We start from the raw sequence: 72,089 nt of genomic DNA on the forward strand, positions 1-72,089 counted from the left end.
AGAATACTTAGGTTTAGCTCTCAAGAAAATTATATCAAGCAACTCGAGCAAGGAGAGCAAACCTTTATGCACAACCACACTTAAACACACTTACAAAGATATTTTAGAAGTAAGATCTGGTAAGAATAAGTGTTGGAGGCTCAAAGATGAGTATTATGGGTTTTGAGATTTTCAGAGAATTTTTCCCTAATCAAATATGCTAATCTCTTACTAATTTTCACAAATGATCTCATATATATAGACATGGGAAGAGATATGACCGTTAGGGACCTATTGGGCATTATTAGGGAAGTTTAATGACATTTCAAATATTTTAACCCTGCTTAAAAAATGTTTAACTGCAGTAAAAATCAAGGCAACCCGAGAGGTCTGGTCGACCACGACTCATATGGTTCGGTCGACTAGGGCATTTTTTAACTGAATGGTCGGTCGATCGAAAGTGTCTTTTCAAAGGAAATTTTTCATTTTTACCGAGGTTCAGTCGATCGGGCCATTTTGAACTGGCTGGTTCGATCGACTAGATCGTTGGGATTTTTCCCGAGGACCCTCAGTCGACCAGGTAGTTGGAGTTCATTTTTTGTCTCGATCGACTAGATGGTCAAATTGTTGACCTAAGGGGTTTCGGTCTACCGGGGCTTTTTGGACTGCAATGGTTCGATCAATAGGGACCTTGGTCAACTATTGACCTAGACCTATTTCGGTCGACCAGAGCAAAATGAACTACCTTGGCCGGTCGACCGAAAGTGCACAATGTGTGCATTTCGGTCCTATTATGCATCACACAAACCCTAATCAAGTGTCTATCAAACATAGGTGCAAATGTGTGTGTCTTAGGGTCACTTGGGGTCTAATTTAAAGACATAGAAAAAGTCCAGTGTCAGTCGACTGGAAGGGAAAACCCTAAGGTCTTTCTAAGGTCATTTTTCATTTACGGTTTGTTTGAGCTTACGTATTATCATGCATGTGGTGTGTGTGAGCTTATTACAAACCAAAGACATATTTACTATTACAGACCAATTTCCCTACTGAGTATATAGATTACAACTGAAAAATATGAATTGGTTTTCAAGCCTTAAGCTTTCACGTGCCATCAATGTATCTGCTAATATAGACCTGCACATGAACTAGATATTCATTAAATACATGAATATTTGTTATTATTAAAATCGGGCATGACCTATAAGGTCAACACGAACTAAACATTCAGTATGAAGAATAGCATCTCCCTAATCAGATAAAGGCAATTTAGTTCTCATAATCATGAGTCTAGCAATGAGTTGAAGTTTCTTAATAAAAGATTCAGTTAAACCATTTTGTGTATGGAAATGAGCAACGAGATGTTCAACTTCTATTCCAAATGACATGCAATAGTTATCAAAAGTTTGGGATGTAAATTCACCAGCTTATCCAAACCAATTGATTTAATTGGATAATCGGGAAAATGAGCTCGTAATCTAATTAGTTGAGAAAAAAGTCTAGCAAATGCAATATTACGAATAGAAAGTAGAGAAACATGTGACCATCTAGTAGATGCATCAATTAAGAGCATAAAGTATCTAAATGGTCCAGATGGTGAATGTATTGGTCCACATATATCACCATGAATTCTTTGTAAGAAACTGGGTAATTCAAGACTTACTTTTGAAACAAATGGTTTCAAAAGAACCTTCTACTTCTTTAGTGGATGACCATGTGAATTCTCAATGATTCTACACATCATTACATCCCCAGGATGTCCAAGACGATCATGCCAAAGTGTAAATAACTTTGGGTCATTGCACTTCTGGTGCAAGACATTATATGATTCAACTGGTTTAATCTTTGTATAATACAATTTAGAAGATAAAGTTGGCAGCTTTTCTAAAATTTGTTTCGTCCTAAAAACAATAGAAGTAATATAAAAGAATTCTTTACTACCTTCATTTGTAGTTTCAATGTGATATCTTAAGTCTTAAATCTTTAAAGCTTAACATATTTTTTTTGGATCTGCTAGAATATAAAGCTTCATCAATTTGTAATAAAGTACCATTGGGTAACTTTATATTAGTTCTTTCGAAACCTTTAATTAAATTTATAGAACAAGATATTGTATTAACATTTGTTAAATATATATTCAAGTAATGGAAATATTTCCTATCTCAAAGAATTATGTGTGTTGTAGCACTGTCAGCTAAACAAATTTCTTCGAAAGACATCTTAGAATCGATCAAAGCTTTAAGACAATTCACACTACAACAAATATTTTAAAAACTCATTACTATAATTGAAAATAGTAGCAATTTATCCAAATACAATATTACTTACTATATATCCTAAAATATTACATCATTATTTTCATTTGAATTTACAAGAAAATCAACAACATCAAGATAAATAGAATTGGATGGTCCAACATCTATTGGAACAACATTTTTAGCAAAATTTGTTTCAACCTCTTTAGTTTTTTCTTTTATAGATGCTTGGTATAGATCTACCAAGTGCCAAAGCGTACGACAGGTACGCGACCAATGACTTTTTCCTCCGCATCTATAACATTCAATTTCATGTTGTATAGGTCGCTGATTTTGATCATTTACCCACTTCTGGGGGCCATCCCTCTTCTGGGGGTTATCCCTCTTCTGGGGAATTGCAGCCTCACATTAATGTTAGTGATTATTTCAACAACGGTCACAACCATGCCCACGACCATGCCTACGGTCTCGTCCTCGACCACGAGATGTATTCATATTCACTTCAGGGAATGGGATCGAACCAGTTGGATGAGTTTGGTGATTTTTCATCAAAGGCTCATTATTTTGCTCAGTGACAAGAAGACATAATATAAGTTCAAAAAATTTAATAAATTTTCTCTCCCTATATTACTGCTGCAGGAGCACATTAGTGGGATGGAAAGTAGAAAAAGTTTTTTCTAACATGTCTTCATCAGTAATATTTTCACCACATAATTTTAGCTTCGAGCTAATCTTATATAGGGTTGAGTTATATTCACCAACTGTTTTAAAATCCTGCAACCTTAGGTGCAACCATTCATATCGAGTTTTTGGTAAAATTACATTTTTCTAGTGGTCAAATCTATCCTTTAAATTTTTGCATAGGACAAGTAGGTCTTTAACACTGAGGTATTCGGTCTTTAATTCTTCATCTAAATGATGACGGAGGAAGATCATAGCTTTTGCGCGATCCTGCAGGGATGTAGTATTTCAATCTAAAATAGTATGTCCCAAGTTCATCACATTTAGATGAATATCAACATCAAGAATCCATGATAAATAATTGTTGCCTTTGATATCAAAGGGTATAGATTCAACTTTGTTTAGGTTCGACATCTGAATAAATTAACAATAATAAAATAATTTAGAAAATAGAATGTAAAAAACTGAAATAAAACTAAGATAATAATATAATAGTATTTCCACCCTTCTGGGGTACTTAAATATGTTCCTTCTGGAACATTATCTTATTTTTCTCAATTTGTATTCTTCATGAGTATGATTCCAATTTACAATATTAAATTGAGTAACTATTTAACACTTCTTTCGGAGGTTGAATATACTATTTTATATGGAGAACAAATGTTTCACTTCTTCAAGAGGTCGAATTTAACATCTCTTCGGGAGGGTAAAAATATAGACGGGAAATTTAAATATATTGCCTCTTCAAGAGGACTATTTCTTCAAGAGATTTAAATATGTAAATGAAAATTTTAAATATATTGCCTTTTCAGGAGGATTTTTCTTCCGGAGATATATATACAGAAGATTTTAAATGTATATAGCCTCATTTGAAGGACTATTATACCATCTCTTCTGGAGATTGGTAGTTTATGTTGGAATTGGTGTGATCCCAAGAGAAGAGTGAATTGGGTTTAAAACATTTTTTGCTAATTTAAACAATTACACTGATTCACCACAGTTCATATCCTATTCAATATTGAAAACGTGTACGTACAACAATTAAGTTATTAGTGTGTGCATACATACACGTGTGTTGTATATCACATTTAAATTAATTATGTGTGCATGCAAGATGGTTATAAAAAGACATGAACAAGCATACACATACTGAAATTTAAGTGCAAGAATTTAAATAAGAAAGAGAGAGAATGACACACAAATTTGTTAACGAGGTTCCGCCAATACTGCATGCGTCCCTGCCTTGGGCATACCCCCCAAGGATTCCACTATACTTGCTCACTTAATCGGATTGAGCAGAAGCCTTTTACATCCTCTCCTTACGGGGCGAGGAAAACCTCAGCTCAATTACTAGGCTGAGCCGATCTAGCCTCACTTACGGGGCTGAGACTCCTTAGTTCTATTCCAAGCTGAACCGAATCGGTCTCACTTACGGGACTGAGACTCCCCAGTTCAATTCACAGGATGAACCCAACCGTTACAATAAAAATATTTTTGTATATATGAAAAAGCTTCTAAATACAAGCATTGATGTACACACTAAGCTCATAAAAATACACACTCCAATGATATGAGATAATGCTCAGGGAGTAAGGGTGCTTAATTATATTTAAACCCTAATGAAAAGTTTTCTCCAAAAAGATATTTCAATAATAATATAGGAAAACCTAGGGTTTTGCTCTTTCAATAATTTTTGTACAAATAGAATGTGTATGAAAAATAAGTATTATGTTCTCCAACAAAGATTTATGCAAATGAGAAATACTCAGAGAATCTAGGAGTTAAGCCCAAGAAAATATTTGTGCACTAAATAAATTCTCCCAAAAATATTTATCATGAAAATAATCAAGAGAAACCAAAGCTATACTCTCAAAAATATTTTCAAAAATAAAGCATAAGTGAGAGTATGCATATGAAAATAGATGCCTCAAAAATAAATATGCTCTCTTCAAGAGTGATTTTGAAATGAAAGAGTGGAAGAGAGTTTGAGAGTTTTGTATAAAAGTTTGAACCAAAAGAATGATTTAAACAATAAAAAGCATTTTAGGGGAACTTTGATTAACAATGGATTAGAAAGAAAATTTAGGTTAATCAAAGTTGCTAATCTAAGTTATGGAGGGGGTATTTATTGATTTTCAACAAATCTAACCGTTGAGGGAACGCTCGATATATTGAAAAAGTTTAATTAAATTTTAATGACGTTTTAGCACTTTTAAAAAATTCTAACCCGAGCGGTTCGGTCGACCGTGGAGCCAAGTTCGGTTGACCAGGAGAATTTTGAACTGAGAGTTCGGTCGATTAAACTTAGTGTCCCAAGGGTTTCCATTTCCGCGCAGTTCGATCAACCAGCTCAATTTGAACTAAGTAGTTTGGTCAACAAAGCAGTTGGCAATCCCCACGTGTGGGTTTGGTTGACCAGGGCGTTGCCTGTATAAATTTGGTCGGTCGACCGGGAGGTAAACTTGTTGATCAAAGGAGGTTTGATTGACTAGGTCTACCTATATATATCTGGTCGGTCAGCGGAGAGGTCAACCTTTTGACCCGGTGGCAGTTCGGTCGACCGAACATGCCAATTTGGGCATTTTCGATCCTTTTTCTCTTATAAAATTTTTCCTATTCATTAAATGATTAATGTTAAGACTATAGGGGATTTTTTATGCAATATTTAGGGTCCTAAGGTTAGTCTAAGGCCTTTGAGAAATAACCCTAAAAGTCCAGTGTCGGTCGACCAGCCCTAAGGTCATTCTGTCCCTATGATCATTTTACAGTTATCTGAGCATTTAAAACATATCATGCAAGATGTATGCATTATTATAAACCAAATATAAAAATAAATGCATATACAAGTAAACACACAGATGTCTTCTTCTTTCTTCTTTGCTCTTTAACTCTATGAAATATGCCAGATATGAGCTTTAAGTAGTGTCATGGCTTCCATGTCTTCTTGATCTTATGTGTGACCTGAATTATACATGTTCGCGCACTTAAAAGCACATATAAGAACCGCTTGTGTTTGTTAACATCAAATTGGAGATCAGACTCAAAAAGCCAACAATATTCCTTTTTATGATGATGACAAACACATAAGAGCAAAATGGGTACAACCTAAAAAGGCTCCCCCTAAGAATATGCATAAAGAAAAATATAATCAGTAAAGCTCAAACATATTCATGAAAGAAGACACTTTAACAAATTATACATTCAGTTTTAACGTTAAAGCACATGCTCAGATATTTGCTCCTATGTTCATAAATATTTTGCTCAAAAATATTCTCTCCCTTTTAGCATCAACAAAAATGGCTAAGCTAAGTAGAGAATAATTTTATCATGTAAAATGGGCTCAACAAAGAGAACTCCCCCTTTTTGAAAAACTCTCCCCTTATGTGATATAACAGTTGGGCATAAAAATTTAAACTGTTTTAAAGATATAACAATTAAGCATACAGACAAAATAACTGGTCATTTAAAAGATTAAAATGATATGTAAAACATGACTAGACCAGAAATATACACAAATCATTTTAGTTCAAGCACAATGTAAGTTCCCTCAAAGATTGGAATTTAAGAACATGTGGCATATAAAAAGTAGGTTTGAGCATAGATATGATCTAACTAGTTCACATGCATTTCATGCAAGTCAATGAATCAGTTATGTAACACCCTTTAAAAAAAATTTCATGACACAAGATTTTAACATAGAAAGACACAAGTCATGAAAGCTTTTAAGCACACAAGCAAGAGACAAGATGTATTCCATATAAGTTCAATTCTTGCTTTTGAAAATGTATATATAAATAAATATAGATATATATATAAATAAATAAATATATATATATATATGTGTGTGTATAGAAATGTATCCCCTTAAAATTTTGATAAATACTGGGGGTGATGCTTGCTAAAAAAGAAACTAGTTTAAAGATCAAGCAAGCAATATTTTTCTGGTTTGTCATTTAAGCATAAATCACAAAGTACCAAAAAAATGCAACCATATAGATCCAAGGATATTAAATAAAATTACGAATGGGAATCATATGGTAAAACCTAAAACACTGTGGCAAGCAAAATATTTTCATTTATTATATTCAATGAAGACATTACAATTAAGCACAAGCTACAATGAATTCAAAAACCAAATCTAAGTTAGAAATGTTGTGAATTCAAAAACCAAATCTAAGTTAGAAATGTTGTGAGCACAACAAGATAGAAAAATAATTTTTAGGTACTCCCCCTATCAATTTGAATGCGTGCTTAGATTCTTTTAACTACTTATACTCATATAATTTGTGAAAGTCCAAATAGTATAAGTATTTATTTCAGATTTTACTGGATATGTGTTAAACAAATAAATTTCACCAGTAAAATGTCCCTAAATACACATGCGCTAAATATCAAGTACTAAGTCATGCATGGTGTTCATGTGTACCTGGAACAATCCATATCAAAGATGTTCAGTAAAGACAGGATATGATGTTCAAGGTATTTAGAAAGGCTTCAGACTCAAAAAGTATAAACAATAGAAATAATGTGAGTCCATGGGTCAGGTGATTTTTATCTTTTTTCAAGGATGGGGCTTAACCTCCCCAGTATAGTCTCAAGCATACAAAAGTGCATTAATGCTCTAGGATGGATTTCATTTAAGCACACTTAACACATATTCATCCTTCTAAATATTACTTAATATGCAGGAGATTATAGGCATTAAGTTCATTTTTCTTAAAAGTGGGGCTTAAACTCTCCCTATATATTTGCATGCATACATACTTGCATTAAGTTCAGGATGATAGTCATTTAACAGCATTCCTCAAAAATTCATCCTTTCAAAAGAATTTTAGCATGCAGCAAATATAGACATTTAGCACATACTAGCATGACATGTTGCATTTCGTTTTAATACATGATAGCCAATCAAGGCTATACTCCAAATGTAATGCAATAGGGGTTCAAAAGTCGATTCCCCCTTGACTCATGCAATTTTCCTAGTTACATGGACTTGAAATGTATGACATGATTATTAACCATTTGGGTCCAACATGAAGTTCACATCCTAGGGATTAGGACCAAGTGGTGTCCATGAACTAATTCCTTTTAGGTCCATAAAATGTGTACATGCTTTCAGTTCAACACAAACAAATAGGATTTAACATGTACTAATCTATTTAATTAACTAGCATCCTAGGAAATAAACATGAAGACTATGCATGTTATTCAATTTAGCATATAACATTTGAAACGTTCAACATGCACCAATAGACAATTTAGCATGCACCTATAACTAAGGATGAAAAATAAAATTCTTTTATGATTCACTCATCCTTTCAAAAATATTTTAGCATGCATTGAATTATCTATCCTAATACATGGTTTCATTTATGGGAAAAATTCTACTAAAATTTTGGCAACATTTTGTTTGTAAATTAAACATTTCCCATTTATGCATGTACCTAAAACCTTATAGATTCACGCAATCAACAAATAATAATCCAGTTTAAGCATGCGAGAACCTATATCCACTACCAGCATGCAATTCTCATCAACTGCATCTGTCATGCAGGATGCATTTTAGACTAAGCATGCAATTAGGTAGTTCAATCAATATATCAAATAAAATATAAACTATTCATACGAAGATATAATCATTAGGCAAGTGATGGATAGTGGCATTCAACTCAAAGCATATCAAATTTAGAAAAAATATTCATCCATCGGAAAATATATTCATTTAGCACAAATGGATATTTGCATTCAGCTCAACAACAAATCATCCAAAAAATATAAGCACAATATAATAAAATACATATTGGATGAATTTTGAAAAACAAGGCTGCTCCCCCGCAATTATGCAGCCAAAGAGTTTTATATTCAATTAAGTATCTAGCATAACTGATATTTTCAAATGGGAGGATGAGCTTATGAATGTGTTTGAATATGATTAAGTGTTTAAGCTCCATGATTAGTTTAGGGTAGCATGATATATAATAAATACTATGATAGATTCCCTAAACCTCAATCTGTGTGATGGACAAAACATGCTATATTTAAGATTTTTCAAATTATAGCACATATATATATATATAGCATTACGAATATAATGAAATTTTAAAATTTGTCCATTTGAATGAGTTTTTATTTAAACATGCTTATAACATTTGAATTAAGAATTGATAGTTCTATATAAGCATGTTATAGCCAATATTATCAAGTAACATCAAATCATGAGGATGTATATACCGTAGGCCAAATGGATTGGATATTTCACTAAAGTTCTCATACTGGCTTGATCTTCCTAAGGTTCATAGTATGATGATAGTGTATATTAAAATTTAGAGTTTAAGCATAAAACACTATTTAAGCGTTCAAAACATTATAACCTCTTAAATATTTTATCCTAAAATCTTATGAGTATAAAAAGAATTCTTTGAAAGTACACCTCATAAGATGGTATGCAATCATCACAAGATTCTCATAATAAGAATAAGCATAAAACAAACAATATGCGAATCAATCATCAAATAAAGTAGAAGGAGGAATATATATACCTTTCCATTTTTCTCCTTCTTAATCATTTAAGGTTGGAGTGGTGTTCATCTCTCTCTTGGTTTCTTGTACCTCTTATGTTTCCCAAAGGACCTTAGCACTCAAAAGAATAAACTTTATAAGAGCATTAGTAACTAAGGTAGAGTTAAAAAAAAAATATGCATGGGACTAGAATGATATGCATTAAGGCAATGTCATGCTTTTTCAAAATATTTTTAGATATGGGAAAAACTATGTATTTTAAAATCATTTTCCAACTGGATATGAAAAATTTTGTTGAAACCTTTTTCAAAATCTTTAATCGATTGATTTTACAAAAGCAATTTTAATAGTCAAACAATAAAATCTACACAATGAAAATAGTGGAGGATTTGTAAAGGGTTTACCCTTAAAACAGGGATACATCGAAAATGAGCCGTTGCGATCTTTAGCATAAGCGGTTAAGCCTTTTGTAACGAGGTTCTGATACCAATTGTTACAATTAGTGTGATCCCAAGAAGGGGGAATTGGGTTTTAAAACATTTTTTCCTAATTTAAACAATTACGTCGATTCACCACAGTTCATATCCGATTCAATATTGAAAACGTGTACGTACAACGATTAAGTTATTAGTGTGTGCATACATACACATGTGTTGTATATCTCATTTAAATTAGTTCTGTGTGCATGCAAGATGGTTATAACAAGACATGAACAAGCATACATATACTGAAATTTAAGTGCACGAAATTAAATAAAATAGAGAGAAAATGACACACATATTTGTTAATGAGGTTCGCCCTATACTGCCTACGTCCTCGCATTGAGCATACCCTCCAAGGATTTCACTATACCTGCTCACTTAACTGGGTAGAGCAAAAGCTTTTTACATCCTCTCCTTACAGGGTAAGGAAAACTCCAACTCAATTATTAAGCTGAGCCGAACTAGTTTCACTTACGGGGCTGAAGCTCCCTAGTTCAATTACAGGCTGAACCGAATCAGTCTCATTTACGGGACTAAGACTCGCCAGTTCATTTCATGGGTTGAACATGTTGACCTTATAGGTCACGCCCGATTTTGATAATGACAAATACTCCTATATTTAATAAATATCTAATTCATGTGCAGGTCCATATTAGCAGATCATTAATGGCACGTGAAAGCTCAAAGCTTGAAGACAAATTCATACTCTTGATTGTAATATTATTTTAGTGAAATTTATCTGTAATAGTAACTAGGGTATTCAGTTTGTAATAAGCACACACATCACATGTATGATTTATTTTGTAAGCTCAAACTAGATACAAACCAAAAATGACCATAGAAAGACCTTAGGGCTTACCCTTCAGTCGACCGACACCGGACTTTTTCGGTGTCTTCAAATTGGACCTTAAGTGACCCTAGGACACACACATTTACACATATATTTGTTAGGCACTTCATTAGGGTTTGTATGCTTCAAGATTGGACTGAAATGCACACATGGTGCACTTTCGGTCGACCAGCACAATTAGTTCATTTTGGCCTGGTCGACCGAAACCTCCCTGGGTCAAAAGTTTGACCACCTGGTCGACCGAACCAGGTAGTTCAAAGAGACTTGATCGACCGAGACCCTCCCTAGTCAACATTTTGACCATCTGGTCAACAGAGCGCTTTTGTTCTCTAACTACCTGGTCAACCGGAGGGTCCTCGGGAGAAATCCCAGCGGTCTGGTTGACCGAACCAGCCAGTTCAAAATGGTCTAGTCGACCGAACCTCAGAAAATTGAGAAATCGCCCTCTCCTGGTCGACCGAGCCTTCACTTCAAAAGTCCCCTAGTCGACCGAAGCATATGAGACTTGGTCGACCGAACCTCTCGAGTTGCACCTAATTTTTTACAGCAGTTAAAATCTTTAAACGGGGTTAAAATGTTTTAAACGTCATTAAACTTTTCTAACAATCCCTAATAGGTCTCCAACGGTCAAAATTTTCGGTATGTCTATATATACTCCTTCATTTGGGAGAATTAAGGATTGATTAGCAAAAACCAAAATCAAATTTCTCTCTCAAGCCAAATACTTCCTATTGCTCATACTATCTCCAAATACACTCTAGCTTACCTTCAAAAGTTGTTAAATCAACTGTAAGTGTTCTTGAGTGTTTAGATTGAAAGGTTTGCTCTCTCTTTGCCTTGAGATTGTTTCATTTTATTGAGAGTCAAACCTAAAAGGATTCTTAGGGGACTTTGCTGATAAGTTCATCCTAAGAAAACTTTACTAGATCTTCTAAGATTGCATATTCGTTGCAACATCTTGAGAAGCTCGCATTTGCTTTTGGTTGCGAAATATTTTCAAAATCATTTACAAATATCTATTGCTCTTTATTTTGAAAACCATTTGAGGAGATATTTGTTTTTGAGGTGAAACATCTTTGTTGCAATATTTATTCACTCATATATTTTTACTGAAAACAAAGATCATATATATTTTGCAAGTCCAAGCATATACATATTTATGTGATTGAGATATTCTACTGATTGACACTTTTGAGGCTTGTTTGATATTCTGTGTAAACATGTTTGATTGAATATTTTGAAATACACAAATTATTATTGACACTCTCACGTGCGTACTACACTGATAGAAAATATATTTGAGAGTTGAACTATCTAGACCACACTGAGCTTACATTTTAAATCATCTATGGTGTTTGTGATTGTGCGCATTTGTGGTACAAATTTGCTTTACGTGAAAACACCCTTATATTGTACCTTTTGATTGTATATGTGAGAGATTCCAAGTGTGGCTTGAGGGAGCAGTAATCCAGTCTGGTAAGGATTGGTGTAAAGGTTGAAGTCAGCTCTGTGATAATTTGACCTGGTTTGTATAGGTGTCGCTCCACCCGTTCAAATGAGCAAGTTATTGTGATAATCCTTGTGTTGGTTAGCCAAGGCGGGGACATAGGCAGTTTGGCCGAACCTCGATAACATATGTGTGTGTCACCCTTCTCTTTACTGCTTTCTGGTGCTTGTGTAATTGTTTAAACTGTTTTATTTAATTTCTGATATTACTTGCACTAGATTGACCATAGGATTGCGAATATACTGCTGTTAGGAGGAATACCTAGGGGATAGATTTTTAAAATACCAATGCACCCCCCCCCTCTTGGGATCACGGTAAAGCTAACAGAACCCAACCGTTACAATAAAAATATTTTTGTATATATGAAAAAGCTTCTAAATACAAGCATTGATGTACACACTAAGCTCATAAAAATACACACTCCAATGATATGAGATAATGCTTAAGGAGTAAGGGTGCTTAACTATATTTAAACCCTAATGAAAAGTTTTCTCCAAAAAGATATTTCAATAATAATATAGGAGAACCTAGGGTTTTACTTTTTCAATGATTTTTGCACAAATAGAATGTGTGAAAAATGAGTATTATGTTCTCCAACAAAGATTTATACAAGTGAGAAATACTTGAAGAATTTAGGAGTTAAGCCCAAGAAAATATTTGTGCACTAATAAATTCTCCCAAAAATATTTATCCTGAAAATAATAAGGAGAAACCAAAGCTATACTCTCAAAAATATTTTCAAAAATAAAGCATAAGTGAGAGTATGCATATGAAAATAAATACCCCAAAAATAAATATGCTCTCTTCAAGAGTGATTTTGAAATGAAATAGTAGAAGAGAGTTTGAGAGTTTTGTATAAAAATTTGGCCCCAAAAGAATGATTTAAATAATAAAAAGCATTTTGGGAGAACTTTGATTAACAATGGATTAGAAAGAAAATTTGGGTTAATCAAATATGCTGATTTGAGTTATGGAGGGGGTATTTATTGATTTTCAACATATCTGACCGTTGAGGGACGTGCTCGGTATTTTGGAAAAGTTTAATTAAATTTTAATGACGTTTTGGCACTTTTGGAAAATTTTAGCCCGAGAAGTTCGATTGACCACTTTTGTGGTTCGGTCGACCGTGGAGTTAAGTTCGGTCGACTTAGAGAAATTTGAACTGAGAGTTCGGTTGACCAGATGTAGTGTCCCAAGGGTGATTTTCCATTTTTCATGCAGTTCGATCGACTGAGTCAATTTGAATTAAGTAGTTCGGTCGATCGGGCGGTTGGCAATTCCCACGTGTAGGTTTGGTCGACTAGGGCGTTGCCCGTATAAATTTGGTCGGTCGACCAAGAGATCAACTTATTGACCGGAGGAGGTTCGATCGACCAAGTCTGCCTACATTTATCTGGTCGGTCGGTCGAGAGGTCAACCTGTTGACCCGGTGGGAGTTCGGTCGATCAAGGAACTTAGTGTAACTGAGTTTGATCAACCGAACATGCCAATTTGGGCATTTTCGGTTCTTTTTCTCTTATAAAATTTTCCCTATTCATATGATGATTAATGTTAAGACTATAGGGGATATTTTTATACAATATTTAGGGTCCTAAGGTCAGTCTAAGGCCTTTGAGAAATAACCTTAAAAGTCCAGTGTCGATTGACGTGCCCTAAGGTCATTGAGTCCCTATGGTCATTTTACGGTCATCTAAGCATTTAAAACATATCATGCAAGATGTATACATTATTATAGACCAAATATAAAAATAAATGCATATACAAGTAAACACACAAATGTCTTCTTCTTTCTTCTTTGCTCTTTAATTCTATGGAATATGTCAGATATGAGCTTTAAGTTGTGTCGTGACTTCTATGTCCTATTGATCTTATATGTGACCTGAATTATACCTGTTCACGCACTTAAAAACACACATAAGAATCGCTTGTATTTGTCAACATCAAAAAGGAGATCGGACTCAAAAAGCCAACAATTTATATATATATATATATATATATATATCTGTGTGTGTGTGTGTGTGGTACAAAAATGAAATTGGTCATTATGGGGGTATAAACAAAAATAGAATCGTCCATTAAGGCGGTATAAATATATAAAAATATATTAGTCGGGTAGAGTCTCGTGAATTAAATAAGAATTAAAGAAATATGTCAGTTGGTTAGAGTCCCGTATTAATAACGTGTTATAAAAATACAAAAAATAAATAGAAAATAAATAGAGACGAGATATAGATTTTTCGTGGTTCGGCTATGCCTACTCCAATGGTGGATGAGATCAAAATTTCACTATCACGGAAGGAATTACAATAGGATATGAAACTGATCTTGTAAAAGATATCTCTATCTTCTCTTTATCTCTCATTTTCTTTTCCTTTCTATGTGCTCCTCACTTCAAATATGCAATATGTATATATAAGCATGCTATATGTATGTGTATACAAGTGAGAGGGAGAGGGTGCCCTTTTATAGGACAATAAAGATGAAAGATGGCCTATGTTTCAGAACATTAGAATAATTATTGACAGGATTAATTTAATATTTTCGAGTGAAAAATGCTAAAAATAAAATTTCCATTATAGTACTTGGGAAACATAGCAACACAAAATTTTTTTATAAAATAATAAATCAAGCTAACATTACAAGCTACGTTCTTGGACTTGAATTCTTTAAAACATGGCTTTGTTCTAATTTGTATTTTGCTCCCAATGGCTGTTTCTTCTTGGTCTCCTATCTTGTCCCCAATCCTCGTGTCACCTTCGTTTTCTGCGCATCGAAACCCTAATTCCCATTTCAGTATTCCAAGAACCCGACCTTTGGTTGTGGTGGCTTCGTCGTCCGAAGATGATATTTCTTACCGGAAACCCACCAAACTGGTTACCTTTTTGGGTAAAGGCGGATCTGGCAAGACCACCACTGCCGTATTTGCTGCTCAGGTCCTCCTTCTTTCACCATGGATTCCTTCAATCGTCATTTTCTCACTTTACATTTTTACGGAGATGATTTTCTTAGCAATTGAGATACTCTGTGGTGAGCATTTTGCAAGTTCTTTTCGTGCTTTTAAGGGTTAGTGGCAAATGCAAGTTTTTTGGCTTTCAAGAGCTAATAAAGTTGCTTTGAACATACCCAACGATGAATAAGTATGCATAAGTTTGTTGGATCACTGGTAAAATGATATTGGGGATGCTTTTGTTAGACTTCATGTCTTGGATTCTGGAAAAATCAGCTGGAGTTATTTCAATACAGCTCCAGCCTCAAGTTTAGCCTCTAAATCAATTATGCCTTAGTTTGATTTGCTTTTAGTGATTGATATCCATGTTTTTTAATTTTTGTCCTCTCAAGCCATATACTGAAAACTGAAAAGACAAAAACAACAAACAGAACAAACCCTGATTCTCTTCAAGCAAAAAATCTGGGAGGTTGGTCTATATAACCATGGAGAGAGGCATTGTTGATGTTGCAATGTGGTGGTTGGAAAGACAACCAAGTGAACAGAAGTGAGTTCGGCCCTGGTACAAAACATGTCTAAATATTTCAATTCATACACTATAGTGTAGCCTTCAGCTATTGGTCTATCCTTCAAGCTAGCTGTGAAATTATTTGGCTTAGTTCTCATGGTAAACACCAATGGCAACCAACCACAAACTTATCAGCCAAAAGTCATGCAAAGTTAGATAAAGCTTTAGACACAAACTTGGGAAAAAATATATATATGACAAAGAGGTGACAAAACTATTATTGGAAGGTGATAAATAATTGTAGACACAAAATTAGTTATAGGATTTTGGTTGCATTTGCATTTGCCTTTTAAAATAATAATGGGAAGATAGATGCTGTGAGACACAGGATGACAAAGGAGTTGAAGACGGAGCCTTGGAATCAAGGCGGCCTCACCTGCTTTGTGGTGTTGTTGTGCATGCACTTGCGAGTTAGGTCGATCCAATCGTAAAGAAAGACTTAATGGCTATGAAGGTTCCGATGGACAAGAAGGTGGAGACAAAAGACCCACACTAGGAGGAGAAGGAAGAGCAGGTAATAAAAGGGAATCGTCAAGATCTATAGGTCTCAAAGGCTCTTAGAAGTAGGGAGTAGAATTAAAAGGACGGCATTAGTGAAGACAAAGAAACGATTTAGGATAGGACAATTAGCAATGATATTCTTTGTGCGGATGAGAATACACCAGGAAAACTAACTTGAGAGTTGAGAGCATCGAATTCCAATTTTTCTACCTTGGGGACAACTGATGAACGAAGGACACAAAATGACACAACTGAATGTGCAGGGAGTTAATGAGAACAAATTCTTTATGAAATAGGATGGAGTAAGCTATTTTTCCTTTAAGAACAAACAATGGCATGTAATTACCAAGAGAGCATGATTAAGAATTACATCGAGAACATTTTGGGCACATTCATGTGGTATAGCAAGGTGCAAATGACTTCTAGAATATGTTTTCTTTTCCGCTTAACTACATCATTTTGTTATGGAGTGTAAGCACAAGAGAATTGGTGAATCATTCCTGATGTAGTCATGTCTATGGTGAAAGGGGTGTTGAAGTACTCTTTAGCATGGTAACAACAAAGAAAAACACACACATACACACACACACTTTTTAGTAAATAAAGCTAAGTCATCCTTGCATAATCATCAACAAAAATAAAAACATACTAAAACCCTAAAAAGGACTCGACTAGGACACACATTTGAATGGACTATTACAAGAATTGATTGCCTATTTATTAACTTTGCCAACAAAAGTGACATCATGATGCTTTTTGAATTGACAAGATTCATACTCTAAAGCTAGATAAGAGAACTCAAACTAGGAACCAACTTTTTTAACTTGTGGAATGATGGATCACCAAGGTGATGATGAATCTAAAGAGGTGCGATGAATCTAAAGAGGTGCAACTACAACGATGCAAGTAAGAGATTAGGAGCAATTAAAGTAACGAAAAAGCTTCATGTCTTTTTCCTATTGTCTTCCTTATCTTCAAATCCTGAAGAGCATCAGAAGCAACGGAAAAGGTGATTGAACATTTTAAGTTGTCAGTTTACTAATAGTTATAATATTAAAACAAAACATGCATATACAAGTGAGAGAGAAACAAAATTAGTAGTCCTTATCTCATTAATTTTGGTGTTAGAGCCATTTGCAAGGGTAACATGGGTAAGGTGTTAAAATACTAGAGTTTAGATTTAAGACTAGGTATAGTTGCCATACGTTTAGTAGTAGCAAAATATATGACCTGGGTCTTGAAGATGATTTCTTGATGTTAAGAAAAAATTTGGTCAATAAACTTCCGTTATTTAATTGCTCAAGATAATTTTACCCATATTTGAATAGTAGTATGGCTTTTATTATTTTGTAATGTAGCTGCAATCTCTTGGTATCCAATATGGAAACTACTATCTCTTGTTACAAAGGAATACCCTTTGATTCCTACCAAAAAAAGGGAAGAAGAAGAAGCATTTCAGAAGAAACCCAAAACTAACCCTTCATTTGGTTTGCCAAATGAAATTAAAGTAGGATAGGAATTGAAGGAGGAATGGAATTACTTTTGGAATGCAATTACTATGTTTGGTTGGTAACGTAGAATGACTATAGGAGTCCCGATTTCGATTTCTTTCCAATAGTTGGTATTCTTCAATGACTTTTGTAATGGAATGAGAAATAAGCCATTTTTAAAGTAATGCTCCTAATGCATAATTATTTAATTTTTTAATTATTATTTTTATTTTATAATAGTGATTATTATTAGTTTATATAGTTTAAAACAATCTCCCAGAGCATGGCTTGGTCATTTCAGTGTTGCACTAGTTGAGTTTTTTCTTCGAAGATGTGCTATGGACATGGTTTTAAATCGCAGTTGCGGGTAGCGTAACGTAATGGTAACAGGTGTAATGGGACGCGGGAGTAGCGGATGTTACATAACGGGAAGCGGGTGTAACGACCGTGAATTTTTTTGAAGCACGCACAACCTTGTGCATGTTAGCGTACTTGCATGTTTTAAGCTTTTAGCCCATCTTAGAAAGAGTTTTAGTGTATTTTGGATCATTTAGTTCGAGTAACTAAGTTCTTTGGTAAGGGCAACAAGTTTACATTTGTTTTAAACCACCATTGATAGAAAAATTACGTGTGTGTGTGTGCATTTATACTTCTCATTGTTCTTATCTATGATAAATTCTTATGTGTGCTATATTAATTAATAGAAATACATTATACACTCCATTAATCTATTAGACACATAACACATACAAACAATACAAATATAAAATAGCTAGAAAAGAAAGATGGTTGAAGTTGAAAAATATAGAACATAAATATCACATTACATTATAATCAAAATAAAATATTTTCCTAACTACTATTTTCAAATTGTTAATTAATGCATCTATTGTGAGTATTTAAAGAAATAGTAAATTTTGTATCATTGTCATCCTTATTATAATCTTTTCCCCCTCTCGTCACATGGTATATTGAGAATGATTTATGAAAGAGAAGGAAAAAGTGAGAAAGAAAAAGTAAAAAATAAAATAATTTTTTTGGTGTAACAGTCCTGTAGTGGTTACGTAACGGCCATAGTGGCCTTTAGGTAATGATCAGGGTTCGTAACAGCCTCTACGACTGTGATTTTTCTTCACACCGATTTCGCGGTGTGTAACAGTATCGACAACCCAAAAAACCGTTACGTAACGACGTTACATAAGGGTCGCAGCCTTTATTTAAAACCATGGCTATGGATCATTTCGTGTTTTATTGTCATACTGCATCGGGTAGGATCCTTCTTGTTGTTTATGTGGATGATATTGTTATTACAGATGATGATAATGGTATTCAGAGTCTCAAACTTTTTCTACAAACTAAGTTTCAGACCAAAGATTTGGGACCGTTGAAATACTTCTTGGGTATAGAAGTATCTAGATCTCATATCGAAATTGTTGTGTCGCATGGGAAGTATTTTCTTGATCTGTTGGATAAAACTGGCTTGTTGGGATTTAAACTGGTTGATACACCCTAACAACAAGTTAATGTCGGATATGGGTGATTTGCTACCTAATCCTGGACAATACTGGAGATTTGTTGGAAAGTTGTATTATCTCATAGTTACTGGCGTAGATATATCTTTTGCAACAAGGGTTATGGGTCAATTTCTAGATTCTACGGGGACAAGTCATTGAGACACAATAATTCGCATCTTGAAATATCTCAAAGGTGCGCCTAGAAGAGGTCTTTTATATCGTGATTAGGGTCACACTTATATCCATGGATATATAGATGCAAATTGGGTTGGATTGCCTTCCAATCGTAGATCCACTACCAGGTACTGTATCTTGGTTGGTGGTAATTTGATTTCTTGGAAGAGTAAGAAACAAACTGTGGTGGCAAGGTCAAGTGATGAATCAGAATATAGAACTATGACTCACATTGCTTGTGAACTTGTCTGGTTGAAGAACATGTTGGAAGAATTGGGTTTTTCGCATTCTTAGCCTATCAAGTTGATGTGTGATAAGCTGCTCTTTATATTGCCTCCAACCCAGCCTTTCATGAGTAGACGAAGCACATTGAAGTTGATTGCCACTTTGCTTGGGAGAAACTTGAGCAGAAGCTCATTACAACTGCTTATGGGAAGTCGGACATGCAACTTGCTGACTGTACCAAAATGTTTGGGGGTGCTTGTGTTAAATTCATTTGTAACAAGTTAGGAGCATATGACATTTATGCTGTAGCTTGAGGGGAAGTGTTAGAGGTTGTATATGTCTTTTAGTATTATTATTATTGAGTGTGTTAGTGTGTTAATTAGTGAGAGTTAGTAAGGGTATTATTCTCATTAGAATGCATTTAGTTTGTATTATAAATAGAGGAAGAGACCTATCTTCAAGTTAGGTCATTCATTTTAATCAAATCTTGACAATATTAAATAATTAATTATGTTATAATGTTGTAATATATGAGATTTTTGTTTACATTTAATAAATTGCATATTAAAATATAATACTTAGAAAATATAAGAAAAAATGTAATAATAATAATATAATTAAACAAAATAACAAAAAATATACTGAAATATAATATGCAAAGTACAATCAAATACATAATTATAAAATGATTTTATTGTAAAAAAAATATTTATTATATAACATCATATAATAATTATATATGTATAATATTATTCTATATTAAATTAATTAAATAGTTTTTTATACTATAATGACATAATTGATAAACTATACTCATTTTTGATTCATATGTTTATGTATACCAAACACTATAATACAACTTCGATTTTGATACTATGTTGAACTAAACATGAGAGAAGAATTTGACATTCCGTTTCTGATTCCAATGCATTCCAATCCCGATTCCAATTTTAATTGTGAACCAAACGCTACTATAGTTTTGTTAAGGTAGAGGACTATAAATCCATTAGCCTAGTCTCCAGTGTTCATAAGATTATCACCAAAGTTCTAGCTAATAGGCTGAGTCTGGTGCTTGATAAGACCATTTCAACAGCTCAAAGTGCTTTCGTGGGTGGGGTAGACAGATAGTGGACGCCATTCTGGTGGTGGAGTATATTTGAAGGAAAAAGAAGAGGGATTTCATATTTAATTGGACTTTGAGAAGGCTTGTGATAGAGTTAGTTGCAGTTTGGACAATATTTTTGCGAGAAAGGGCTTTGGTGAGCAGCGACACTGGTGGTTAAGGGGTTGTTTATCCAATGTATGGTTCTCCATTGTTGTGAATGGGGAACCTAAGTCTTGGTTTAGGACTTTTAGAAGCATGTGACAAGGAGACCCACTCTCATCATTTGTGTTTGTCCTAGCAGCTGATATGTTGATTAAAATGCTGGATGTGGATCAAGGGTTGGTAAAAGGTTTGAAAGTGGGGAGAGAGAATGGTGGTTTCTCATCTTCAATTTGTGGATGATACTATCTTCTTTCTAGAGGATCATAGGCCCTCTTTCATATGTATTTTGGGTATCCTCCATTTTTTTAAGAGGGTGTTAGGGCTGAAAATAAATTTGGGGGAAAAATGGTCTAGCCAATATTAGTGTGCCTCTTGAGTGTGTTAGGGAGCAGACTTTAGAAGTGCGTTGTGTTCTTTTAGAGTGACCTTTGACTTATTTTGGAGTCCTTTTTTTGGGGGGGGGGGGGGGGGGGGGTAATATAACCATGGTTTTTTTGGAGCTAGTGGTGGAAAGAGTGACCAAGAGGCTGGATGGTTGGAAGGGGGCACTTTTTTCCTTTGGGGATGGAAGTACCCTTATCCAAGCTTGTTTATCTAGCATTCCTTTGTATTATTTGTCAATTTTCAAAATTCGAATGGGGATTGCCAATAAGATTGATAAAATAATGAGAGATTTCTTATCGTCAGGAGAATTGGATTTTCAGGATTATTTAGTTAGGTGGGAGGAGGTTTGCAGGTCAAAAAAGGAGGGAGGGCTGGGTCTTGGAAATTTGGTGTCTAAAAACATCACTCTCCTAGCTAAATTGTTATGGCATTTTCCCTTAGAAGATCTTTCCCTTTGGCATAAAGTGATTAAAAGTAAGCATGGGTTGGGTGTGAATGGGTGGGATACCACTATTACTTTGCGATGTTCTTCAGAGAGTCCATGGAAACCTATTTCTTAGATTTATCCGTTATTCAGTCCTCACGTTAATTTTATTGTGGGGAGGGGTTCTCGATTTGTTTTTTGGAAAGATCTATAGTTGAGGAATGATGTTCTATCCACATCTTTTCCTCGCCTCTTCAATTGAGCTCAGGCCAAGATAGTATAATCTCTTTTTTTTGTGGTTGATTCTAGTAGCCCTTTGGTTTCTTGAAACTTTCATTTTAGAATAACTCATAATGATGGAGAGATGATGGAACTTCCCTCCTTGTTTTCACTATTGAATTATAGTCATCTTTCTTTAGATAAGGATATTTGGTCTTGGGCTTTGTATCTTTCGGTGGTTTATTCTTGTAATTTTTTTATTTTTATTTTTTGAGATTTTTACCTATTCCAACACTTGTTTTCCTCTTTTTTTACATATTTGGAAGGCTAAAGCTCCCCTAAATATTAAGGCTTTCATTTTGCTAACTATGCTTAATAGAATGGAAAACTAATAATCTATTGCAAATTAGGAGACCTTTGAAGGCCTTATCTCCAAATGTTTGTGTGCTTTGTTATTTGAATTTTGAATCTGCTCCTTTCATTGTGATTTTTCTTGGAGCATCTAGAATAATTTATTTGGAGTGTAGGGAGAAGCTTGGGTTTCTCCAGCAACAATGGATGGAACGTTGGCTATCTCATTTGAGGGCTTCAAAAGGGAAAAAGATAGGACCACTTTGTGGTAATGTGGAATTTTTGCAGTGTTGTGGGGTTTATGTATGGTGCAAAATGCACAAATTTTTTTCAGGGATAAAATTGAGCAGACAGCTGGTTTGGGAGAAGATTCTTTATTTGGATTCTTTATTGTGCGTTGGCTCTGGTTGCTTTAAGGGCGCGAGCTTTTCGGAAATTCAGCAAGATTGGAGAAATTTTTTGCTTTGATATTTCTTTTTTCTTTTTTTTTTTGTGTTTTTAGTTTCTTTCTTTTTTTTTTTATGAATTTTTCCATAATTTTTTAGGAGATGTCTTATTCTCCTTTTTGTAAATTCTTCTCTTACTAATGAAATCTCATTTTTTGCTATTAAAAAAAAAAAAAAAAAAACTTGAGGTGCTAAAAGCAAAAGCACAAACTTCTGTGTTAAAAAATTAAGTTTGGAGGTTGAAAAATTTTATCTAAATGAGCAAATTTGCCACCTTCATGGATTAGTGGAGGAAAAAATGGAGTGGAGAAGAAGCTTTGTGAATTTAGAGCACCGATCGTTGAGATGAGACTTCAAATATTGAGGTTGCAAAGGTTTTTTGTAAACCCTGTGAGGGTGAATTTCATGAGTTTGTCTCTTTTATGAACCTGTGATTTGTGATGCCATTGTGACATTTTTTTTTTCATCTCATTACTTTTGTTGCTTATTTCGATGTGTTGCAGGGCTTCATTTGTTGAAATACAATTTGATTTTTTTTTTTTTCGTCATTTGGAAAGGATGTCAGATGGTGTTTGTTTAGCTGTTTAAAATTTATACTCTCGCTGTCTATGAAATATCTTTTATTACAAGGTGCATGTAATTCAGCCACTTAAACATGCATTGGTGGTCCCCCCCCCCCCCCCCCCCCCCCCCCCCCCACTCTAAATAAAAAATGTTTTTTATTTGTTTTGATGGTTACATCTGGCTTGTAGTCTAGACTACCTGTATATCTTCTAATAGGGACCAAGCTAGTTGTAGTTCATTTGGAATTTATCGTTTCACCCCAACTTTTGCCTAGGCCACTTGTTAGGGTTTTCAACCTAGCAGGCAATTTTATTTATTTCTTTTTAATACCCTAACTTTTGCTTGCACACTGCCCTTGGTGGGGATTTCAACCTAGCAGACAAATTTTCTTTTTCTTTTTCTTTTTTTTTTTAATGCCCTGTCATTTGTGTTAGCTGTCTTGGTAGAGTTCCCAACCTAGCAGACAAAAATTATTTTATATACCCTAATTCTTTCCTATTCTGTCCTTGTTAGGGTGTTCAACCTAGTGCGTAAAATTTGTTTCCTTTTTATGCCCTCACTGTTGCCTAGGTGTAGCCGTGTAGGGTTTTCAATCCAATGGGGCCTTTTTTTTTTTCAATGATGGGTCACAGATAAAACTTTTTAATGAACTTGTGATATACACAAGGATATATTCACTAACCCTCTAAATTTGAATGTTTATGGGACCATTATTGAGTGAATACCTAATCACATAGGGTTGCTCCCTCTTTGTCTTGGATTTACCCTGCATTCATCTGGTAATGAGAACATTGTGTTTAACAGTTAACACTAGATCTCTCAGACTCCCACTAAAAAGGGCATGTATTTTATTTTCTTGTTAAATGCTCCTGCAACTCGTGCTTGATAAATTTCTAGCATTTGTTGAGTTGCCAATCTTTTCTCATCCAAAGCTTTGAGTTTCTGCCAATCGTGTTTTACCATTTTCATCTGGACTGGTTAAATACAATGTGATTTTCAAAATGGTATTTGAACTTAGAAAGGCAATACAAATTATATGGTGTGCAACAAGTTGCGGCTTGACTGTTGTATGGTATGCCCTTATAGCTTCAGGAATCTTTCATGCTAGATTGCTAGTCTCTTTTATTCTTTGCAACTACCTTTTTAAGGATCTTAATAAGGACCTTGTAAAATGCCTATGCTTGTCCATTGGCAAAAGGGTCACAACTTACTGAACGCCCAAATTGGATTTCTACTTTGCACTTACTTTAGTGATTGGTTGATTTTTGAAGCAGTAAGTATTATCCATGACACTTCTTGCTGGAATCCCACTGTGGTAAATTATATTGTTTTTAATAAAATTGCCCCCAATTCACCTTTCCCTCTCTTAGTGTTGTTGCTTTGGGCCATTTGAAAAATAATCAGTTGCTGCTAAAATGAGTTGGTCAGATCTGAAGATGGAGGTTTAAGAGGACCCATGACATCCATGCCCCACATTTCAAAACGTCAGGAAATGATGGAAGGGGTAAAGGGCCAAAGGAGGTTGTTGAATAAGGTTTCCATGCAACTGGCATGCTTTACAAATCATTACAAGTTTTCTTGCATCTTGGAACATAGCTGGTCAATCATACCCGTCTTTTTCTGCGAACTTTATTGCACCACGACCAGATCATGAAGTGTGGATCTGAGCATCACAAATTGGATGCACTAACTTGCAAAACACCGTGTGGGAATGGCTTACAAATCAAATTGGAGCATTATGGAGGAAATTAAAGCAAAAAATAGCTCCAAATGAAATCTCATGTCCTGGCATGTGGTGTCGGAGCTGGCATCTTGTGAACAAGCACATTAAGGCATCTGACCCACTTATCAATGATGAGTTTATGGAGTAATCTGATCTGCAGTGTCTGTGGATGATTTTGGTGTTGATTTTGCAAACGGGACATGGGAAGTGGTTGGATGTCAGTAGCTGTAGCATCTGTTGAAGTTAACAGGTTTCCAGCAATCCTAACTTTCTTCTTGTCTTATGTGCGACTAATAGCTATGTATGGTTTAGGTCTCAAGTCTTTGCTCTGATAGCATGTTGAAATATTGGAATAGTAGGAGAACCCATAGATTGAGCAAGTCTGCTTTTCTATATATAATAAACTCTTGGTACAGTAGGTGTTGTTCATATCCTTACTAACATGCTAACCTGTAAAATGTATGAGAGAAGGATAGAGGTGCGACTGGCTTAAAGTTTGTGAGTGATATGGTTAATTGGGTGATGATGTGATGGAAATAAATGTTAACTTCATGATTATTCTCAATCGACTGGGTCTCATATTAAATGCACTATGCAAAAAGACTTTTTTTCGGACTGCCAAGAAGGTGTAAAGGGCATTAGAAGAAGCTCTTTTTGTTTGAGCAATGAGAGTCAGGACATATGTTTTTCTGATGCAAGTAATGTTCTGTAGCTAACTTTTTTTTGTTTATTTTTTAAAATGACATTGTGGAAGGTAATGTCTGTCACATGATTCAGCTAAAGTATTGTCTTTTCCATATTATCCCATCCTTGTCGTATACAATGTACGAGTTTAACATCCTAATGCTCAATATCCTTTGGTTATTTATGTTGAAATTCTCAAGTTAAACATGGGATTTTAAATCACTTTTTTGTTTGTGCTTCTCAGCATTATGCTATGGCTGGTCTTAGTACATGCTTAGTGATACATTCCCAAGACCCTACCGCTGAATATCTTCTAAATTGTAAGATCGGAACTACTCCTGTCACATGTGGCAAGAACCTCTCAGCTGTTAGGTTGGAAACCACTAAAGTGTGTTTTTACTTCCTTTTCCATTTCGTCTGTCATCTTGAAGTTACTCCTTAAGGGGCTCATGACTCAATCAAATATGCTTCATAACTGTAGATGATTCTTGAACCTCTCTATCGGATGAAGCAAGCAGATGCCCGTCTTAATATGACCCAAGGAATTCTTGAAGGGGTGGGTATGTAAGAATCTCTTAACTATTGGTGCAATGTCATTGAAAATTATACAGCTTGTATTTATTGTGTTATCCATGAAAGACCTATTATGCAGAGTCTTTTCATAATGTTGTAGGTGGTGGGAGAAGAGCTTGGGGTCCTTCCTGGGATGGATCCTATATTTTCAGTATATATGCTCGAGAAGCTTGTAGGACTCTTTGGGATTGTGGGTAAAAGAAATCATCAAAAAGATAAATTTGACATAATAGTATATGATGGTATTAGCTCTGAGGAAACTTTACGGATAATAGGTGCCCCCAGTAGAGCAAGGTTGACTCTCTCTCTCTCTCTCTCTCTCTCACACACACACACACACACCAAACACATGGTGATATGATATGCATCCCATGATTTCAGACTTTACTTGAAATATTGGCGGAGTGTGGCCGAGAAGACGGATATTGGGAGGTTGGCTGGTCCTTCACTTTTGAGACTTGTCAGAGAAGCCCTGAATTTAAGCAGTGGTGGGTCCCATATCAATGGGAAAATGAGTGCAGAAATATGGGACACTGTGGAACGAGCTCTGGAGGTAACACTGATACCCTTTTTTTTTTTTTTTTCCCCGGTTCTCTTGGTGTCAATGTAACTCAAATGAGATTCTACATGTTCTATGCAGAGAGGATCTTCTGCATTTTTAGTACCACAGAAGTTTGGCTGCTACCTTGTGATGGACGCCAACAATCCAGCCTCTGTGAGTTCTGCTTTACGCCATTGGGGTTGTGCCATCCAAGCTGGTGCACATGTTTCTGGTGCATTTTGTGTCACTCCTTCACATTCTTCGGTAGAATTGGCTAGAATAGTTGAGGACCTTTCACCATTGCCGTTTGCTTTGCTTCCATATCTCTCATCGAGTTATCCCCTGGATTGGAATTCAATAGTTACAAATGTTCTCAGCAAAGATGCAAGAGACCTTCTTTCTGTACCAGGAAGTCAAAGCAGCAGTCATATGCCATACATTCAGTTTGATCGGGTCAAAAAATCTGTAACTCTTCTCTTGCCGGGTTTTGACAAGTCAGATATAAAGCTATATCAAGTATGTTTGTGTCATTGCTTTTTTGACACTTCGTATCACTTCATCATGGTCAAATTGGTCTCATTGCTATTTATCAGATATCATGTCGTCATAAGGTGCATGAGCTTTTTCTTCTTAGAACAAGTTTAGAGCAGCAAGGGCCAGCTCTTAGTTGTCTTTTCGATTTTCTAATAGATCGCAATTCATTAAAGGGGGGAACATGAAATAAAAATAAAGACAATGTAGTTTATGATTCATTTCAGCTTAAGTGGAACATCAAGGGGCATAACGTTGTGTACATATGGCAAAAAAGATTACTGAGAGATCCTTGAGGAATTGGATTGATTTAAGTGTCAAATAGATACAATTGGGTTTGGAAGATCTGTCAGAGTGCATTATTGGCATGTCTTAGTGACAAATTTGAAAATCTGCAGTGTGTTACTGAGCTTTTCTTTCAGCTTCTTTTGCCTTTTTTTTTTTTTTTTTTTGAGTTGCTGATTTTTGGCCACATTGTGATGATGAAGATTCTTCAATTATCTGTCAAATGCAGTATAGAGGTGGATCCGAATTGCTGGTGGAAGCAGGGGACCAAAGACGCGTTATTCGTCTACCTCTTGAAGTTCAAGGAAAGGTGGGAGGTGCTAAGTTTATAGATAGAAGTCTTGTTATCACAATGCGATAGTGTACTTCATTGCAGCTGCAGTCTTGTGTGGCTTGTGTGTAAAGAGGTATGAGAGAGAGAGCATCACATATTGTGTTGAGCTGTAATGCACCATGTTAACAATTTGTATTCCAGTAGGCCATGCTATGCACAATGCTAATGGCTCGCTCCCTACATGTTGCCATAAGGTATGCTACACATTTTGCTAGCCTTTTTTGGTGTCCTCGCTTAAGCATTTATGCTTGCATTGCTCATGTATGGGGTTGGTTTGTGCAATACCAGCATTTATTCTTGGAATCTTGAAACATGCATACAAGGCTGATACTGAAACATTTTATAAATCATCCGACCTGACCAGAGCAAGCTGGTTTGTGGTTACTATCGGCACGTGCTTTTTACCCCATCCCTATGACATTCTTTTACCTGAGTTCCCAAGCTCAAAAGGGCGTGCATGTAATGGAAATGGAACACAAGTTCAAAGGGGTTTAAATTGATTTCCAATATTTTCATACAAATGCATGGAATAGTTAGAGAAGTTGCTAAGCGTTTCTGTGAAGATGTAGGACTTCTATCAAGCAGGTGCCACGTACTCTTGTTTAAAGTGAAAAATTGTTACCCAATATAAATAATTTCCAAGGATATATTATGTCACAATGGTTGCGAAGTATAATCTGTTTAATTGCCTCTTTCCCCTTGAGCGGCAGAATTGATGGTACAGTAACCGGTATAAAATATGTTGGCCTCAAAATAACAAACAAGATAAATATACAACAGAAAATGAAAGGAAGAAGGTATTTGAAAAAGGTGGAGGGGGGGCCGCTCATGCGTCTATACGCTTGTCTTCCCCTGTTTGTGTGTGGACTCTGCTCCTCAGTTCCTCGAAAGCCTTCATGCTTTCTGCATCGAAGCCTCCTGCAAACTGGAAAAGAGTTGAAGCAAATTGAGTTACAACCATCAAGAACATCAATTTCCCATTTTCATAATTGTTACGAATTTTGTATCAGATGAGGTTTGACAAGCAGTCAAGACTTCTAGATGCAAAGATTCAGCAACCGTTCAATTCCTTACCAGTCACAAGCCGCAAGATTAGTACCGCCAGCATTATCCCAAAAAGCTCCTCATACATTTAGAACATTTATGCTATATGGATTCATGTTTCAAGATAAAAGAATCATAAGCGCAAATGTGATTATACCTGGTGAACTCGGAAAGCAAACCGCACTCCTTGCAGAACCAAAAATTCTCTGTTTGGCTCCTTCTCAGGTCCATTCAACACATCGAGTTCTGATGCGACGCGCTTCATGTACTTCTTTGCTAATTGTACAGATGAGAGCTTGATCTGCAGTGGCAACGATGTAATTTTGCCATTTTGTAGCATACAGATGAATATTTTTGACTCCAATGGAATGAAAGAATATGTTCTCTTTAAGCAAGGGAGTACTAACAAGTGAAATAATATATCTATTAGATTTTTTAAGCAATGACCAAAGATGAAACTTGGTCATTATTCAATAGAAGTTTTACCGTGCAAATATTTTTTAAGCTTTTGAGTTTTAGAAGATACTTATAAGTGAATTGATTGATATAGGCTAAAAATATCTTTAGGTTTTCAAGAGTCAATTCAAGTTTATTATAGGATCATTTGTGATAAAGTTGGACGTTGGAGTAAAAGTGATGTTACAATATAATGTTACTTTTTAGATAGTATACAGTAGCTTGGAAAGTATATTATTCTCAAGATCAATTTTACATAAAACTTTGACCATAGACTTTTGCAATAAGATGATTTTAGGCCTAAAATTAATTCCAACTTCACAAATGTGACTATTAATCAAATTGGTAAAGACTAACTTAAAAATAATTTTAAAGCATAATTACTTTGGTTACTTCTATTAAAAACTATCCCAAACAAATACTTTATAGCGTAGTTAACAAAGTTATTATTTGCCATATAACTTGCCAAACCAAACGAACAGCAGTTTTTAAAAATTCTCTTAAAAGTAATATCTGCACAATACTTTGATTTGGTTGTCATGGAAATTTTAAGAGGATTTTAAATATATATATATATATATATGAAAACTTTGTTACACATATCAGCATTGTTCAACATGAGACATCATGAACTATTTTCCATGAAAAGCAAATCTAAATTTCTCTAAAGGAATATACTAAAAAAAAAGACAAAATTATAAGTAAAAACACTAGAATCATGAAAACTTGGACCAAAGAATATATATAAAAAAACATGTTTTTCATGTTTAATTGCAAATATTTATTTTCGTGTGTTTGATGTTAGTTATATAGCAAAAATGACTTCATTCGATGCTATTCAATATTTTAAAAGATGTCCTGCATCTAAATAAATCAAATGATTGAATAAGGTAAGAAAATATCTACAACTTTAAAATTATTTTTCACTACATAGTTCTTTTTTTAACTAGTTAAATATTGTTAATTAATTGATTATGTGTTTCAACATTATCTACTAAAGTTACCTTCCATGGTAAATATACATTCATACTTCCCACATATATTGTCATTGAGTTCAAATATTTCTCAATTCAAATTAGATCTGTATATATGCATGTGACTGTAAATTTTTTATTTGTGCATTCAGTATCTTAAAATAAAAATGTAATGGCGTCAATTGTCTATAAGATGACTGACTTCCAACCATTAATGTGCGTGGGAAAAATGACATAGTAACACAAAAAGAACCAACCCTGCGTTTAAATGTTTAACCAGGAGAAAGTCGGTATAACTTAGTCGTGGAGCGTACCTTGCCGACAACTCCTGAATCTAATAACCAATCTACAGGAATTCCGAACTCCCTACATCGTGAAACAGCCATGTCCCGTGTGCGCAAGAGTGCATACACACTCTGTTCCACTCTGGAGGAGTAATAAGAATGTAGTTCATATCATGGGCAAGTCAAGTTAACAAGTAAATAACTGCTTCTCAGCAGTTCAGGAACTACAACTAAGGGAGAAGAAAACACCTACTTTTCAAGCAATGAGTACATTTTCTTCAAAGCAGCTTCACATGAGAGTTTCGGATCATCAGCAAAAGAGGTTACTCGCTTCTCCAATTTCACCAGGTCCTGATATTCAAAGGCTGCCTCCCTTAATGCATCTGCTTTTCCTTCTGGCCAATCAAAGTGCTTCAGAACTGCCCGCTCATCAACCTTAACATTACAAAAACAATGGCACTGATAGTTATAAAGATAGATGATGCTGAACCTGTATCAAGTCAAGCAGTTAAAAGAAATGCTCTCATAGCTTATTCGGTGATCACTGATCAAGTCATGGAGCTTCAGCCCCCAGTTCTAAATGGAAATTCTGGGCTAGCTTAGAGTTATCGTATGCCCATTACTTGCCAGAATCTTCCATATTTACCAGACAATTCCTCTTTTTTCTTTTTTTTTTTCTAGGCTATAATATACATCTATGATACTGTACAAATTAATGTTTTAAACCATGAGTATTCTTGATAGAAACAGCACATTCAAACAGATTATGACTTAAATGGCATACCAGGAATGAGAGTTCTTCATCTAGCCAGTTGACAAATGCCACCAGATCTTCTATGTTTGTAAAGGAGGCTGCTCGGACTTCAGTTGCCAGTGACTGGACAAAATCACCTTGCGTTTCAACATCAGCTTTCACCTGGACACACAATTCAATTCCTGTTGAGTAATGAATGCATATCATCCCTGGCCTATGGAAGAAGCTGGACATATTACAACTTACAGCTAATAGGAATGATGATCTGTTCTCAATCTCCCCAATCATGTTGCTCTTAATATCTGCTGCATTAGTTTTTGATGAAATTAAGGAAGGTGCATCTTTTTTCACCTCACGTTTCATTAGTGTCTGATAGAATTCAACTAGTTCAGGAGCCCTGTGAACCTTATCACCACTACCCATGCCTCTTGGCACACTTCCTGGCAGAGGAGGTGGGCGAGGTGGTCCACCAGGCGGAGGGGGTGGAGGCGGAGGACCTGGTGGAGGAGGAGGTTGAGACGTAGTATGTGGAACTCCACTTGAAGGATTAAAATTCACATAGTTAGGAGCACCTCCAGATGATTTAGGAGGCGGCCGAGGCACTCTGGGAGGTCTCTTCTCAATTTCGCCAAGTTTCATCTTGCTCACCGCTTGTGAATCAGTTACCTTACTGTCATTGGATTCGTTAACTGAATCACCGGAAACTACAACCTTCTCCCTAATCTGAGCAAGTTTTTGTGGCAAACTTGCAGATTTCTCTCTCTCAGCCTTTGCTCTCGATTCATAATTCAAATTCAAATTTGAGTTGTCCCCATACTTCTGCGCCCTTGCTTGCTCTGCCCTTTGCTTAATTTGCTTCTCCCTCTCCAGGGCCAACTTATGCCGGTCCTTGTATGCTGGATACTTTTCATCCAAAACTCCTTCAACCGATTTAGACATCAGTTGGAATGATGCTGAAACATTATTCAAGGAGTCACTGGAAAAAGTTTGCGTTCTTAGGTGGGGGAGATTTGGAGTTTCAGGAGATTCAGAAGGCTGCTGCTCCATCATCCCATATGTGGTGATGGCTACACCATCGCTTGCATTTCGTAACATAAGGGCTTCCAAGGGACCCCTTGATCGATTGCTTATGCTAGTCCCACTTGGAGAACCCCCACTGATGGATCTGGCTGGTGATGAAAGAAAACTTGAATCATCTTTACTTTTGCCCCATTTCCTCAGCTTTTGGATTAAGCTAGGTTTTTTACTGACACTACTGTATCTACTGGTTGAACTATCCATAGAAGCATTGTCAAAATCCTCACTTCCAGGGGAGGATGGATGAGAGAAATTGCTTTCAACATCAGTATCACCCAGACCACGTTCTGATCCTGCATATTCTAACATCAGCTGTTTAGCCTTCTCCTGTGATCTGGGGCTCAAATTTTTGTTTAGATCACGAGCTGATATCTTTCCTGCAGGTGTCTGATAGTTCCGGAGTTCATATCTCAAGCATGCATTGACCCAACGAAGGTACACTAGCTCTTCAACTTCACTGAACCTGTTCATCTGAAGTCCTTCCACTTGCTTTAAAAGGTCTTCATTTGCATGCCTTAAATTATTGACCTCCTCTCTGGCTTTGGCGACCATTTCACTCTGCATCAACATGAAGCAGAGATTATAAAGAGTGAATTGCCTAGAAGTGGAGAGAGAGAGAGAGAGAGAGAGAGAGAGAGACTTGGCCAAGAACATCCATTTGCAGAAATTCAGGCATAGTTGTGTCATGAACAATAATCAAACGGATAATATGTTCTCCCTGTGACTCCCCCAGCTCGCCTAGTTAGTTACTATAACATCATGATGGAGCTTTTTATCAGATGATGAAATACATTACTCCTAATTGGCGTGCTCCTTTTTCTCACAGGGACATACAATGTTGATAGAACAGTACGAACAGGTACTGGATGACAATTGCAATGACTACCTGAGAATTCCTAGGCATCTTTTCACCAATTGAATAATTCAATTGAATCTGTGCATCAACATTTGACATCTCAGCATTCTGCATTTGGATGTTTTAGGCTTTTAGCCACTATTTTGGTATCATGACCTTCAGCATTTTTAGCAAATACTTCCGTATTTTATCAAATTTTTAGCATATGCTTCTGTATTTTATCAGTCAAGGAAGTTATCTGGCAAGATTATTACTACAGGACACAAGACATTGTTCTGGAACTGATTTTGGGCTTCAACCCTAATTAAGGAAAAAAGCCTTGACTTTTTAGTAAAACAGAATCCAACCTGGTCATTTATAGATGCCTGGATTATAAATGCATGCTTTTTCAGTAAATGCTGAAATTTGGGATCAAAGTAGATAGGCCAAATTGCAAAAAATTTCATGCATCTAAAAGATTTAAATAATCATATTTTTTTTAAAAAAATTGGTGTAATTATTGTACTTGACTTGCAACAGTTTAGAATGTAAAGTGCCCACATTAGAGGGGTGGGGGTGAAGAAAAACATGAACACACAGCAACCATATTAAGAAAAAAAAATTGCAGTGACCAAGATAGAACATCTAAAAAACTAAGCAACTGAGCCTTTAACTCCACGAAAAGTAAAATCTATCAGAGAACAACCCTATCTCTAACCTCTGTCATACTGGAGAGAGTTGTAACTCTAGCATCAGCAGTATCCAGTTTAACTGTCAACTCTCTCTTCTCATGCTGAAGCTCTTTGTTCCTCCTCTTAAGCTCCACAACTTCAACTTCTAACTCCTTCAAAACTTTAAGCTTCTTCTCAACTTCAGCATCATTCTTGATGGCTTCCTCCTCCTTTCCCTGAAGACCTAAAACTTGTTGTTTGAGCAACAATAACTGGCCTTTAGTCTGGTTAGCTTCAAGCTGAATCTGCCTCTGTAGCTCCTTGATCTTATTCCTTGCCACCTCTAGCTCTTTCCTCGCTGAAACTCCTTGTGAGACCTCTTCTTGAAGCTTCTTCCTCTCAGCCTGCAAAGTGTTGATGGTAATATTGAGCATGTCAATCTCAATTGTCTTGATCCTGAGCTGCTTTTGTAGCTCAGCAATGTTTGATTCTTGCTCCTTCAAGCCATAATACTCTAGCAGTTCACCTTCAAGCTTGACTTCTCTTTCCTCCAATTCCTTGACCAGGATGCGCAATCGTTCCAGTTCACTTGCATTGTTTTCCATCTCAGTTTCATAAACCTTGTCTTTTTCTGCATCAGAATTGTTGCCCATGTCAAACTTGTCACTAGACAATGGGAAATTAATCTCTCCAGATAGAAGGTCTTCAAATTCAGGTAAGATATCTTCATCTTCAACATGAGCTTTCTTGCTCAAAGCTGGGTTTATAAACCCACTAATTAATTTAACTTCTTCTTTCTCCTCTTCCTCTTCCTCTTCTTTCTGCAATATATAAAGCATCTAGTAAATTTTCAAAAAGAAACAATAATTTAGGAAAAAATGGAAACAAATCATCAAGAGATTAAAACTGAAATCTGAAGGGCATTTCATAATTCATGAATTAGATTGTAGGACACTGATTGGAATGTGGAGTTTTGATTTAAGTTCACACAAAAACTTACATCCTGTTGTCCGACTTCATCCTTGGAGCACCTAACTTGCTCCTCATCTTTCCCTTCGCTCCAATTTTCAGTGCTTGCTTCTCCATTTGCTGATATCCAGGTTTGCCATAAAAATATGCAGGTTTAATGCAAGAGACCCTCAGTAAAAAGAAAAGTGAAATTTCATTCTACCATAAAATGATCATCCATTGGCCAAATTCTTATAATGAGAGTATTCATTACTCAATAATGATTATATTTATCAACCTTTTTTCTTGATTTTATTGTCATTTCTACTGGAAACAAATAATCAAATAATTGACAATAATAAATATGGAATGAAGTACCTGCAGGCTTGATTAAAGATGCCGATGACCTTGAGTTTTTGACATTAATCTGCTTAACTGCATAGGCTGCAATTGAAGCAGCAACCAGAAAGCCAAACCTGACTAGCATGAAGGTATTGCTGATACTCGGTTCTTGAACTTCCAATCATCTACGGACACAACCCAATTCCCAAACACCTTACCACGCATCTCACCTCAACCCCATAACTGATAATTCAAACCATCAGACTTCCCCAATCGCCATGAAAGTTCAAGGAGACCATCCTGACTCAGACCAGTGCAAAACCCAGTTTAGAAAAATTTGCTCTTATGCAGTTTCACTGACCGTGCCCAAAAGCAAGCCCAAACGCAAGCATGCCCGCGTCCTCAGCATTTGGCTTATCTGGTTTATAGACCCCTGGCACAGAAATTTAATAGCAGCACGGATTCTGATAAATACAGTTTCAGCATAACTCTCAAGTCTCAAGCCGAGAGCTACAGCCACCACGAGTAACCAGTGGCCATTCTATCTCCACAAGGGTTAGAATTTTCCTAAGTGTGTGGGTCTACTGGCCTCCTTCAGGGAAATTTACTGTTCCGAACAATCCAAGGAACGGAGTTGGGCAAAAGACTCCCCGCAACTGTAAATTTTGAAGAAAATGCACCCAGTTTATTATTGGTACTCGAAAGTCAAATCTATTACTGTTTAATGAGAAGGATGAACGATGATGAACCAAAGCAATGCCATGCAATAAATATTTCTGTTGGCTGTCGTCCAGCAAATTGATGGCTATTCACTCAACATCCCCATTGACGGTGTTAACAAGAAATATATATTCGCCGCACAACATAGTGACTCGAGCTTAATTAAATCACAACCCCCAATATCCAAGATACCAACCAATCCTGACTGTTGAATCTGTTTTCAACAGACTCCTTTTTGGTAGTAAACTGTTACGAGACACATTGAAGGATGGCGCAGTTTTTTTTTTCTTTTCTTTTTCTTCTTTTGAAATCAATTTGTAGCCCGCCAGCCCGAGTTATATAAAAGGGCTAATTCATCTCCGGTACCCAATTCCTTTGCTTCCTTTGAAAATTAGAAATTGAAACCCCTAAATTAAAAATCTCAAACTCTAGTTCAATATTTGCCATATTAAAATAAAATGAAAAATTGTATAAAAAACTTGTAAAATTATAAAAATCAATTCCATTCTTACATACCAAGCATTGCAGGGCCCTACTTATTTTTTCCATCGAGTGTTCAAGTCTGTAAAAAAGGTAAAATTTTGCCTCCCAATTCAAGACCCCACAGTATCTTGGCAAACCACTTGAATTATTGTGTTTTCAACTTTATTTTATTTTTTCTTAATTTGGCGGGTGTGCGCATAATAATACGTTCTATTTACAAAGGAAATTTTGTCTTGATTAGAGGCTTATAAACATGACTGGCATGATCAATAAAGGGCTGAGAGGTGACAATATATTCAGAAGGTGGGTCTGCTTTACAAAATAGGTACACACAATGAGGCATGCTTTTCTTTTTGGGATGGCACAACGGTGAAAAGGGTATACGATAATTTGATGGCTTCATTGGCTCGGGGCCTGTGGAAGAATGCAACCAAGTTTGTATGTGTCTATCATGTCACGTTTGTCTCTAGAGGCTTCTTGTGAAACAAGATTGGGGAAAGCTTAAGGTGCGACTGCCTACCCAAAAGGCCCTCTATTATTTGCATTGCATCATATCTTCTGCGAAGACTGGTGGATGCCTGAAGTCCAGCTAAAAGACAAACTACGATCCATTAAAAATCAGTGGTCTGTCAAAGGAATATGTTGGTGTAAACTCGTTCGGAAATGATTTTTTCTTTTTCTTCTCTTTTCTATTTGGGAAAAAGAGATATCCTTTCTCTTGGTTGCAAATGCCAGGGGGGCCCAGTGACTCGGTAGCAGCCAAAGTGTTATCCAAAACGCCTGTGGTTTTTGGGGCTTCTGGTGTCTGGGCGTCTGGGCCTCAAACCATTCACGAATCAAGAGTATATAAATAATCAGATCCTAGGCAACACACATCCAATTAACTAAATAATCATACTTATTTTCAAATTAAAATTTATATTTTTTTTATTTCATTTTTTGTAAAATAATATTAAAAGTATAATCTGATACGGTGAAGAATTTTCAAAGCCACATCAAAAACCAAAGACTAATGTGTAATGAACTTCAGCCATTTTCTGTCTAAGAGATGATTTTTTCTTTTGGTACTACATTTCATTGTTACTTTCAATCTAGGTATGGCTCCCTGCTTTCACTAATTGAATTGATTGATGTTGAAATTTTGATTAAATGAATGACCTAACTTGAAAATAGATATCTCCCTCTATTTATAATACAAATTAAATACATTCTAATGATTATAATACCCTTACTAACTCTCACTAATTAACATACTAACATTATAATAATACTAAAAAAATAAAATAATCTTTAACACTCCCCTCATGCTGGAGTATAAAATTATATGCCCCCTAACTTGTTACAAATAAATTAACACAAGCACCCTACCAAAGCTTTGATAAATAAATCAGCAAGTTGCATATCAGACTTCATGATAGAAATGAGTTTCTGCACAAGTTTTTCCCAAGCAAAATGACAATCAATTTCAATGTATTTTGTTTGTTCATGAAAGATCGAGTTGAAGGCAATATGAAGAGCAGCTTTATTATCACACATCAACTTCAAATGCTAAGAAGGTGGAAAACTCAATTTTTTTGACATGTTCTTCAACTAAACAAGTACACAAGTAGTGTGAGTCCTAACTCTATACTCTGATTCAACATTTGACCTGGCCACCATAATTTGTTTCTTACTCTTCCAAGAAACCAAATTACCACCAACCAAGATACAGTACCCAGTTGTGGATCTTTGGTCGGAAGGCGACTCAACCCAATCAACAACTGTATATTCTTGAATATAAGTGTGACATTCACCAAACCTCTCTTAAGTGCACCTTTAAGATATCTCAAGCTCTGAATTACTGTGTTCCCCTGACTTGTCCTTAAAGAATCCAAAATTCATTCACAACACTTGTTGCAAGAAATATGTTCAGCCGAATGACAATGAGAAAATTCAACTTTCTAACAAGTCTCCAATATCATCCAAAAGATTAGGCAACAAATCATTCATGTCTTGTACTAACTTATTGTTACGATCCATGGGTGTATCAGCCAATTTAGATCCCAATAATCTAGTTTCATCCAATAGATCAAGAACATATTTCTTCTATGACAAAATAGTTCCATACACGATCTAAATACTTCTATACCCCAGAAGTATTTCAAAAATCCCAAATCTTTGGTTTGACTTGTAGAAACAGTTTGAGACTCTAAATATCTTTATCATCATCACCTGTAATAACAATATCATCCATATACACAACAAGGAGGATCCCACCTAATACAGTATGACAATAAAACACAAAGTGATCCACTGCACACCGTCAAAGACCAAACTCAAGTACTATAGCATTGAATTGACCAAACCATACTCTAGGAGACTGTTTTAAATCATACTATGTCTTCTTAAGCAAACACACTAATCCTGACTCCCCCTAAGCAACAAACCCAAGTGGTTACTCCATATAGACCTCCTCCTCAAGATCACTATACAAGAAGACAATCTACACATCTAATTGATGCAAAGGCCAGTGACAAGTGGTAGCCAAGCAGATGAATAGACATACTAAAGTGAGTTTGGCAACCAAAGAAAAAGTGTCAAAATAATCCAAATCATATACCTGAATATACCCCTTAGCAATAAGACATGCCTTTAAATGAGCCACATAACTATCAAGGTTGACTTTCCACAGTGTACACCCAACAACAACCAACCATAGGCTTGTCAAGAGGACAAGATACCAAGTCCTAAGAACCATTGTCCTGTAAAGCATTCATGTAGAGACTCGAAAAATTATAGTATTTAAATAATACAAGAAGGGAGGAAAAGGAAATTCAAAAAGGAGAAATTGCAGGGTTTGTCGATGAACCCTCTGGTTTCGTTGACGAACTCACTAATAAATTCGTCGCACGCCACGAGTCTTGTCGATGAGAAATTACCAAGAGGGCTGTTGCAGGGTCTGAAATTAGTCGACAATAAATAAGTGTTTGTCGACAAATTCTCTTCTTGGCCTCATCGACGAAGTGACGTGTCTCGTCGACGAAGCCTGGTATATAAATAGGCTCAAATCCGATTTCTGCGAGGAAATTTCATGTAAAATCTTTCTCTCTCTCCAAACTTCGGCTCCCTTACCTTATCTCTAGAAATTCAGCCTTGTTCTTCGCCGGTTCGACAATCGGAAGCCGCCACATCACTCCTGGAAAGATTCTCTGCACATCTGTTGGAGTGATTTGTTGGTTAGGCTAATTTGGGAACCAGCCCAAAATTTGGATAAGTTAGTTTATTTCAGGTATTATTGGGTATTTGATATTTTTGGACTGAGGAGAATATATTAGGGAAGATAATACTGAAGTTTTGTTGGGCAAAATGTTAATTTCAAGCTGTTGTGCTGAGAATACTGTGGGTGTAAGATTGAGTATTTTGTGGGCCTCCCAGTAAGCCAGGTAAGGGGATAAATTAAGTCAAAAATTTTCATAAAATTATTTATTATATTATATAATTATGTTTGGGAAATACTATTATGAATAGGGATATGATTTAAACATATTTTATCAAAAAATATGGTTTTAGGAACATATTTTACATTCAAAAGGTTACCCATTTCTATGTGGTATGAGTTTAAATTTCCATAAAATTATGTATATCAAAATAAAATATTTTTCCCAGATTAAGCATGATATGATAGTTTCCAAGGCAATTATGAAATAATATAGGAACCATGATTTTACATATTAAACAGTACAGAAAAATTATGTTCAGTATATTATGATATGCCCAAGTAGATGCCGTGATTCATGTTATGTTATGCCGGCGCAAATGCCAAAATTCATTTTGGCGCAGATGCCATAATCATGTATAATAAGACAGAATTTATGAAATATTTACATGACAGTTATTATTATGAAATACAAAATAGCTATGTTCAGTATATGAAATTTATTATATGATATCAGAACCCGAATGGCATGGTTTAGTTCAATTTTAGGAGCACGGTACCGTAGCTATATGTTCAAAATTATGATAGTGCTACCACACGACCAGTAGTGTGGGAGATGACAGTCGATGTGGCTTCAGTATAGAGTGGAGTTGTCCCCGTGGTAGTCCGGGACCAGGTGGGACAGACCCATCGTACTTATAGACTTATGATTGATCTAGCATGGTCGGCCAATCATTGCTAGGTCTCACCTTCGAGCTGCATAACCTAGTCATGTGGGGGTAAGACATAACATCAACTAACTATCTATTTTGGGTGTTATTTCAGTATTGTACAGTTATATAAGATGATTTTCATGTCTAGAAATCTAGTATGCTTTATATTGTAACGACCCGAAGAATAATGGTATTTAAATAATAAAAGAAAGGGAAATGGGAACCAGAAACAGAAGGAGGCAGTCGACTTTCCTTTAAAGTTATTGCATTATTTGATTCAGGAGCTACACACTCGTTCGTGTCTTCAGGGTGTGTTAAATTATATGGGGCTGAAACACAATCATTAGATGTTGAATTGTTGGTATCTATACCGACTGGGTTAGCAGTGAGGTGTAGTAGGGTGCTCCGAGGTTGTCCAGTTGATATTCAAGGAAAGACTTTGTCTGCTGATCTAATAGGGCTAAACATGCACGGGTTTGATGTTATTTTTGGCATGGATTGGCTAGCAGCTAATTTTGTCAACATAGATTGCCAAGCACGAGAAGTGATATTCAGATTTCCGAGGGAAGCAAAATTCAAGTTCGTAGGGTCGCGAGTGCAATCCCCGCCTCAACTAGTTTCAGCTATTCAGGCTAGAAGACTACTACTGAGTGGTTGTCAAGGGTTTGTGGCAGTTGTAAAGGAGATGTCAAAGAATGAATTGAAACTTACTAGCACGCCTATAGTAAAGGAGTTTACAGATGTTTTCCCAAACGAGTTACCAGACTTACCACCCGATAGTGAGGTAGATTTCCCTATTGATCTACCTTCCGGTACAGCATCGATTTCTAAGGTACCTTATCAGATGGCGCCAGTAGAGTTGGCAGAATTGAAGAATCAGTTGCAAGATCTACTTGATAAGAGCTTCATACGGCCCAGTGTATCTCCGTGGGGAGCTCCGATTTTATTTATGAAGAAGAAAGACGGGACTATGAGGATGTGTATAGAGTATGGAGAGATTAATAAAGTGACAATCAAGAACAAGTATCATCTACCCTGTATTGACGATTTGTTTGACCAGCTCCAGGGTACACGAGTGTATTCGAAGATTGACTTTAGATCCGGTTACCATCAGGTAAAAGTGAAAGCAGAAGACGTCTCGAAGATGGCCTTCAAGACCAGGTACGAGCATTACGAGTTTCTTGTTATGCCGTTTGGTTTGACGAATGCTCCTGCGGTATTTATGGACTTGATGAACAGAGTCTTCCACTAATACCTAGACCAGTTTATTATTTTTATTGATGATGTACTGGTTTATTCGAGGAGCTATGAAGAGCATAAGACACATTTGAGACAGGTTTTGCAGACACTTTGGGAAAAGAAGTTGTACGCCAAGTTCAGTAAATGTGAATTCTGGCTTGAGACTGTCGTGTTCTTGGGGCATGTTGTATTTGGAGACGGTATTTCTGTAGATCCTAGTAAGGTTGAGGTCGTAGTGAATTGGGCTAGACCGAGAAATGTCCAGGAGATCAAGAGCTTCTTGGGGCTAGCTGACTATTACCGCTGTTTCGCTGAGGGATTCTCAGCTTTGTCAGGACCTTTGACACGACTGACGAGGAAGAATGCCAGATTTGAGTGAAACGACAGCTGTGAGCAGAGTTTTCAAGAACTGAAACAAAGATTAGTCATAGCACCAGTATTGATCATCTCGTCAGGGGGTGAGAGATATGTCATTTACAGTGATGTGTCCTTGAAGGGACTTGGTTGTGTATTGATGCAGCATGGTAGGGTAGTGGCGTATGCATCCAAACAATTGAAAGAATATGAAAATAACTATCCTACACATGATCTTGAATTGGCTGCAGTGGTACACGCATTGAAAATTTGGAGACATTACCTGTATGACAAGCAGTGTGAGATTTTCTTTGACCACAGGAGTTTAAAGTATTTCTTCACGCAAAAGGAACTGAATATGAGGCAGAGAAGGTGGTTGGAGCTGATTAAGGATTTTGATTATACCATCAGTTATCACCCAGGGAAATCAAACGTGGTAGCTGATGCATTGAGCAACAAATTCAGGGAACTAGTGTTGGCGGTTATGGAGATCTAGTATCCGATCATGATAGATCTGGAGAGACTCGGCATAAAGTTGGTAGAGTTATCCTCCAGTGTGTATTTCCAACTTAGTAGTATAACCTACTCTGCAAGAAAAAATTAAAGCCGCCCAGAAGGAAGACCCAGAATTAACAGAGGTGATAAACAGAGTACAAAGTGGTCAGGGGGAGGAATTCAGTATTGCAAATGACAAAGCTTTGCGGTTTCGTTCCAGATTATGCGTTCCTGCCGACTGAGATTAGGAAGACTATTTTAAAGGAGGCTCACAAATCTTTGTATACAGTTCATCTTGGTAGTACAAAGATGTACAGAGATCTGCGAGAGTCGTACTGGTGGAGTGGTATGAAGAGAGAGATCGCCGAGTATGTGACCCAGTGTTTGACGTGTTAGCAGGTAAAGGCTGAGCACCAGAGGCCGACAGGCCAATTGCAGCTGTTATTTATCCTAGAGTGGAAGTAGGATCATATACCTATGGACTTCGAGTCAGGACTGCCGACGGCATTACATGGCCAGAATGCCATCTAGGTGATTGTTGACCATTTGACTAAAATCGCCCACTTTATACCTATCAAGATCAACTTCTCCCTCAACCGTTTAGCAGAGATCTATATTCAGGAGATAGTTCGTTCTCATGGGGTGCCAGTATCGATTGTGTCAGATCGAGACCCGCGTTTTACGTCACGTTTTTGGAAGAGTCTATAGGAAGCACTAAGGTCTCAGTTGTCATTTAGCACGACATTCCATCTTTAGTCAGATGGGCAGACTGAAAAGATGATACAAACATTAAAGGATATGCTCCGTGCGTGCGTATTGGATTTTGGGGGTAGTTGGACTCAGTTCATGCCACTAATAGAATTTGCGTATAATAACAGTTATCAAACCAGCATTGGCATAACACCGTTTGAGGCTTTATACGGTAGGAGATGTTGATCTCCTTTGTTTTGAGATGAAGTGGGTGAGCGGCGAATAGTGGGACCGGAGCTTGTGCAACAAGCGTGTGATAAGGTTCGGCTTATCAAGGACAGGATCAGTACAGCTCAGATCCGACAGAAAAGTTATGCTGATAATCGCCGCAGGAATCTAGAATTTGATGTGAGTAATCATGTGTTTTTGAAGATAGCTTTGATGAAAGGGGTTATGCGATTTGGGAAGAAGAATAAACTTAGTCCTAGGTATATCGATCCATTTGAAATTCTAGATAAAGTGGGACCGGTAGCCTGCAGGCTAGCTTTACCACCGGTGTTGTCCAGGATCCACGACGTATTCCATGTTGCTATGTTAAGGAAATACGTCCCAGATCCTTCTCATATCATCAGTTATGATGAATTAGAACTTAGTGATTCACTGGTGTATGAGGAGATACCAATACAAATTCAGGATAGGAAAGTACAGGAGCTACGTAACAAGAAGATTCCTCAGGTAAAAGTTTTGTGAAGGAATCATGTAATTGAAGAGGCTTCATGGGAATCCGAGGAACAGATGAAATAGAAGTATCCACATCTATTCCAAGAAGTTTGATTAGATAAAATGTAAGTAGTTAAGTAGTATTTCTTTTGCAAGTACATGTAATGGTTTAATTAGTGTAGCATTTTAGTTTTGGGAGGATTTTTCTTTTGTTTATATGTAATCTCTCAGGACTCGGAATGTAACTACGATATTCCTTCGTCATAAGTGAGGGTAAATAATAAAATAAGTAGACCATTTTCTTGTTAAGGGATGACAAGTTACGTGAATAATAAATTTCGAGGACGAAATTTTATAAGGAAGGGAGAATGTAACGACTCGAAGAATAATGGTATTTAAATAATAAAAGAAAGAGAAATAGGAACCAAAAATAGAAGGAGGCAGTCGACGACATTGCATTTTGGAAATGATAAATCTCGAGGAATTTTTCAACTCCTCATTGACGAATATAGGGGACTCGTCGACGAGGGTATAACAGGAACTCATCGACGAGGGTTGGAGTTCGTCAACGAACTTTCTACAGGACTCGTCGACGAGGTGATGTGGTTCGTCGACAAGAAAATACCGAAAGAGGTTTTGGGCCGTCTGAATTTCGTCGACGAGGAGTGGGTTTCATCAACGAAATTATTAAAGGACTCGTCAACGAGATGACGTGGCTCGTTGATGAATCCAGCCTTATAAATAGTGAATATGTTCTGTATGGTATATGTATAATACGAAATACTCATGTTGTCACACACTAGTATTAGTTTATTTCCCTTACTGAGAGGTGTCTCACCCCAAAATTTTATAAACTTTTCAGGAGCCCCTGATAGGAGAGCGGGTAAAGCCCCGTTGATCTAGTACGATTGGACTGCCCTTCCAAAAGGGTAAGTGTTTTGATAGGGTCGAATATATTTTGTGAGATGACCTTAGATATCTTTTGGGTTGTGATTGTGTACATATATATATACAGTGATTGTAGTAACTTTGGAATTGTCATGTATGGTATAATGAGGTGTTTATGATTTACGTTTCCTGCTACATAGGCTTCTGTGATGTGTTTATGATGTATCCCTGGTACCCACGAGTCCAAGTGGATTATAATCTGCTGAGATTTGTGATATTGATTTTTATTATATTTTGAAAAAAAAATGTGGAAGATAAGCAGGTTATCACATATATGATATGACAATCATATTTTACTCAATTCCATTATACACAGTTTTTATAAAATATGCTTATTATACAGTTTATATGTATAACACGATAATGCTCATATTGTCACACACTGATATTAGTTTATTTCCTTCACTGAGGGGTGTCTCACCCCAGTTATATAAATATTTCAGGAAATCTAGATAAAGGAGTAGCTAGAGCTCCGCGACAGTAGAATTCGAATGAGCTACCCTATTAGAAGGGTAAGTTGTATAGTCAGGGTTGGATTTATTTTTGGGAAGTGATCCTAGGCTACTTTTGAATTTTGTAGATGTTTGTATATATAACAGTTTTAGTAGGACTCTGGTATTGAGGTTGGTTGTATGGTATGTTGTAATTTACGTTTCCTGCTGCTTAGGTATCTAAGTTATATTTTGGGTATATCCCTGGTACCTATGGGTCCAAGTTGATTATGTTATTCAATTGTACAGGATTATTATATTGAATGTTATTACGAAAAAAAAAATAATATAAAATGATAAATTAGGCAGGTTGTTACAGTTTGGTATCAGAGCCTACGTTGTTAGGTTTTGTAGACTTTAGGGTGCAGCGGAAACAATACCAAAGTATAGGAAAATAATTTGAGGTTTTGTTTAGCAGTTTAGAGACAGGACTTCTGTGGTGATTTCTATGTCTTTCCTGGGATGATGATTGCAAGAAAGTCATAGTAAACTATTGTCGAGTTGTGTTTCTAAGTGTAGGACTGAATCTTGAAATAAACTAAGGATGTCAAGATAGGGAATTTTGATTAGATGTGTAAGTTATACGGATAGGGTCCCTAAGTCATGTTTATTGTCTTTTCATGATGGACTCTGGAGGAGGTACCGCCCATGCGAGTGGTAATGACGGTGCAGGACCCTCAAGTACAAACGGGACTGATTTTGATGCAGTATTACGCAGTGTGGCTCAGTAGGTTATGGCTGAGATCGTTAGTAGCTTTAGAGAGCATGGTGGCCCATCTGCAGGTCATGGGTGCACGATAGAGAAATTTACCAAAATGAATCCTCCGGCATTTTTAGGAGGAGTTGATCCTACATCTACTGAGAATTGGATGCAGGAGATCGAGAAGGTTTTGGCAGCATTACAATGCACGAAGGAGTAAAAGGTCCTCTTCACCACACTTATAAACTGACAGGGGAGGCCCAAGGGTGGTGGACTACGGTAAAATTTCTGGAGCAGCAGAGGACGACGCCGATGGTTATGACATGGGACCGATATAAAGAATTATTCTTTGACAAATATTTCCCAGCTATTGTCAAGGAAGTTAAAGTGAAAGAGTTCCTAAATTTGAAAAGGGACAGCTGACGGTCCAGCAATACACGACGAGGTTTATCGAGTTGTCCCGCTTCGCCCGCTTATCATTCTTGATGAAGCAAAGAAAGCAAGACAGTTTGCAAGGGGTTTGAGGTATGAGATCTACAAGTTATGGTATAGAAAATACAGGACTTTATTGAGTTAGTTGATAAAGCAGCTTTGGCTGAGATCGGTGAGCAATTGGGTGCAGAGGAATAGGGACAAAAGAAGAGGTCCACACCTTCAGGCTTTCAGTAGGGCTTTGGTCGTGGTTAGTGGAGGAGAGGAAACTACGACAGGGGTCAGAGGTAGGAGACTGGGGACGAAATTCAGGTTGCTCAAACCTACCCTGTATGTTAGATTTGTGGAAAGAGACATCCGGGGGAGTGTCGAGCAGGGAGAGGTGTATGTTATCACTGTGGAGGATCGGGGCATCTAGCACGAGATCATCCTACACCTATTAGTACTGCTCCTGCTCCCAGGCAGTTCAGGGGAGATTACCAGGCACATCGTAGAGGTTAGCAGAGGAATGCAGCCCCAGCAAGGGTTTATGCTCTAATGCCAGGAGACGCTGAGACTGTTGCAGACGTCATGATAGGTACCCTTACTGTTTTGTCATGCCATGCTATTTTTTATTTGATTTGGGTGCTACTCATTCTTTTATGTCTGTGAATTTCATTAAATTGTCTAGAGGCGAGACTCGTTTATTAAATGTAGAAATGTCAGTAGCTTCACCAACTGATTCAGTAATAAAGTGTCGTAGGGTGCTTAAAGGTTATCCCGTAGAAATTCAGGGAAGAGTACTACATGTTGATTTAATTGTACTTGATATGCATGAGTTTGATGTAATACTGGGTATGGATTAGCTGGCAGCTAACTATGCTAATATTGACTGCCATTTGAAAGAGATGATCTTCAAACCACCAGGCAAGCAAGAATTCAGGTTTGTGGGGTCGCAGGTGTGTTCCCCGCCTCAGTTAGTGTCAGTAATGCAGGCGAGGAGATTACTTATGGATGGTTGTCAAGGGTTTAAGGCCATTGTAAAAGAGGTGTCAGAAAATGAATTGAAACTGGACAATACACCAGTGGTTAAGGAATTTCCAGACATTTTTTTCCAAAAGATCTACCTAGGTTACCTCCTAACCACGAGGTAGATTTCACTATTGATCTACTTCCCGGGACGGCACCGATCTCTAAAGCTCCTTAAAGAATGGCTCTAGCAAAGTTAGGAAAACTAAAGGATCAGTTGCAAGACTTACTGGATAAAGGTTTTATTCGGCCCAGTGTATCACCGTGGGGAGCTTCAATGTTAGTTGTAAAGAAGAATGATGGGTCTATGAGGATGTGTATAGATTACAGGGAAATTAATAAAGTGACAATCAAGAACAGGAATCCTCTACCCCACATAGATGACTTATTTGATTAGCTTCAACGTATGCAAGTTTATTCTAAGATTGATCTTAGGTCAGGCTATCATCAAGTGAAAGTTAAAACAGAAGACGTCTCAAAGATAGTCTTTAAGGCTAGGTATGGGCATTATGAATTTCTCGTTATGCCTTTTGGGCTGACGAATGCTCTTGCTGTGTTCATAGACTTGATAAATAGAGTTTTTTATCAGTATTTAGACCAGTTTATTGCAGTTTTCATTGATGACATACCGGTCTATTCGAGGAGCTTTGAGGAGCATGAGACGCACTTATGGCTAGTACTTCAAATGCTCAAGGAAAGGAAATTGTATACCAAGTTTAGTAAATGTAAATTCTGGCTAGAGAAAGTGTCGTTTTTGGGGCATGTTATTTCAAGAGATGGTAGTTCAAGAAATGTCCTTTGGGATCAATTGGCTCTCACAGAATCTGTAGAATTACAAAAGTTTGCTCCATATATTGCCTGTAGGGAAGAGCAGCGATTGGTCTAATTTCTGATGGAACTTCGTGATGATTTCGAGGGCATTCGTGGATTGATTTTACATCGCGTTCCACTGCTTTCGGTTGATTCGGTGGTCAGTGAGTTGTTGGCAGAGGAGACTCATCTCAAATCTCATACTAGAAAAGGAACATATCCTCCATCTGCATCTGTTTTGGTTGTTCCTCCTAAACCACCTTCCTTTAATCAAAATCGATCTTCGTCTCGCCCCAACAATGAGTCCAACTTCTGTAAGGAGAAGGGACATTGGAAGGCTCAGTGTCCAAAATTGCTGAATAAGACTCAAACTTTAGGCGTGGCGAAATGGAGGAAAGTCATCTCAGTGTCAATTCCCTAGCAGTGGCGACCAAGATATACCTAAGGGAGCAGACAATGACAAACTTGCTACAGATGGAGTGGACATGACATATGGTTGTGAAGCAAGAAACTGCTGAAACTGTTCTGTAAGGGCACTCATACGAGGATCAAATAAGGAATCATTCCATGAGTTATCCGATGAAGGGGCAACAGTTGCTGTATTATACTAGTGTCCTCCTAGTCACCACTGCTGGGGCATTGGACCCCCTGAACGCTAAGATTGTTTTCCTTCATTTTGCCACAGCTGCGAAGTTTGAGTCTTATTCAACAATTTTGGACACTGAGCCTTCTAATGTCCCTTCTCCTTACAAAAGTTGCACTCATTGTTAGGGCGAGGTGAAGATTGATTCTGACTAAAGGAAGGTGGTTTAGGAGGAACAGCCAAAACGAATGCAGATGGAGCATATGTTCCATTTCCAGTCTGAGATTTGAGATAAGTCTCCTCTGCCAACATCTCACCGACCACCGAATCAACTGAAGGCAATGGAACGTGATGTAAAATCAATCCACAAATGCCCTCGAAATCATCATGAAGAGCCATCATAAATTGGACCAATCACTGCTCTTCCCTACGGGCAATATATAGAGCAAACTTCTGTAATTCCATAGATTCTGTGAGAGCCAATTGATCCCAAAGATCAGTCATAGCCGAATAAAAATCTTGAACACTCCTATCATTTTGTTCAAGTACTGGAATATTCATCTCCAATTGATACTGAACAAAAAAGTTAGACCATACATACAATCTTACCAAATGATCTCAAACCTCCTTAGCAGTTTCATATTTCACCAATTGAATCTCAATGCGACTATTAACAAAATTTTTTATCCAAGTAATAACTTTAGAGTTATGAGTATCCCACGCATCCAGTAAGTCCTCATATTTATCAACCCCCTCCACAGGTTTACGAGCCAGACCTGAGACACAACTCCACATCTTCTTACCCTTTAAGAAATTTCTCATCACATAACTTCAATAAGAATAATTTTTACCATCCAACCGCACACTAATAGATTGTAGAGAATCATCCCGTTCACTAGTCATGACGAATAAACAACAAATATACCCAAGATATAAGAAACAAATTAATCTGAGAATAACAAGAACGAACCAAACCTGCCAATACCGAGCCAAGCAACAATCCAACAAATCACGAATCAAACTCGAACCAAAAGCAAACCACGTCCAGATTCGCCAACAGCCAAAATCCGCCCAAAAACCAAAATCGAACCGTATGGACACCCCCCCAAAAAAAATTCCGAGGCTTTGCCCCTAACCCCAAGCAGGGGCGCGCTACCCCCAGCCAACTCACCGAGAAGTTAATGGACGAGATGCGAAATTCCATACAACAAAGCTCTAATACCATAATAGAATCAAAGAGGAGCAAAAATTAGGAAAAGAAAAAACTTTCTTTAAATCATTAGAGTTCTACAAGAGATTGATGACTTATATAACCTACAAGAATAAAAGAGAAAAAAACTATTCAATCCTGATATAATACAAATAATTATTATCACTAACAGAGTTAAGACAAAATAAATTTTACGGGAAGTCCTTGACAAATGCACTGACAAAAAGAATTGTATATAAAATTAGGTATGAATCACCAACCTTAATTCCTGTGTGCGTTAGTTTTTTGGTAAGAATATAAAGATCTATCCTTAACAAGCAATAGACACAATGTAGCTTTATCAAACAATCTTAATGGTATTCGTGGCCACAAAAGTTCACCGAGAAAAATCCTGAATCTCATTCATAAATCGATGTCGGTAGGAGGATAAATCAAACCTTAAATTTAGGTTTCTATAAATGTAGACACAGTTACAATAATTTTATATTATGTTTTATTTGTCCAAATCTACATAACGTAAATTTGAGGTAGAAATTCCATGACTCAAACAAAAGGCGAAGGAACGTGTCAAGCTTTTCAGTTTTCAATACGATAATCTTCGCCAATCCAAAAGAATGGGAAAAAAATAGTTTTCAATTTTCTTTCCAGACCTAACAATAGTCAACAACATGCTAATCAGTTAACCACCAAAGTTCAACTGATTAAGGACAACTCATTCAAGCTCCTGGACAGACAACAATGGTTGGACAGTCATGGAAATATTCGCGGTCGAAATTCTTAATTCGATATTAATTTTAAAAAAAAAAACTTCGAACTTCTTGATCCAAAAGCATGAGGAAAAAATCACCAAACTCGATTTCATAGATAAAACTAAATCTTATCCGTGTGAGATCAGTGAGTGGAATTCGTGCATAAAATGAGCATCAAATCTAGGGCACAGGGGAAGGAAGCGCACCTGCTGGAGATCATTAAGGCGGCAGAAGGTAAGGATGGAACCGAAAGCATCCATTGATGACTTGGTCGTAACTGAAGCTTGGACAATCCATGCCTTGGATGTGAATTGTGATGGCTGCTTTGCTTAGAAGAAGAAACAGAGGAAGTGAAGGTGCTTGAGTAAAACAGGGGAAGAAGAAGAAGAAGCGTAGGGGCAGAGGGAGCATTACATTTGGCGTTTGAGGGGGAGCAAGCATAGTCAAAATGCTTTTGGGCGCGCATTTCATTTTTTTCAAACTAAAAATTAATTTGTTGATTAGAAATTTATTATTTTTAATTTCAAAAGAGTTTGTCATTATTAAAAGCCGCCTTAATTTCAAAAATTAAGGGGTTGTTTGCAGTCGTTTTTCGTTTTTCGTTTTTTTATTTTTGTTGTTGCACAATGAAAAAGTAAAGAAGCATAACTCTATTTATGCTACTAATTTTTTTAGTTTTTACTGTCAATTTTTAATTATTTACATATTAGACTAAACCAAATTTTATAAATCTTAATTGTTTTGACAACTTTTATCTTATGTTTTGATATTTAGAATTAACTTTTATGAATTAAATCATTCATCTTTTACATAATTCTCGAACATGTGAATTTAAAAGTAAATAAAATAAGAATATCTATAAATTTTAAAAAAATTTGAAGAAAAAAATTAATAAGTCATTCCAAAAATATTTTTACTATTCTTCAACTGTTATATAGATACTAAGATTGCTCTTATAGCACTAAAAAGTAAGCTTTAAAACGTAACAATTAAGAAAAAATAATTGTAAAAATTATTATAATGTCTTTAATTTAAATTTTTTGTTATTATTTTAATCATATTTGTTAATTATTGTTCGACTCAAATACGAAAATAAACACTTGCTCAACAATGTTTCTAATTTGATTCAATATCGAAAATTTTAATTAAATAGGCAGCTATTATTTTAACTATTTTTAATTTTCATTTTTGAGTTTTATAGTGATATTAACATGCTCGGAACAAATAACAAACACTCGGGGGGAAAATGTATAATTCAACTTATTTGCTCACCACTACCTATTCGTTTGAAAAGACCTTAGATTTACAGTTTTATTAGATTTGAATAAAGTATAATATAAAATTGTATTGAAATAAGTCTAAATCCATCCAAATCCAAATCTTAAATCGATGCTCCCAAACACAGCGTAAGAATACTTTTAACCCTTAACTACTAAAAACATTTCAAACCCTAAGCTGAACAAGTGTACAGTGTAGGATAAATTTTCACATTAATTACCACAATGTATATATATGATGGGAAAGGATTAACCCAGCAGCTTACCCTTGCATTTTGAATTTGCACTAATTTAAACAACACATAATATGAAATTGAATTAAACTTATACCAAGCTCACACAAATCTAAATTCAAGATATGAAATTTACACTTCCAAATACTACTCACAAATTTGTACATGTTTGGTCTCGATAATAAAGACTCCTAATAGGCTTCCATAGAAAATCCTCCCCAAATATGATACAGGTGTTGGGAAAAAATTATATATGAACGATTCTCACAAGTAAATCAATAGTGTAATGCAAATAATAAATAAAAATAAGACAATTGGGTTTGTATAAATCATGAATGATAATGTTGGTCGTATGATTAGTTACAATGGAAGCAATTGGGTAACTTGGAAAACAAAAATACAAGATCTTTTATTTCGCAAAGATTTGGATGGACCTATTGAAGGTGATAGCCGAAAGCCTAAAGACAAGAGTGATGATGAGTGGAATGGGCTTAATAGAAAAATCGTTGGTGTCATCCGGTAATGGATTGATGATAGTGGTTTTCATCATGTTTCTACCGAAACTTTGGCATATGAATTGTGGAAAAAATTGGAAGGTCTTTATGATAGAAAGTTAGCTACAAATAAAGTTTTTGTTTTCCAAAAATTGGTGAACTTGAAATATAAAGATGGTGGTCTTATTACCGAGCATTTGAATGAAATGAAAAATATTATCAATCAATTTGTTACTATAAAAATAGTTTTTGATGATGAGTTGCAGGTCTTAATGCTTCTTGACTCTTTGTCGGATAGTTGAGAGACTTTGGTTGTAACCATTAGTAATTCGACTCTCAGTGGAATTGTTACTATGAATCAAGTAACTAGCAGCTTATTAAATGAATAAATTATAAGAAAATCAGTTGGCTCTTCTCATTTAGAGGCACTTGTGACAGAAAACTAGGGGAGAGGCAAAAGCAAGAGTAGATCTTCTCACAGTAATGATAAATCAAAAGGTCAGTCTAGCTCAGTTTCGAAAAATGATATTGAGTGCCACTATTGTCATAAAAAAAAGCATATGAAGCAGGAGTGTAAAAAATTGAATTTCAAGGAGCAAAACGAAGAGAAAATTTTGAGAAAAAACATGAAGACACAACTTCAGTTGTATCTAATGGTGATCTTATGATTGTTTGTGATGAAAGTTGCATTAATTTCACAAGTCAAGAGACTAATTGGGTTATTGATCCCGGTGCATCATTTCATGTCATTTCTCAGGAAGATTTCTTCACTTCCTATTCCAAAGGAAGTTATGGAGTTGTTCGGATGGGAAATGAAGGTTTGTCAAAAATTGTTGGCATGAGAAATGTTTGTTTGGAAACAAAACTGGGATGTAAGTTGGTGTTCAAAGATGTGAGACATGTACCCGACATTCGATTAAATTTGATATCTATCGGAAATTTTGATGATGAAAGGTTTGACAACCATTTTGGTGATGAAAAATGGAATCTCACAAAAGGTAATTTGGTGGTGGCTAAAGGCAAGAAGACTAGTACACTTTACATGATGTAAGGTAAAATTGGTATTTTTGTTGTGAATGCAATTGAGAGTCACTCTTCTGCCGATTTGTGGCATAAGCAGTTTGGGCACATGAGTGAAAAAGGAATACAATTTTTGTTCAAAAAGAAGCTCTTACCCAGGATGAAAGGTACTCTCCTTAAAACTTGTGTTCATTGTTTGGCCAGTAAGCAACATAGAACTCCTTTTCGTACAAAATTTGTTACTAAAAAATCTAATATTCTAGATTTGATACATTCTGATGTATGTGGTCCTTGAAAGTTAAGTCTAATGGTGATGCACTTTTTTTTGTTACTTTTGTTGATGATGTTAGACCTAGTGGCTAAGGGATTTCATTCTAACCTTATTTTGATGATAACAACTCATTAGTAGTTTTTTAAAGTTACTGACAGTTTTCCTATAGTCTAGTCCAGATATACAAGACAAGTCCAAAGCAAGCATAAGGGTTAAACAAGTCTCAAACCAGCAAAGAGCATATGATCATAAAAAAAGTCCAACATATGACATATCCGGAACTTAGCCACTCAACCAAAGCATTTATAGATCCTACATAGCGAGCACAAGCTCTGGGTTGTGTGTGTGAGTAAGGAAGGTTGACATTGTAATCCCTTGTGTATAGTGTTGTTCAAAAGTAGCTAGCAAGAGATGGGCAAATTGCATATGCATTTAGTTCATGATAGGCTAGAACACAAACACTAGTCTCACACATACACATCAAGTCAGTAAACTGCATAAGATGTCTATAACTTCCAAACATATTTCATTAAACCCAAGACATCTTAAAATAGATTAAACATGATTTCTAAAACAAGATGAAACCTTTACTTTAACATAAACCAAAGTTTGAACAGTTTTAAAATGATAAGTAAAGGGTTTGTCGACGAATACAGGGGATTCATCGATGAACGTAACAAGGTACCTCGTCGATGTACACAATGTACTCATCAATGAAAATATACTGAAACCACCTAAAAATTTCAGAGCAAGTTCGTCGACGAATACAAGGGATTCGGAGACGAAGATAACGTGTGGTTCATCGACGTACACAGGGTGCTCGTCAACGAAAAGATACCGAGACCGCCTAAAAGTTCAGAGCATCTTCGTTGACGAATACAGGGGATTCGGCGACGAAGGCAATGCGGTGGTTCATCGACGTACACAGGGTACTCGTCGACGAAAAGAAATCAATACCCATTTGAATTCGGAACCAATGGTTTGTCGACAAACACAAGGCTTCATCAACAAAGGTACACATGGGACTCGTCGACGAAGTCGTGACCTCATCGACAAATGTTGTGCTGCAGATTGCATTAAATGCGCCTAAACGACTATTTTCAATTTGTCTTATGTCAATTAATGCCCAACAGGTCTCCAGCACTTAACTCGTCCCTTTGGCCTTTAAAATGGGTCTTATGCATTTATTTCAAACTAGTTAAGCAAATTGATTGTTGAGAACAATTATTGTGCATTCATACTAAGGTTTCACTTTGTGCCATTTTGCCCTCTTCCTCTTTAGTTTTGTTCACACACCATTTACAAAGAGGGAATAGTGTGAGGCTTGTATTGGGATATTCAACTCAAAGAGGAGCATTCTACATTGTATCTACTTGCTTTCAAATTCTTTGTATTGGAAGGCTCTTTGTGAGCTATTATAAGGTGACTCTAGGTGAGCACCATTGTAAAAGCTCGTTGTAAGCAGCTAGGTTGTAAAGGCTTCTCCGTCGGGAAGGAGGGTTACATAGTGGATTTGGGGAATCCTTGAATTGGTCTCAAGGCGTGGACGTAGGCTCGGTGCCGAATCTTGTTAACATCACAGCGTTAAGCTTCTCTTATCCCTTCTCTCTTGTGTTGCTCACTTATTTCTATTTGCATTATATATACTGTGATATAATACCCTTGCTCTTACCAAGAAAACTTTGTGATTGTAGAAAAAGTTGTATATTCGTGAAAGACGTTTATTCACCCTCCCTCTAGAAGCATATTCGGGCCAACAAGTGGTATTAGAGCGCTAGTCGCTAGACGTTTAGAGTAATTTTCAGACACAAAGATCAAATGGGGAATATATTTGCTCAAGGTCAATCCGTGGATCGTCCTCCCAAGTTCTGCAGAATTAACTATCCGGCATGAAAAGATCGGATGTCAATCTTTATCCAAGCTTATGACTACCGAATATGGAATGTCATCACCAAAGGAGACTACATTTTCAAGAATGAGGAAGGTGATGACATACTGATTAGGAAACTTCCTGAGGCTAATGCAAAGCTAGCACAACTAAATTTCAAGACGAAAAACTTCCTTTATTGTGCTGTAAATGGTGAAGAATACAGCTGGATTTGCGGATGCAACACGGCGAAGGAGATGTGGGAAAAGCTTCAAGTAATGTATGAAGGAACAACCCAAGTAAAGAAATTAAAAATTTTTATGTTAGTTAAAGAATACGAAATGTTTAAAATGGAAGAGGGTGAGTCAATTATTGCTATGTTTACTCGCATTACACATGTTACGAATGGATTAAAAGCCTTTGGTAGAGAATATTCTATGGAAGATAATGTGTAGAAAGTCCTTCGCTCTCTACCGAAATCTTGACACGCAAAGTCCGCAGCAATTGAGGAGGCAAAGGACCTATCAAAGGTCACTCTCGACGAGCTAATTGGGTCTCTCATGACCTATGAAATCAAAAAGAAAAACGCTACCGCAAAAGCTGAGCCACCAAAAAAGGCAACCGAAACTACCCTAAAAGCTGGAATATAAAAAGAGCTTGTGGAGGAAGAAGAAAATGACGACGATGATGAAGTTGCTCTCCTTACAAGAAGATTCAAAAAAAAATTTTTATGAACAAACGAGGTGGCAAACAAAAGGAGAAGGAAGAATCAAACATAAGGTGCTACAACAGCAAAAAGATCGGGCACCGCATGGCTAACTACCCACTCTTCAACAACAAAGGAAACAATCAGCTAGAAGACAAAAAGAAGTTTAAATCCATGAACGCAATCAAATGGAATGAGCTAGATGGAACCTCAACTAATGAAGAAATTGAAGAATAAGTTGCAAACTTCTGCTTTATGATGAATGAACACAATGAGGTAAATTCTGACGACAAATACCTTTCATCATATGAAGAATTAGAAGAAAACTGTAGGAAGCTTTATATTGAGTTGGTAGCTGCTAAAAAGAAAAACAATCTTTTAGAAGAAACTCATGCAAGATGTAAGCAAAAGCAAATCTGCTCATGTGACACTTTAAAATAGGAAAATGCATCCTCAGTTTCGAAAACGAAAAACTGATCAAGGAATGTAAAAATGACAAGGAGTCTTTTCAAAAAAAGGTTGGAAGTTTGAAAAAACAAATTATGGAAATTTTTCAAATAAACTCAAAATTGAAAAAGAAGGTTGAAGATCAAAATAATACAATTTACAAATTTACAAATGGAAAAGAGAATTTTGATAAGCTACTTGGAGTCCAAAGATTTGGAATTTTTAAAAAAGGATTAGAGTTTGACTTATTGTCATCCGAATCAATTGATTTTGCAAACCTTTGTGCTAAAAGAAGCTCTCTGTCAAATAAAATCCTTGCACCTAAACCAAACCCCTTACATGCCAATAAAGTTTGCTTATATTGCGAAAGAAATGGTCATGTACGCTTTACTTGCGCCTTCAGATGAAATAGAGGAAAAGGGATGAAATATAAATGGGTGATTAAGAACACTAACCCCGTATGACCCAAGATAATATGGGTACCAAAACAAATCACTTAGTGTTGTGTGCATGTATGCCTAAAGACCAACTCCAAAAGAAACAAATGGTTCCTTGATAGCGGCTGCTCAAGACACATGACGGGAGATGCAAGAAAATTCATCTCACTCACCTACAAGAAGGAAGGATTGGTAACATTTGGAGACAATGCCAAAGGAAGAATCATCGGCAAATGTAAAATAGGTAATTCATCCTTGGCTATTGAAAATGTTGTTTCTTATAGATACACTTAAACATAACATATTGAGTATTAGTCAATTGTGTGATAAAGGGTTAAATATTATATTCCAATCCACCCAATGCTTGATAAATGATTTGAATGAAAATACCATCCTAGTAGGAAAACGTGAGTCCAACATCTACACAATTGAGTTTGATGACATTAAAACTTGTGACGTTAGGTGTTTGGCTGCAACTAATGAAAATTTTTGGTTATGGTATAGGAGGCTAGGTCATGCTAGCATGGATTTACTGCATAGGCTATCATCAAAGGAACTAGTGAATGACTTACCAAAAGATAATTATGTAAGAGACAAAGTATGTGATGCATGTCAACATGGAAAACAAGTTAAATCATCTTTCAAAATCAAGAAAATGATATCCACCACAAGACCTTTAGAAATGATCCATCTTGATTTGTTCGGACCAAATGATATTGCAAGTATTAGTGGAAACTGTATGCTTTTGTTGTAGTTGATGATTTCTCTAGGATCTCATAGGTAATCTTTCTTGCAAACAAAAGTGATACTTGCAATGCCTTCATTCATTTTTGTGGAAAAAATTCAAAATGAAAAGGGAATGTCAATTGTTCACATTAGGAGTGATAAAGGAAGAGAATTTAGAAACAAAGAATTAGAAGACTTTTGTAGCAAAAATGGATATTCACACAACTTCTCCACACCAAAAACTCCACAAAAAAATGGAGTAATTGAAAGAAAGAACCGAACACTCCAAGAAATGGCTAGGACAATGCTTAACGAACATAATCTTCCAAAATATTTTTGGGCCAAAGCCGTTAGCACAACTTGCTATGTTAGTAATTGTGTCATCATTAGATCCAAAATAGGGAGAACCCCATACGAGATGTGGAAGGGTAGAAAACCAAACATTTCACACTTTAAGGTATTTGGATGCAAATGTTTCATATTGAATGATAGAGATCACCTGGAAAAATTTGTTCAAATCCAACAAAGGAATCTTTATAGGGTATGCAATGAACAGCAAAGCTTATAGGGTGTTTAATAAAAGAACTCAAACTGTTCAAGAATCAACACATGTTGTTTTTTATGAAACTGACTTACACATCCAAAACAACTGTTGACATGGAAGAAGATGATCAAGTCACCTCTATTAGAATTGAAAAGGAACTTGAGCAACTTAAGATAAATAATGACCCACATAAAGATTGTCAAGACATAAAAAATGATCATCATCACCTCATGAAAAGTCTAGGGAATCAGAAGAAGAAAATTACGAACTCCCTAGAGCTTGGAAATTTGTTAGGAATCACCCAACTAACCTCATCATAGGTAGTCCATCCCAAGGAGTTAGCACTAGATCTCACTTAATAAGTGGATGTAATCATATAACTTTCATATCCCATTTAGAGCCAAAGAACTTTGAGGAAGCTGAAAATGATAAAAACTGGATCAATGTCATGCAAGAAGAACTAGACTAATTTGAAAGAAATAAAGTATGGGATTTAGTTCCTAAACCCAAAAACACTACAATAATAGGCACAAAATGGGTGTTTAGGAATAAGAAAGACGAAGATGGCAATATTGTGAGAAACAAAGCTAGATTAGTGGCACAAGGGTATAACCAACAAGAGGGTATTGACTATAATGAAACTTATGCCCCTGTGGCAAGACTAGAAGCTACTAGGATGTTACTAGCTTTTGCCTATTACAAAGACTTCAAACTATTTCAAATGGATGTAAAAAGTGCTTTTCTAAATGGATATATAAATGAAGAAGTCTATGTCAACCAACCTCCAGGATTTGAGAGTCATACATTGTCACGCCCCGAATCCAGCAATGGGCCCCAGGGGTGTTTTAGTAACCTAACTCGTTCCTATATCATTCAAACACACATGATAGATACTATACAATGTAAGGGTCCGACCCTATGGGGTTCCCGTATACCCTAATCACATTAATTAACACAGTTTACGCAGCGGAAAATAGTCGAACTATAATAACATGCCATACCATACCAGAGTCTATACAAACCCAACATCCAAGTCCCATAATACAAAACAAAGCCCCAGGTATCTACAAAACTCAACACGACAACTCGGCCATAATCCAGTACTTACGCTAGTACTAAATGCAGGTAGACCGACAACCACGCTCCTAATGTTAGGATGCTAGTTTCGGCTACTTGAGGGACCTGAAAACATGTACGTACGATAGGGGTGAGACACCTCTCAGTAAGGAAGAATCGAATTATATCAGTGTGTGGCATATGAGTGTTATTTGACATAAAACATAACACAATTCCAGTATTTTCTCAATGCATTTACAGTATAATCACAATATAGTTCCAGTATATCTTACAAACACATGATCCATATCCAGTGTCGTCACACTCTTTAGCAATGAAGCTGGTCCGCATTACACGGCGTCCCCGACATATGACGTAGCCCCAGGCTCCCATGGGTTGTCGGTACGATATCTAGCGAACGCACACTCTTCGGTGATCAACCGGTATAGAAAGTGATATTTCACACCTTCCGCCTATGGTATTATACTGACCCATTTCCATATCTAAGCCTTCGGGGATAAGCAGACGCGCTTCGATTATCATCAACGTTTGGCCTTATTCCGACTCGACATTTTCACAATACCTGGAACATTTTGGGAACTCACATCCCTATAACTCATTTCAACAAACCATAGCCTACGGTACACGACCGGTTCGACCTTTCACAAACCTAGAACATTTTCAATAAAATAGTTCATTCCATACTTATTTAGTAAATACATAATTATGATTTCAAGAATATAGTTTAAAAACAAGTCAAGGTGCAGCCATCTCCATAAAATATACTCAACAATATACATACGGTTTTCCTATGAAACCAGAGATGCAACCCAAACCCCCTTTTTCCCAAAAACTGTAACTCGAAAACCCTCGTAATTTTAGCCATCAGATTTTTCCAAATAAGTAGCCAAATCATACATATAATCATAAACAACAGTTTCACCGATTCTAATTTCAAAAATAACTAATATAAATAGAAACCCCTTACCTTCCCCTAAAAATCTAAACATGAACTCTACGGCTCCTAAACAGTGAACAAAGTTCCCAAAACCTATAAATCATAGTACAATACATACTTACAATTCCATTCTCTACATATCTACCAAAACATAAATGAAAACTAGGCCTTACCTCGATTTTTGGGTCAAAATCAAAAATCCTCGAAATGAAGATTAGTTCCACAAATCACGAAGAGAATCCTTCCTTGATCCTCGTAGTAATGTCTAATCGTCAATTCTAACAACGAATGGCGAAGAAATCTAGAGAGAGAGAGAGTTCCTGCTAGTTCTAGAGAGAGAGAGTTTTGGCTTTCTTAGCCAAGAAGCAATGAAATAGGATATTTATATAGCCTTTGACTCGTCCAATCTCGTCGACGAGTCAACAAAGCAAATTCGTCGACGTAGTGATGGCCTCGTCAATGAGCCTGAGATTTTTGGATTTCTCATAACCTCTTGGCTTCTCCTCATCAACGAGCCTCTACATTTCATCGTCGAACAACAGAAGGGCCTTCGTCAACGAAACTCTAGCTTTGTCGGCTACTCAATTTACTGTTTTACCCTTTTCTCATTTATTTATTCCATATCTCATGGATCGGGTTCTTACAACCTCCCCTCCTTACAAAAATTTTGTCCTCAAAATTTGTAATCTCTCATTTACGAAGTCATCCACACAACCATATACACATACTCGACTCCAGGAAGAGTCGGCGTCCAATTACAACGCAGTCCCGTCACAATACATACATACCCTCACTTATGGCGGAGGAATACTGTGGTTACATACACAAACCATCTCAGGAGTTCATAATGACACACACTCCCAAAGACTAACCACCTATCACAATACAATAGTAGAGTAATACACACATACTCACTGATTCTACTATCAAAACCACAACTCAGAACAACAGTGGATACTTCCAGCGTATCTCTGCTTCCAATTCCTAAGAAGCTTTCTCAACCTCGTGATTCCACCACAACACCTTCACTAACGTTATATCCTTGGTACGTAACTTCTGAACTTTATGGTCCAAAATCTGAACAGGTACCTCCTCGAACACTAAAGTATCCTCAATTTCTAAGTCCTCATAACTAATAACATGCAATAGATCTAGCACGTATCTTCTCAACATGGATACGTAGAACACATCAGGGATCCTCGAGAGCGCTGGGGGTAGTGCAATCCTATAGGCTACCAGACCCACTCGCTCAAGAACCTCAAATGGTCTGATATACCTCGGGCTCAGCTTGCCCTTCTTCATGAATCTCATCACCCCTTTCATTGGAGCGATCCTCAGAAATATCTTACCCCCCACCTCGAACTCCAACTCATGGCAGCGAACATCTGCGTAACTCTTCTACCGACTATGAGCCGATTTAATCATATCCCGGATAAAACCCACCTTCTTAGATGCCTACTGCAAGAGTTTAGGTCCTAAAACCCGACGTTCACCAACCTCATCCCAATATAGAGGATACCGACACCTCTAACCATACAGAGCCTTGAATGGTGCCATCCCGATACTGGCTTGGAAGCTATTGTTATTGGTGAATTCTACTAGTGGCATAAACTGCATCCAACCACCACCGAAGTCTAACACACAAGCCCGTAACATATCCTCAAAGATCTATATTATTCTCTCTGACTGTCCATCAGTCTGGGGGTGGAACGCTGTACTGAAAGTAAGCTTCATCCCCTGTGCTTCCTGCAAGCTCTTCCAGAATCGATAGGTAAACCTCGGGTCTTGATATGACACAATGGACACTGGTACCCCGTGCATTCTAACTATCTCATGCACGTACAAGTCCGCTAGCCTACTCAAAGGGTAGCTAACCTTCGTCAGTATAATGTGAGTAGATTTCCTCAACCTGTTCACGATCACCCAAATGGCATTCTTCTCGTGAAGCGCTGGTGGCAATACGGTCACAAAGTCCATGGAAATATGCTCCCATTTCCATTCCGGAATAGCTAAGGGCTGTAACGGTCCTGCCGGCCTCTGATGTTCATCTTTCACCTATTGACACGTTAGACACTGCTTTATGAACTGAGCAATCTCCCTTTCATACCACTTCACCAGAAGGTCTCATGCAAATCCCGATACATCTTCGTGCTACCAGGATGTACGATATACAAAGAATGATGCGTTTCCTCTAAAATCGTCCTTCTGATCTCATCGTCATTTGGAACACACAGCCCGGTTCCAAACCTCAACACACCTCCCTCAGAGATGTTAAAATCTGCAACCAACTCCTGCTGCACTTTCCCCACAATCTTAACTAACTCAACATCACTAGCCTGCATGGCTTTAATATGCTCAAACAAAGTCAGCTGGATCAACAAGATAGCAATGGAAGTCTGATGATCTCCGACCACCAACTCTATGCCAAGGCTTTCCAGATCCCATCTGATATGATGCTGATCCACAACAGCAGATACTATTGCATGCTCCGACTTCCGACTCAACATATCAACTACCATGTTAGCTTTCCCTGGGTGATAACTGATGGTGCAATCATAGTCTTTGATCAGCTCAAGCCACCGTCTTTGCCTCATATTCAACTCCTTCTATGTGAAAAAGTACTTGAAGATCTTGTGATTAGTGAAAATCTCACACTGAACACCATACATGTAGTGTCGCTAGATCTTTAGTGTATAAACTACAACAGCCAATTTCAAATCACGTGTAAGGTAATTCTTCTCGTATTCCTTAAGTTGCTGAGAAGCATAAGCTATGACCTTATCCTGTTGTATAAGCACACATCCCAGACCCTTCATAGATGCATTGCTTTAAATCACAAAATCGCCATCCCCAGAAGGAATGGTCAAAACTGGAGCAGTAACCAATCGCTGTTTTAGCTCCTAGAAACACCGCTCGCAATCCTCGGTCCAATCCAACTTCACCCCCTTCCTGGTCAATTTTGTTAAAGGCCCAGACAACTTAGAGAATCCCTCCACGAACTGACGATAATAACCCACCAGTCTCAGAAAACTCCAAACCTCCTGCACACTCTTTGGTCTCACCCAGTCGACCACGACTTCAATCTTGCTAGGATCAACTAAGATACCGCCCTTAGACACCACATGACCTAAAAATGCAACCTAATTCAACCAAAATTCACACTTCTTTAGCTTGGCATACAGCTTCCTCTCCCGCAGAATCTGTAGCACCAACCTCAAATGATTTTCATGCTCTTTCGGACTCCTTGAGTATACCAAAATGTCATCGATAAACACCACTACAAACTGATCTAGGTACTCATGGAAAACCCTGTTCATCATATCTATGAACACTTCCAAAGCATTCGTCAACCCAAAAGGCATGACTAAGAACTCATAGCGGCTGTATCTGGTTCAAAAAGCCATCTTTGCAACATCCTCAAATCTAACCCTCACCTGATGATACCATGACCGTAGGTCGATCTTCGAAAAGACCTGCTAACCTTGTAGCTAGTCAAATAGATCATCAATATGAGGCAACGGGTAACGATTCTTCACGATCACCTTGTTGATCTCACGGTAATCAATGCACATACGCATCGACCCGTCCTTTTTCTTTATAAACAAAACTTGAGCTCCCCTGAGTGAAACACTAGGTCAGATAAAACCCTTGTCCAGTAATTCGTGCAACTGATCCTTCAACTTCTGAAGTTCTGCTGAAGTCATCCGGTACAGAGCTTTAGAGATCGGTGCCTTTCCAGGCAGCAACTCTATCGCAAACTCCACCTCACGATCCGAAGGTAAACTGAGTAAGTCTTCGGGAAACACATCCGGGAACTCGTTAACCATTCAAATATCCTCAAGCTTCAACTCATCCCGTGATGATTCCCTCATGCAAGTTAGGTACCCCTGACATCTGTCCAAGAGTAACCTCCTTGCCTACAATGCCGATAGAACCTATGGCGTCGAACGCACACACAATCCTACAAACTCGTACTCCTGCTCCCCAGGAAGTTTGAACATTACTACCTTTCCATAACAGTTGATCACAACATAACTGGAGGATAACCAATCCATCCCCAGTATGACATCGAACCCAAACATGTCGTATACCACAAGATTTTCTGGTAGCAACCTTCCCTGAATTTCCACTAGGCAGTTTCCTAACATTCTTCTGTAGGACGATACACTCCCGGATGGTGTAGCTACTGACAACTCTTTATTCATGACTTGGGTCTCAACCCCACATAGTTTTACAAAATTAATAGATACAAAGGAGTGGGTTGCACCTGAATCGAATAAAACTAAAACTTTATTTGAAAGCAATATCATAGTACCTGTCACTACATTCCCAACATGCTCAGCATCCGTTGGAGTAAGCGAGTATACCCTAGTCGGAGCTATGTTCGCCTGATAAGTTCCTCAGAATACCTTATTACTTCCCCGATTCTAAATCGAAGAGGGCATACCCCTCTTTGGTGTGTGACAATCCCGAGCCATGTGACTTGACTGGCCATAGTTGTAACAGTTACCCCCAAACGGCTGGCATTCACCGTCATGCCGTCTGTGGCACCCGACACAACGCTCCCGATATTGGTCCCCCTGTGAACCCCACCCCTCCCAAACTATGGCGACTTACCGTACCATAGTTTCTCTTCTTCCATTTCCCCTGGCAAGAACCAGACTGAGAGCCAGAAGGCACTGGCCTCATTTTCGGTTCCTGATCCACCTCATCCCCCCCCCCCCCCGATCCCAGTCGTGATCACAATGGCCTTATCCACCAAAATTGAAAATTCACGGATCTGAAGCATACCCACTAATCTGCAGATGTCCTTCCTCAGGCCTTTCTTGAACCTCTGAGTTTTCTCGTACTCATTCAAGATCAAGCATGGCGCGAAACAGGATAACTCTATATATTGAGCAACATACCCCTACACTGTTATATCTCCCTATGTTAGAGTAGAGAACTCATTCGCCTTAGCATCGCTTGTGGAGGCCGGGAAGTATCTCTCAAAGAACACTTTCTTGAAGCGGCTCCATGTCATCTATCTTGGACTAGCTCTCCACTTTTCCAGCAGACTCACCGCAGTCCACCATCGCCCAGCCTCCCTAGACAGCTAGAAGGTAGCGTAGAGGATTCTCTGCTTATCTGTACAGTGTAGGACCTCTAGAATCCTTTCGGTCTTCTCGACTCAGTCCTCCGCTATCATCGGATCGAGTCCTTCTGAAAACGTTGGAGGGTGCATACGTGTGAACCTCTCGATGGTACACCCTGTAGCAATAGGAGAACGTTCATGTACTCCGCCTGATTTCCCGCACAACCTACCTCATCAACCCTCGAGGCACAGAAGGAGACTCATCGCTCGTAGTCTCCTCAAAGCCACTATCCACATTGTTATCCTTGGGCTCCATTCTGAAAAATAAAATAGGAATTAGTTAGAATTCCTATATCATATACAGTTTACGCAATCATTGACATCTAATCATGCTAACTACCAAACTCACGACTCCAAGTCTATCTTATCACACCGACACAAAACCATCAATGGTTTTCCTTGATTTTACTGAAATCGTCATTCCAAGAAAAACACAGAACACCGCCAACGAGTCCTTGTCTAGCAACAAAACAATCCTCGACCTATTCTACCCATTTCCTACATCCTATACTCTGATATGTACACATAACTACACCTAACCAAGTTTACAAGACCTAACAACCTGGTTAGCTCTGATACCAAGTTGTCATGCCTGAACCTGGCAATGGGTCCTAGGGGTGTTTTAGTAACCTAACATGTTCCTGTATCATTCAAACACACATGATACTATACAATGTAAGGGTCCAACTCCGTGGGGTTCCCGTATACCTTAATCACATTTATTAACACAGTTTACACGGAGCAAAATAGTCAAACTATAATAACATGTCATACCATACCAGATTCGATACAAACCCAACATCCCTGTCCCATAATACAAAACAAAGCCCCGAGTGTCTACGAAACTCAACACAACAACCCAACCATAGTCCAGTACTTACGCTAGTACAAAACGCAACTAGACCGACAACCACACTCCCAATGCTAGGATGCTAGTTCCAGCTACTCGAGAGACCTGAAAACATGTATGTACGATAGGGGTGAGACACCTCTTAATAAGGAAGAATCAGGTTATATCAGTGTGTGACTTATGAGTGTTATTTGACATAAAACATAACACAATTATAGTATTTTCTCAATGCAGTTACAGTATAATCACAATATAGTTCTAGTATATCTCACAAACACATGATCCATATCCAGTGTCGTCACACTCTTTAGCAATGAAGCCGGTCCGCATTATACGATGTCCCCGACATATGGCATAGCCCTAGGCTCCCATGGATTGCCGGTACGATATCTGGTGAAGTCACCCTTTGGTGATCAATCGATATAGAAAGTGATTTTTCACACCTTCCGCCTACGACATTATACCAACCCGTTTCCACATCTAAGCCTTCAAGGATAAGCCAGCGCGCTTCAATTATCATCAACGTTCGACCTTATTCCGACTCGGCATTTTCATAAAACCTAAAACATTTTGGGAACTCACGTCCCTATAACTCATTTCAATAAACCATAGCCTACGGTACATGATCGATTTAGCCTTTCACAAACCTGGAACATTTTTAATAAAATAGTTCATTCCACACTTATTTGGTAAATACATAATTACGATTTCAAGAATACAGTTTAAAAACAAGTCAAGGTGTGGCCATCTCCATACAATATACTCAACAATATACACACGGTTTTCCTACGAAACCAGAGATGCAGCCCAAACCCCCTTTTCCCCGAAAATTGTAACTCGAAAACCTCATAATTCTACCCATCAAATTTTTCCAAATAAGTAGCCAAATCATACATATAATCGTAAACAACAGTTTCACCGATTCTGATTTAAAAAATAACTGATATAAACAGAAATCCCTTACCTTTCTCCAAAAATCCAAACACGAACTCTATGGCTCCTAAACAGTGAATCGAGTTCTCAAAACCTATAAATCACAGTACAATACATACTTACAATTACATTCTCTACAAATCTACCAAAATGGAAATGAAAATTGAGCCTTACCTCGATTTTTGGGTCAAAACCCGAAAATCCTAAAAATGAAGATTCGTTCCACAAATCACGAAGAGAATCCTTCCTGATCCTCGTAGTAACATCGAATCTTCGATTCTAACTACGAACGACAAAGAAATCTAGAGAGAGAGAGAGTTCTCACTGATTCTAGAGAGAGAGGGAGAGAGAGAGAGAGAGTTTTGGTTTTCTTAGCCAAGAAGCGTTCGTCAACAAAGCCTACTGCCTCCTTTTGTTTTTGTTTCTATTTCCCTCCCTTTTATTATTTAAATACCATTATTCTTCAGGTCATTACAGAAAACATTTGAGATGAGTATGATGGGTGAATTAACCTTCTTCCTAGTGTTGCAAATAAAACAAATGAAACACATAATTTTTATTAATCAAGCAAAATACGTCAAGGACATGCTTAGGAAATTTGGTCTTGAAATGGGAAAAATCTAAAGCAACCTCTATGAGCATCACAACGAAACTTGAAACTGATGAAAAAGGGAAGAATGTTGACCAAAAGCTTTACCGAGGGATGATTGGCAATCTGTTGTATCTCACTTCTAGCAGACCTGATATCATGTTCAGTGTCTGTTTATGCGCTAGATTCCAATCATATCCCAAAGAGTCACATCTTTATGTCGTCAAGAGAATTTTTAGCTACCTAACAGGAACACATGACTTAGGACTCTTTTACCCTAAGAATGATCCCTTTGATCTCACCTGCAACTTGGATGCCAACTATGGAGGATGCAAAATCGATAGAAAAGGCACTAGTGGAACATGTCACTTCCTAGGACATTCGCTTGTCTCATGGTTTTGCAAAAAGCAAACTTCTGTTGCTCTCTCAACCACCGAGGTTGAATACATTGCAGCCAATAGTTGCTATGCTCAAGCCTTATATATAAAGCAACAACTTGAGGATTTCAAAGTTTTAATCAAGGGTACTCCAATTCATTGTGATAAAAGTAGAACCATCAATATCTCGAAAAACTCGTGCCTGCACTCTAGGACTAAACATATTGAGATACGTCACCATTTTATCTGAGATCATGTTCAAAAGGGGGATGTTGAGTTAGTTTACGTTCCTACTGAAAATCAAATAGGTGATATTTTAACAAAACCCCTCAATGAAGAAAGGTTCAGCAAAATCAGGTATGCCTTAGGCATGTTCACTTTCATGGATCTATCTTAGGAACATCTAGTAATTCTTTTTTTGCTCTAACGCCCTAAACAGGTAAAACACAGCTTTTCTCACTGGCCTCGTCGACGAACACAGGGATTTCGTTGTTGAAATGTCTGAATATCTTCTTCAACGAACACAGGGGATTCGTCGAATAAAACTATCAAGATACTTAAAATCATCAGCTATTTGACCGCAACGTATCTCAAACCCTAACCCTACCTTTTGAACCTCCTTCCTCCTCTCACCACTCTGAAGCCATCCTCCTTCGTCACTCGCACCAGCCATCTCCATTTGTAAGCACTGCACGTACTCCTCTGCCGACGCCAAGCTCGTTAGCCCCTTACAACCTCCCTCTCTCCCGCCGTCTTTACTTTCCTTGTGCCTCAATCCTCTCTTCCTCAGATGGCTCCTTGCCCAAAAAAGAGGGCTCTCCTCTCACCTCCTTCCCACCGACCAATCCCGACAGGCCTCTACCGAAGTTGACCCACGGTTTGTTTTCGCCAAGGCTACTTACCATTACCAAAATGACATCTCCAAACGGCACATTGTGCATGGTAGGATCGTTCCATCGGCATTCCTTCAAACCCACTTTCCCACATTATTGTCCAAAATTCAAGTCATCGAATGAGATGCCCTTTTCGATCTGGGGGAGCTTGTCTATGAGGAGCTAGTACAAAAGTTTTACTCAAACTTTGTTCCGTCACATCGTGGCATTGCAGCATACTCCACAGTAAGGGGGACCCTCATTCACCTATCAGACGACACCTTCACTCAGGTCATCGGCTACCGACTTTATCCTATCCAAGGCCTCCCCAAGGCCTCCTGGTCTACGTGCTATGATTGGTTTGAGGCTCACGAACCTCTCAAACTCATCATTGGTAACCCCCCATCCCTCTTGTGGCACGACCCAAATCTAAGGACTTCACCATTGAATTTCAGGTCCTCCATCACATTATCACCTATAACTTTTGTCACAGGACTGGTGGACGTGATTGGGTCACCCTAGGCGATATCTTCTGCATGTATTGCCTATGGGTCGACAGAGGCATTTACTTGCCAATGGTCATTGTTCAGAATATGGAGGAGAGTCTGAAATGGCAACGAGGTTGCCTACCATACGGTCGTCTGCTCACCACGTTTTTTGATCATTTCAGCCTCATTCGCGTCGGGATGCCTTCTATTCACCCTACGCCTGATGACACCTATACAGAGGCTACCCTGCATCGTATGCACTTTGAGAAGGATGATGATACAAATACGTGGGTAAAAACCCACGAGCAAGGCCGAGCACTAGCTGATGAGGTCAAAGCTACCATAATTGAGGACAACGAGGCCGAGGAACTTGCTGTTGACCCCATCGTCTAGCGTCTCGATGGTCTTCAGCTTGTCATGACGCAGTCCAATTATGCGCACCCGTGCCCGCTTTGATTTGATCGATGTGGCCTTAGCACTTCAAGAAAATCACAATCGTGCACGATTCGACTCTATTGATGATACCTTAGCTGCTCTCCTCGCCAAATTTGATCGTCCACAGGACTAGTGTTCGGTGACACTCCCTATTTTTGATAATGGCAAAGTAGGAGATGAAAGGATGATCTTTTGAGGCTGATATATTCTGATGTAGTTAGACATACTAATGACTTATTTTCTAATGTAGTGATAATGACTTTGCATCACTTTTGATGTTCTGATGCAAATCGCTGTACATTCTTTATCATGCTCACTTTGGAATCATGAATGGACTTGTGTTGAATGAAAAATACTAAGATGCTTGTTTTGAATGAAAAATATTGAGATGTATACTTGTGTTGAATGAAAAATACTGAGATGCTTGTGTTGAATATTGAACGGCTAGTATAGGATATTCAATTTATGCAGGTTTAAAAACATGAAAAATGCTTAATTTATAGACGATATGCTACCGAAATTTCATTTGAATCTCCTTTCCAAAACCAAATATGATTTTCACATAGTGCATATATTAAAGTGGAGGAATTGTTAAAATCTTAACGTTTGCATATACTGAGGGGGAGCATTTTTTTTCAAAAGAACACTAATGGCTTGCCATCATCAAAAAGGGGGAGAATGTTAAACCCAGTGGCTAAGGGCTTTCATTCTAGCCTTGTTTTGATGACAACAACCCATTAGCAGTTCTTTAAAATTACTGACAGTTTTCCTCTAGTCCAATCCAAATACACATGACAGTTCCAAAGCAAGCATAAGGGTTAAACAAGTTTCAAACCAGAAAAGAGCAGATGGCCATCAACAAAGTCAAACATATGACATATCCGAAACTTAGCCACTTAACCAAAGCATTTATGGATCTTACATAGCGAACACAAGCTCTGGGTTGTGTGTGTGAGTAAGGAAGGTTGACATTGTAATCCCTTGTGTATGGTTCTATTCAAAAGTAGCTAGCAAGAGATGGGCAAATTGCATATGCATTCATTTCATTATAGGCTAGAACACAAACACTAGTCTCACACATACATATCAAGTCAAGTAAATTGCATAAGATGTCTATAACTTTCAAACATATTTCATTAAACCCAAGACATCTTAAAATAGATTAAACATTATTTCTAAAACAAGATGAAACCTTACTTTAACATAAACCAAAGT

The 72,089-nt window shown here is 37.2% G+C and overlaps 2 protein-coding genes across 5 annotated transcripts; one reads left to right on the plus strand and one right to left on the minus strand.

The window, feature by feature from the left end:
* The first annotated feature begins 14,920 nt into the window (after positions 1-14,920).
* LOC131152616 (uncharacterized protein At1g26090, chloroplastic) lies at positions 14,921-28,232 on the plus strand. 2 transcript variants are annotated; one of them, XM_058104366.1, is made up of 7 exons: positions 14,921-15,203; positions 25,996-26,139; positions 26,233-26,307; positions 26,425-26,618; positions 26,706-26,877; positions 26,965-27,381; positions 27,911-28,232. In XM_058104366.1, exons 1-7 carry the CDS (start codon positions 14,976-14,978, stop codon positions 28,040-28,042), a joined length of 1,362 nt encoding a protein of 453 aa, XP_057960349.1. In that variant the 5' UTR covers positions 14,921-14,975; the 3' UTR covers positions 28,043-28,232. The 2 variants fall into 2 exon arrangements, with proteins under 2 accessions (XP_057960349.1, XP_057960350.1); XM_058104367.1 differs by lacking the exons at positions 25,996-26,139; positions 26,233-26,307 and having other exon boundaries at positions 14,933-15,203.
* Positions 28,233-28,643: 411 nt separating this feature from the next.
* LOC131152614 (protein CHUP1, chloroplastic) lies at positions 28,644-51,574 on the minus strand. 3 transcript variants are annotated; one of them, XM_058104363.1, is made up of 11 exons: positions 51,367-51,574; positions 50,177-50,416; positions 35,437-36,502; positions 35,111-35,199; positions 34,158-34,931; positions 31,774-33,162; positions 31,558-31,689; positions 31,027-31,208; positions 30,804-30,915; positions 29,217-29,360; positions 28,644-28,940 (listed from the first exon to the last, which is right to left on the minus strand). In XM_058104363.1, the coding sequence occupies exons 3-11, from the start codon at positions 35,543-35,545 to the stop codon at positions 28,842-28,844; spliced, it is 3,030 nt and encodes a 1,009-aa protein (XP_057960346.1). In that variant the 5' UTR covers positions 35,546-36,502; positions 50,177-50,416; positions 51,367-51,574; the 3' UTR covers positions 28,644-28,841. The 3 variants fall into 3 exon arrangements, with proteins under 3 accessions (XP_057960346.1, XP_057960348.1, XP_057960347.1); XM_058104365.1 differs by lacking the exon at positions 50,177-50,416 and having other exon boundaries at positions 35,437-36,056; XM_058104364.1 differs by lacking the exon at positions 50,177-50,416.
* Between the last annotated feature and the right edge of the window lie 20,515 nt (positions 51,575-72,089).

Source organism: Malania oleifera, chromosome 4 (genome assembly GCF_029873635.1).
Source record: "Malania oleifera isolate guangnan ecotype guangnan chromosome 4, ASM2987363v1, whole genome shotgun sequence".
In the NCBI taxonomy this organism is placed as follows: domain Eukaryota; kingdom Viridiplantae; phylum Streptophyta; class Magnoliopsida; order Santalales; family Ximeniaceae; genus Malania; species Malania oleifera.

Excerpts from the sequence above, each read along its gene's own strand:
- LOC131152616 (XM_058104366.1), top strand. The coding sequence starts at position 14,976 with ATGGCTGTTTCTTCTTGGTCTCCTATCTTGTCCCCAATCCTCGTGTCA. Across the intron at positions 15,204-25,995 it reads CTGCCGTATTTGCTGCTCAG|CATTATGCTATGGCTGGTCT; the intron begins GTCCTCCTTCTT and ends TGTGCTTCTCAG. Across the intron at positions 26,308-26,424 it reads CCCAAGGAATTCTTGAAGGG|GTGGTGGGAGAAGAGCTTGG; the intron begins GTGGGTATGTAA and ends ATAATGTTGTAG.
- LOC131152614 (XM_058104365.1), bottom strand. The coding sequence starts at position 35,545 with ATGCTAGTCAGGTTTGGCTTTCTGGTTGCTGCTTCAATTGCAGCCTAT. Across the intron at positions 33,163-34,157 it reads CTCTCTCCAGTATGACAGAG|AGTGAAATGGTCGCCAAAGC; the intron begins GTTAGAGATAGG and ends ATGTTGATGCAG. Across the intron at positions 28,941-29,216 it reads TTGCTTTCCGAGTTCACCAG|TTTGCAGGAGGCTTCGATGC; the intron begins GTATAATCACAT and ends ACTCTTTTCCAG.